The sequence below is a fragment of the Canis lupus genome, chromosome 1, assembly GCF_003254725.2.
Source record: "Canis lupus dingo isolate Sandy chromosome 1, ASM325472v2, whole genome shotgun sequence".
Taxonomy (NCBI): Eukaryota; Metazoa; Chordata; class Mammalia; order Carnivora; family Canidae; genus Canis; species Canis lupus.
In genome coordinates this window covers 70609793-70681881 of record NC_064243.1, presented here as the reverse complement: position 1 = coordinate 70681881, position 72089 = coordinate 70609793, and the positions used below count along the sequence as shown (strand labels likewise).

General features: G+C 44.1%; 1 protein-coding gene and 1 non-coding gene across 7 annotated transcripts; both read right to left on the bottom strand.

Moving 5' to 3' along the window:
• Positions 1-34381: 34381 nt before the first annotated feature.
• Positions 34382-71433, bottom strand: HSD17B3 (hydroxysteroid 17-beta dehydrogenase 3). Of its 6 annotated transcripts, XM_025423096.2 has the most exons (12): positions 71288-71433; positions 71088-71204; positions 68127-68173; positions 51053-51128; positions 49330-49437; positions 48358-48425; positions 47104-47139; positions 43957-43991; positions 42790-42871; positions 42096-42161; positions 40577-40726; positions 36487-36802 (listed from the first exon to the last, which is right to left on the bottom strand). In XM_025423096.2, the coding sequence occupies exons 2-12, from the start codon at positions 71101-71103 to the stop codon at positions 36704-36706; spliced, it is 783 nt and encodes a 260-aa protein (XP_025278881.1). In that variant the 5' UTR covers positions 71104-71204; positions 71288-71433; the 3' UTR covers positions 36487-36703. The 6 variants fall into 6 exon arrangements, with proteins under 6 accessions (XP_025278882.1, XP_025278880.1, XP_025278881.1 ...); XM_025423094.2 differs by having other exon boundaries at positions 71088-71336; XM_025423097.2 differs by lacking the exon at positions 40577-40726 and having other exon boundaries at positions 34382-36802; positions 71088-71340.
• On the bottom strand, positions 52493-52598 carry LOC112645683 (U6 spliceosomal RNA). Its single transcript, XR_003127190.1, has one exon. It is a non-coding gene; the product is annotated as a U6 spliceosomal RNA (small nuclear RNA).
• Positions 71434-72089: the final 656 nt, after the last annotated feature.

The window sequence follows — 72089 nt, the reverse complement described above, 5'->3', positions numbered from 1 at the left end:
ATTTATGGTTCTTAAATTTCTCTCCTCTTAGAGCACTGTGGATAATGGATTTGGGAAAGGGGGGCAGGAGACCAGCAAGAGCAATACTCAGGTCACAGATGAGGGTGACTTGAATAAGGGTGACAGAAACAGGGGGACAGGATCAGATGTGAGCCACATTCCCATGGCAGGGCCAGAAGGACTGCTGTTGGATTAAACATCAAGTGTGAGAGGAGGTGAGAAACCAAGTGTTTCTCATCAAGGCAGCTGGGTGGATGTTGAAACCATTAACTGAGCTGGGAAAGGCCAAGGAAGAAAGAGGGATAGAGACCTTCCAGAAGCAGAAACGGGGAGTGAGGAATCGACTAAGCTGCACCTCGAACCCTGAGGAGCAGGAGTGTAAGAGAACAAGCTGCCTCCACCACAGCAAGTGGGGAGCTCTGCACTCAGAGGCAAGCTGGCCCACACAAAGACTGAATGTCATGATGATGTCAGAAGGGCCTGAGGATGTGGGGGATCAGTTCATCCCGGGCCATGAGCCCCTGGAGCATGGGGGATGGTGGGGGAGAGAAGGCCCAGAGCCATGGGGCTCTAAGGATGACAGAGGTGCCCAAGATACACAGGAGTATGGGGGCTGTCCCAGGTCTGGAAGAAAGCTCTAGTTGCTCTCTTCTGAAGAGTTCTGCTTTGGGGAAGGCTTTTTCCCAAGGCTGCACAGGAGCTGAGGGCATAGGGGTGTGATGGGTGAGGATTACCCCTGAGGCCTCCTCCTGAAGGAGTGCTCCCCACTCTCTGCCCCATTTCCTGCCCCATCCACCCCTTCAGATGAGGAAAGCCCAAGCCTTCATGTTCTTGGGGGCTGAGGTCTGGGAGGGAGATGAAGGAGCAAGCACAGGGAAATGACCAGCAGCTTCCACTGCAGCTGGTTTGCTCTGAAAACATCCAGAAGCCAACACACTGGCCTCAGTGAGGATGGATTTCACTTGTAGATGCTCATTTCTTACCTGCACCAGAGACTCATGTTCCTTCAATTAATGTGATGTTGGCCATATTTGTTATGGAATAAAAAGCTTAACTTCATTTTGCTAAGGACACATGCCCTCCTTGCTCTGGTTATGTCACAAGGTGTCCTCTTAGTAATTGTTCATTCATTCATTCATTCATTCATTCAACAAGTGCTTCATGAGTACCTACTACACAACAGGCCCTGTCTTGAGCACTGGGGCTACTGAAGTGAACAAAATGGGAAGAAAAGTGTAAAAAAAAAAAAAAAAAAACGAGATTGAAATCTCTGCTCTGGAGTTTATATTCTAATGAGGGAAGCTGGGAAGCAGATAGAATGAAACAATAGAAAAGAAAAGAAAACAGCAAGAGAAGCTACCTGTAGGCAGGGGACCTATGCTGAGGGGAAAAGCAAGGCTGGGGGCAGTCAGGGGTTGGTGTGGGGGCAGGGTGGCTGGGGAGCTTCTGTGAGGAGTGCTCTGAGCAGAGCCGAAGGACAGGCTCCCTCCTGCCCACACAACAGCTGAGGAACCCCTCAGTTTCTTTCCCAGCTATGCCCGAGGGGAGGAAGAAGTGTGCATTCACCCCACCTCTCGAGCCTTCTGGACCAGGTCCTGGCTGGAGCAGTAAATGCACAGCCCTGTTTTCCATGTTACCACCTACCACCTCAGAATTCTCTCCCTGCCCCAGGGTCCTGCTTCTCCCACCTGCCCCCTTCCTGCCAGCCAGCCCCTGCCCCCCACTTGTATGCATTGCTCTTGGCCTCTGGGCCCACATGGAACTGATGTCTGAGGAACTGTGGGGTCCTCGCAAGGGCAGAGGGAGAAGAAATCCTTCCTCCCCGAGACTTACATGTGCACTGAATTATCTCCCTGTAGCAACACTCTTCTGGTGGCAGGACCTTCCTGCACAAGCGTCCTTCTGTTACTAACAGCTATTTCCCATGTTTACCCCTTATCTGCCCCTCTTTTTTATATGATTTTTAAAAAGATTTTATTTATTTATTCATGAGAGATACAGAGAGGCAGAGACACAGGCAGAGGGAGAAGTAGACTCCATGCAGGGAGCCTGCCGTGGGACTCGATCCTGGAACTCCAGGATCACGCCCTGGGCCAAAGGCAGGCACTAAACCACTGAGCCACCCAGGGATCCCCTCATCTGCCTGTCTTGCTGCTCCTACAACTATTGGCCTCTCCCCTCTCTCTCTTTGCATCTCTCACGGACAACTGCTCATTGTTGGGCACAAGGGGACAGCTGATGACGAGTCCTGACTTCACCGAATCCCTGAGGCCCTCCCTGAGCAGCAGACAAGCCTCTCTGGTCTCCCTCCGTTCCACTGGTTGGAAAGCCAGAATGATGAGCAACACTTCCCTGCAAACCAGAAATAACATCAACTTCAAGCAGAACCCTCTTGGACTAATATATTTTACTGAAAAGACAGACCTTCAATTGCCAAAAAGAGCATCTTGCGTCAATCACAGACGTGAAAGGGCTGCCCCATGCAAAGCTGGACTAAACCTTCAGGGAGAAGGAAAATTGCTGGAAAGAAATGAGAACATGTCAGAGGCAGCAAGAGCAGCTCGGAGGGGCCACGCTGAAACAGAGAGAGTGTGCAAGACAGAAAAGAGGGAGCAGCACGATAGTCATGGGAGACAGAAGGAGGAAACACTCGAGACAGTGAATAAACATGAGAAAATGGAAGTTAATAAGAAAAGAAAGTGGGGGGGGAGCTAAAATTGGGTTATAAACACATTAAGGTTCTTTTCCTGCAGCAATTGTAATAAGTAACATGCAGCACAGAGCAGGCTCCTCCGAGCTGCCATGAGGCCGGAGCTCACAGAGGAGAGTTTCCCCATTGGGCTTGTTTGTACAGAAGTTCAGTTTCCATCCCAAAGAAACATGTCGAGGTCAACCATGAAAGGTGTAGTGAGCAGGCATGTAGCTACCACTGACTTTCTTTAGCATACGTATAGACACAAAACCTCTGTCACATACTTTAGCATGGAGGGGGCTCACCTCTGATAGAGAAAAGCAACTGGTAACAGGGGCTGGTTGGGGCACAGCAGTAGTAGGGCAGGTTACTGTTCATTATAGACCCTTTTAAATACTGCATATGCTTCTTGAACAGTCTACCTATTACCTCTTAAAAATCAAGATAGAGGGCAGCCTGGTGGCTCAGAGGTTTAGCACCGCCTTCAGCCCAGGATATGATCCTGGGGACCCAGGATAGAGTCCCATGTCAGGCTCCCCGCATGGAGACCGCTTCTCCCTCTGTCTCTGTCTCTCATGAATAAATAAGTAAATAAATCTTTTTAAAAATCAAGATAGAGGAAAAACTCATGGCTATTTTTTGAGCCTCATTGAGGGATAAACATTGGCGGCAAGGGGAGGGGGGTTGGAATCTACAAAGCAAATTTCATTCCAAACCCTACATCCTCCATATTACCCCCAAATCCCAACAGCATGAGCCGTAAGATAAGAGAGCACAATGCCACAAAGGGATCAATCCCAGCTTCCTTCCTTTGATCCTCTGGGGGGCACATCTTGGCTTATAATATATAATATAAAATAAAATCATCTGCTCAAATGTGAATTTAGTCAGGGTTTGGACATGTCACATGGAATAATAAATCACTCACTGTCTACAAAAATTATCTGTGGAACACAGTACCACTGTGCCTATTTTTTTTTCAAAGTATCTAATTGTGGTTTCTTCATGTCTCAGGCATCATAAAAAATGTCCTAAGTCCTGCATTTCTATAACCATGTAAGTGGACTGTGATCTGAACAGTAGCCACCCTACATCTTTATTTCTTGCTAGAGGCCCCAGGTCTCTTTCTCAAAATCAGCATTTTCTTTTCATTCCCCACTAACTATAGCTTTGCATATTCCATAGTGAATGAAGAATTATAAAATAGTAAAACTTTCTCCCTGAGAGATAGATTCAAACTAAGGGAGGAAACGAGTAAGACCTTTGCCTCTACACCAACCTGAAGGAAGTAGCCTTTTACTCACCCAGACAGTAGACAAACCAAGGATGCACAGTCAGGTGATACAGTGAGTCAGGACAAGCCTCTAAATGAGGAAAATCATTAAATGTAAAATTCAATGTCAACGCACAGTGTGAAAACAGACTTTAAATATGTGGTGTGAGAAAGTACACAGAAGACGCCTTTGGGTTCCTCCTCACCATTACTATTTTTGGTAAGCAGTGATTCACACGGTTTTCTGGAAGGTTTTTATTTGGCTGTGGTGTTGGATAGATGGCCCCAGGATGTTCCTGCCCAGGGTGCCCCTGGGAGCACAGGATCCTTGAGTTACCCCAGGAACCTTCAGCGGATGCTCCCTCAGGGCAGTGCTCCCTCAGCAGGTGCTCCTTCAGCAAGGCACTCCCTCAGCGGGGTGCTTCCTCAGTGTGGTGCTCCCTCAGCAGAATGTTCCCTCAGCAGGTGCTCCCTCAGGGTGGTACTCCTTCAACAAAATGCTCTATCAGGGTGGTGCTCCCTCAGCAGGTACTCCTTTAATGAGGTGCTCCCTCAGGGTAGTGCTCCCTCAGCAGGGTACTCCCTCAGGGCGATGCTCCCTCAGCAGGGGCTTCCTCGGCAAGGAATGTTCCTTTCCTGGAGCACGTGTGCAGACAGCCCAGTGGGTTGTTCTTCCCACATCCAGGCCACGGGCTGTGCAGCCAATGGAGCCACACACGTCGACGATCTTTTAGGGTCACTGACGCTGGAAGTGCAGCCCTGGGGGCTCTGGGCCGACCCAGACACACGTTCTCAGAGGATCCTGTCAGTCATGTGGGTGGACCCATACCCCCCCCCCTTCCTGGCCTGGCCCCTGGCACCTGCTGGAGGCAGCCCACCTCCTGGGGCTCCCCTGGCCCATTGTGTCACCTTCCTAACCCAGCCTGCTTGCCCTGGGCGTTTCCTCGTCCATGTGTCCCAGGGCAGCTTTGGCCAGGCCACCCCCAAACATGCACCCTTGTGATAGATCCCTGCCTGGTGGCCACCCCTTACCCTTGTCACCCCATCTAGACATCTCCCTCACACTACACACTGCTGGGCTAAGACAAAGTGGTTGATGTGAAAGGCCAGCAAGCATGTTTTAGGCTGTAGCCACACAGAGCTAGGGCAAAACGGGAGAGTGCAGAGACCAGTGTCGTTGGAAGATGGTAAAGAAGGGCCGGGACCACCCAGGGACAGACCCCAGCCTGTGAGTGTCACAGAGAAGCTCATGGAGGGGCTCCCAGCCTAAAGCTGGAATGGCCTCATTGATGTGGAGATCCCAATGGCTCCATGTGGAGAAAAGATCAAGACAGGGTTGGGATGGGATGGTAGAAATGAGGGCTTCCAGAATAGTCTGGGGTGAAGTGGTGGCAGCTTGCATCCCACTAGTGACCACGAATTTGGGGGAGCCCACACACTCTAGACATCTGTGGGAGGCAGACAGGAAAGGATTTGCTGGTGTAGCAAATGTGTGAGGGGCAGGACAGATTGAGGAGAGAGGAAGAAACCAAGATCGACATCCAGGTTTTGCCTTAAGCAGAGGGAGAGGGTGGCAACCTCCACTGACATTCTGGAAACTGCTGGGAAGGTGAGCTTCTGAACTCATGAGTTTGGTTCTGGACATGGGAAAGTTGAGATGCTCATGAGACACCCAAATGGAGGCACGGAGAAGGCAGCTGGCTGTGTGGTGGGAGAGAGGCCTAGGGAGGCCGCTGCAGCCAGGTGCCCGGAGCCACCAGGCGGGGCTCTCCGGGCAGCGGCAGGGAGCGGGAGCAGCGGGACACCCCCGGATGCGCACACCACCCGCCCTGCGGCAGAGCCCGGCGTCCCTGGCCCCGGTGCCCGCAGGGCTCACGGAAATGCACCTCTGTCTCCCCGAATCCTGACACACTGCATGGGCTGCCCTTTCCAACATGCTCGAAGCTTCCTAAGCAGATGTGAAAAAAAGATTGATTTTGAAATCCAGAGTACAAGAAAAGCCTGGCGAAAATGGGAAGGGTCCGATCTGACAAACCCGAGATGGGTCCCAGGGGCTGGCGAGGTTCCAGGCCCCCGGCCCACAGGGGAGCTCCGGGGCGGCTCAGCAGCAGGACTGGCCTTGGGGGGCACATCCCGCCCTTATCTAAAGGTCTCGGATAGCAGCCCCGAACTGCCCGCCCCCAGGGCCTCTGCACACTCTTGTGTCTCCGGAGAGACCGCGCGGCGCACTCACCGGTCGGAGCTCAGAAGGGGCCTGGCTCCCAGGATGTGCTGAAAGGAGGCCGAGAGAGATGGATGGAGGGCGCCGCGCGGCCGGGCATGTGCTCGCCAGCTGTCAGGCGCAGGAGCCCTGCCAGCCCCTCCGCTTACCCAGCACTAGAAGAGCGCTCGTGAGTTTGACTGACACCCGGGGCCACCTCAGCCGCGAGAGAGAGAGAGAGAGAGAGAGAGAGAGAGAGAGAGAGAGAGAGAGACACGGTTGGGCTCTGGGGTCCAGATGGGACGCAGGGACCCCTGGGAGGGGTCGGCAGGGCCGGGCCACCCGGGGCGGGCGGAGCGTGTGGCCTGGGGCGCTGGGCAGGCCTGGGCCTGACCTGACGGGACTGGGCGTGCGCCTGGGCTTCAAAGGCAAGGGTGGAGCTGACGGAAAACGTCCTCTGCACCGCACTGCCGTTGCCGCTGCGCTGCGTGGGAGCCTGGAGGGAACAGCGCGGGCCGCGGGCCGCCCCCCCCCCCCCCCCCCCGCGCCCCCGCGGTGCTGCAACGGCCTGCGGGCTGCCTCCGAATAACCACCCCTACACCTGGAGGCTCCGGCTCCTACAGGCCATCCTCGGAGTCAGCTTCGGTCCAAGGGCTGTGGGAAAGCCCCTCTGCACGCTGGCCGTGCCCCCGCCGCGCCCTGAGGCGACCCTCCCATGGGGGAGGGGGCACGAGGCACTGTCCCCTGGACGCAGGAGCGGCCCGGTGACCTGCCCTGGTTGAGGCCACGCGGGCAGCAGGCCCGGTGGCCAGGGCGGCCTTACGGCTTTCCCCGCGCTCTGCCGGCCAGTGCCAGACGGAGGTGCTCGGCAACCCAGGCTCCGCAGCAGGAACGGGGCGCGGCCAGCCGGAGCAGGGAGTGAGAAGCAGCCTCTCCTGCAGCCCCGAGAGGCCGGTTCCCCGGCTGCCGCGCGCTGCCCACCCCGGCCAGCGCCGTGCCCTTCCCACGCCCTGGGAGGCGGCAGGAGTGTCCGCTGGTCCACAGCAACAGACGTGGAGCGTCAGCCGGAGGAGGCGGTGTAGTCAACGCCGATGGCTCACCGGGTGTTCACAACCCGCACAAGCCCCGGGCCTGCAGCCACAAGGAGGTGGCCTAAGAGGCGCTGGGTTTGTGACGGAAATCAGTAAAAACCCGAGACTCGGTGAAAGGCAACGAGCCCCAGACCTCTCCAGCTCTGATCTGGGCGCGAGGCCGGGAGAGGGGGTGCAGCACGTCGGGGCGACATACCCCGCCTGTGTCCGCGCTGCACACGTGCGGGCCCTGCTGCGGCTCAGGCTGTACCTCTGCGTCGGCCTTGGCGCCGGACCTCTTCTCTCGGGACGTGGAGGGGGAAGACCAAGCTGCCGTCGTGCCTACTCGGTTAACGAAGAAAGAAGCATTCCGCTCCTTGAGTCAGCCTCCAGGCTACGGGGGGCTTTCAGCTGTGAAAACTGCCTGCCGGCTCCAGGCCGCCGGGGGCGCTGCCAGGGGCGGGTGGCCGGGGGGGCTCCCGCGGGGGGACCCGGACGCTGTCACCCCGCGCCCAAGGCCCGGCGTCCTTCCAGAGCTGTGCCCCAGAAGCTCCAGTTGGCTCTCAGAACCGGACCCCACGCTTTCCCCTGGGTAGCAGGTCCCAGGGGAGCAGGCTTGTGGGGGGGGGGGCGGTTGGCAAAAGAGGCCCTGAGAAGCCTGCGTTGGAGTCAGCGTTGGCCCAACAGCTTGGCGCTCCACCCAGGTGGAGGTCCTAGGAGGTGGGGGCACGCGTGCTGTTTGCACCGACACCCACGGCCACACGCATCCACTGGCAATGCCCCGTCTGCCGCAAGGAGCAGGCTCCCCAGGGCCTTGCAGACGCCAAGACACGCGGGTGTCTCTCCACGCCGACCACAGCGCTCTGTGGCAAACGGCCCTCATGAGAGGCTCTGAAGTAAGGAAATGTTTGTCTTGTCACAAAACTTTTATCTGGCAGGATATTTTTTTTTCTTAATTTTCACTTTCTCCTTCCTCCTTCATTTCCTTCCTTCCTTCCTTCTTCTTTCCTTTCTCTTTCTTCCTTCTTTCCTCTTCCTTCCTTCCTTCCTTCCTTCCTTCCTTCCTTCCTTCCTTCCTTCCTTCCTTCCTTCCTTCTTCTTCTTCTTTTCTTTCTTTCTTTCTTTCTTTCTTTCTCTCTCTCTCTTTCTTCTTTCTTTCTTTCTTTCTTTCTCTTTCTTTCTTTCTTTCTTTCTTTCTTTCTTTCTTTCTTTCTTTCTTTCTTTCTTTCTTTCTTTCTTTCTTTCTTTCTTTCTTTCTCCATCCTTCCAAGTATCAACCTGGGAGGCCATCGTGTTGCCCTCTCATCCTCATCCTAGACACATACAACCACACACACCATCTTGCCTCAGCTTACAACCACTAGAACCTCTGGTTTTATTATTTCTACCCATGAAGAAGCCTCAACTACCTAGCAGGGAAAAAAAACACTTGTGGTAAAATCCAATGCTCTGAAGGGAGTTAATAGCAGTGTAAAAGGGAGCATGAAGAGAAGTGTGCTCTACCACCACACTTTGAAGTAACTTAGAAGGAAGCACAAATAATGGGAGAGGCAGAGAAGGACGTGCCCTCTGGCTCACCTAGAGCATGCGCAGTGCCCCCCAGCAGACAGGTGTTGAACGCTGAGCCTCTCCGGGGCTTGCTCTGTGTCACGTTAAGATGCTGCAGCTGGAGACTCCTTGGTAGTTTTCTTTGCAAGCGGCCTTGGCCTTAATTCTTCTCTCTTGGAAGGAGAGCACCCTTGGGAACTACAGCAATGGGGCTTCGTGGGTTTTAGGCAGGAAGTCATGGTTCTCCCCCATACCCTTGCCCTCTCTCAGGGCCCTCAGTTATTTTGCCAGGGGACAGAACCATGAGTGGGGTCTGGCAGAGGCACCTCTATGCTGGTTTGAGGAGTCACTTGGATTAAGAACAACCTGTGCATGTGTCTTGAGGCAACACCAGAGAAACCTTCCCTTAAAATTGTCTAGACCTGCTAGTCTGACACTTCATCATGGGGAAGGAAGGGTCATTCCTTTGGGGCTTCTGGATTTTACTATGCACTTAGTCCCTCCAATAGGAAAAGTTATGATAGGTAAATCAAAGACACCCCCCCCCCACACACACACACACCCACACACATAGCTTACAGGCAGCAAGCAGTAGAGCCTAATGGTTAAGGTAGAAGGTCTTGGAAACAGAAGGCCTTGCTGCATGACCTTAAGCAAGCTACTTAGCTTTTCCCTTTTTATTTTTTTTTTCTGTAAAATGGGCACAGGAGAACCCACTTCTTGGGTTTGGTGTGATAGAGAAACAATATAAGGGAGGCCTCGTGCTCATTACCAGTGACTGGGTCCCTGAAAGGGTCCAGTGGACTTTTCTTTATTCTTAGATGTGGAGCTTGTGATTGGAGAAGCCGATAAGTCAGGGGAGGGAGCTTCGGAGTTTCCTCCTCCTGCGGCTGGTGGAGCGGCAGCTAGGAGTTAGGTAACTCCACAACAGAATACGTCAGTGCTTTCTCACTCACAAGCTGGGTGCTTAGTGGGGGCTTTCTGTCTGGAGCAGCACCATCCCATGGAACTGGCTATAGTGAGGACAATGGTCTCTATCTGCCTGGCCCAACATGGTGGTCATTGGCCACACATGGTCATCGAGCATTCAAAGTGTTGCTACTGTAACAGAGGAACTGAAATACTAATTTTATTTAATTTCAATTAATTTTATTTTTAATTTAGTTAGCCTTGGTGGCTAGTGGCAACCATATTGGACAGTGCAGCTCTAGAGATTCATCCATAAAATCAGATAAAATTTCTTTTTATTTTTTATTTCTTCTCCTCCTCCTGGTTCCATTTTTGGCTTCTTCATATTTGGACACCCTTAATTGATTGTCTTGTGTTTCTTATATTTTATTTTTTCCTACCTCTGCCTTTTCGTTCTTCCTTTTGGGGCATTTAATTTCTAGTTCAACTATTCGATTGATTCGATTTTTGGTTGTTTTTTTTTTAAGCTTCAGAAGCTCTTCTTATTGTCTGATTGGTTATTTATTGCATATTTTTAAAAAGGTCTTATACTTGTCATACAGATCTATTATATTACTTTATTTCTCAGAGTTTTTGTGGTTATTTTGTTGTTGTCTTTACTTTTCTTGTGTCTGGCCTTTTTTTTTTTTTTTTCTCTTTCCTCCAGATTCTTGTATTCTGACTCTGTCACCATTAGTGATGTTCCTTAAATGTCTGATGATCCAGGACTATGTGCTTCTGTGTAAGACTTGGGTTCTGAAGTCTGCCTGAAAGCTTAGTGTGGGAGCAAGAGCTTCTCAGTCTGTGGGGTTTCCCTTTGAACCGTTAGGCGACAAGCTCTCCTTTTTGATGGAGGTCCTTCGTACAAGTGTCAGGAGGGCTTTTCTCTGGGGCCATTTGCTTTCTTAAGACAAGCTCCTTCAGTTTCCTGCCTGTGATGGGGCAGGAGCAGGGCCAGCAGCGGGTCTGCCTTCTGATGTTCTGAGAATAAGAAGGTTCATTAAGAAATCTGGAGCTCCTACTGTGTGATAGGAAGCCTTTCTCCATATCTTCCCATTTAAAACCCTTATCTGACCCTCTTCTCTGCTGTGCCTACTGTTCCCTAGCCCAGAGCTGATCTGGCTCAGTGTCTCACAGGATAACCTCCAGGCTCCTCAGGGAAGAGGGCTGTAGTTGCTGGGTGAATGGGCAGCTTCATCCACACCTTTATCAACCCTTGGCTTTTGGCTCCACCTCCCATGGTACCTGGTGGGCCTTTGAGATCTGACAGCTACTGGGCAACGAGTAAACCATGTTGTCACCTGTCTTCATTCTGCCAACACTTGCAGTGGACAATGTGGGCCCTGCTCTGTCCATTATTACTTCTCTGGCAGCTGTCTTCCCAAGATGTTCTAAAATCTCTCTTCTACTGATATGCTGGCCTTTGTGGGTTATACTCTTATATTTCCTTTACTGTCATCTTAGTGATTTTTTGAGGGCATAGGAGATAAACACATGCAGTCAATCCACCATGTCTAATAAGAAGCCATCTTTGTTGTTTGAATCAGAGTGGAGTTCTCTACACAGCTTTTATCCATCAATGGGCCCAACTTACACATTCACTCTGATCTCCCACCCTGAATTCATACAGGCATTTACCTCTAAGCAAACGCCACACCCATTCCCAACTTCATTCTTTTGTTCATTTGCTTTCTTCATTTGATATCACTTCCATGTTTAGTTTGAATGAATCTGACCTCAAATATCACTACCTCAATTAAGCATTCACTGATTGGGTCAGCCCATAATAACATTTTGGTTCTACCCTTTTTATGAATTTCATCATACATTCATTCTTTTAATTTTAATCTATTAATTGGGAACTTGTTTCTAAAAGTCTCTAAGTGGTTTATAAGGGAGCATAAAATATAATGCTATAATTAACACACTTTAGAATGTGGGGGGAAAAGGAGAAGCCAGAGTATAGGTAAAATGGAACCAAGATAAGAGTATATACTATTGTGTATCAAGTTCTGCAATCTCAGTGAGTGCCCCTTAAACTCGGCTTCCCATGTTCTAGCAGTCAATATGAACGGGGAAATGTGATCATTTATTTGAAACTGAACACCTAACATGACAGAATCCACCTTGGGAAAGTTAGATTATCCAGCCTGTGCCTACTACTCAGGAGAATATCAATGGCTCATCCGCTGAGTTTTCATGAAGGAGATCCCTGGACAGGGAATGAACAGCCACCTCAGCTACACCATCTCTGGATCCGCTACAAAGGACTCCACAGGACCATTATGGAAGTGTCACTAAATTTTCATAGCTAATACGGCAAAGAAAACATTCTATCATATTCTTGTATCAAAGAGTGGTTGATACCCTTGTGAGAAACAAGGAACTGGACCACCAGGCTAAATCAGGAGGGCATTTTCACTGGAACACCAGTAGGTCTCTAGGAAATATTTCAGACCTGAGCTTCAGGCCCAGGTGATCACTTTTCACATGAATCCCTCGTTTTCTCTGAATTTCAGTTTCTCTCCTTATGAAATGGAGTTATCCTGCCTGCCGCTCAGAATGAATGTGAGAACCAACTGAGTTAAATCCAAACACTATGAAAATTTTAAAATGCTGTACAAATGCAATGTATTATTATCTTGTCATTGTCTCTGATTTTTCCTGACATCTAAATTACCTTTGTGAGAAGTTGTACTATCAAACCTCACATAGTTTGAAGATGACACACTACAAGGCCTTACAATATGCGGCTGACCTGAGTCCTGAGAAACAAAGCCATCTCTCACTCAGATCCAAATGCCATGAGCTTAGGACAGAGAACCTCACAGGGCAGATGCTCAGTACAAGCAGAAATACAGTCAGCCAAGATGGCAGTGATGTAGGGAGGGTAGCTTCAGAGCCCTTCCACATATTCTATCTCATTAGATGCCTACTGCAATCCCTTAAGGTATGAGTTTTACTCTCAACTTACAGAGAAGTTCAATGAATTATGTAAAAATCACTTTGTAATGATAGGGCACTCCTGAGTCTTAAATTTTGTTCAGCATCCATCACAGTCTAAAGAAGTTGTCTAATCAGGGACTAGGATGGGAAGTCAGATGGACAGGGGAATCTGGAGTTCTCCATTATCTGTAACAGACACCCCTAAGCACACACGCATGCATTCATGCATGCGCGCGCGCGCGCGCACACACACACACACACACACTCCTATGCATGAACACACATGTACACACACACAATAAAGGATCCAGTGCAATCCAATGGCTCTAAGAATAATTGTAGCAGGCACAAAACAGTAATAATAAAATGAAATTCTCCCTTCTGGGCATGGGCTGGGCAAGTTCTTTAAAGGTTTAAAGCTAGATTGAGGGAAACATGCTTTATGGGATCTTTGTTTAAAGCCTTGGCATATAAAGTCCTTTGTTTTGAGTCTGTTTCATGCCTCAGGAAAAGAACATTTCTTTCTTGAGCTTTGTCTAAAACCCCTAGAATAGAAGCCCCTCTGCTCCCAAACAAGCCACTTGAAACATCTCAGGCTAGGGGGTGGAAGGAAAAGAAGGCTATTTTCCCACAACCACCGGCACCCTCAATACCAACAGCTCACTGCTTGCCCCAAACTGCTGAGCACTTAGGAATCGCTTGGCTCCTAGGTCACCCTGTAGACAGCAAGACATGGAAGGTAGAAGGCAAAATCCACTTGGAGGCAATATAATTTTGCTTATTAGTGTATGCCCACATGGCTGATGGGGTGCAAGCCTGGGGGGCAAAAGACGACCAACATAAAGGTCTCCATGTGGAATTCCTAAGGCTCTGGTACCTCAGCTGGGTGGTATTTAAACCAACTCTCCCACTGAAAACAACCAAAAAAATGCTGATTTTTTTTTCTTCTGTATAGCATCAAAGAATGATCATTATCAAGCCAAATCTAAATGAAAGCAGAAACCCAGAGAGATAGCTGTGATCTGAAGCTCTTTCGCCCCAGGGCCTCTGCTGAAGTTGGCCCATTTGAGCCCTAATTTTCACAGCCTCCTGGAGCACTGGGGAGATGACACCTAGGGACCACCCAAGGTGGGAGGTCTAATATAAAAATGTGACCAAGGAGGCTGCCCCCCACCCAGGAACCACAAGGAAACATTGCCTGGTGCTGGGGCGGTGGGGGGGTGGGGAGGTGTCAGGAGGGAACCAACCCTGAAAAGTTGTACCAACAAGCCCACCCTCACGGGTGTTTGCTTCCAACTATACAAAACCTCAAGCTGCAAATTTAGTTAAGAGTGTTCCAGACAGACAGTGGCCTCAGGTGGCAGGGTAAAGCACAGATGCTCCCAAAGACACTCCCTTATTCCCAGCCTCAAAGAATTACCACAAATAACTTTCTAAGGGAAAGAGTGACAGGGAAAATAAGTATGCTGGGGAGAAGGATCCTGACTGAGAAGCAGCAGAAGCAAAGTCAAGGTGCCAGGCTCTGGCGGAATGCCTATTCCAGAAGAGCCCCCATGGACCCGATCTGAGCACGCCAAGACCTGACAACACTTTAGGCAAAAAGAGAGCAGAGCTTTAGAACTGGGATTGTCCCCAGCATTCAGGAGCCCATTGGCTGACTTGTAGCTTAGTTCTCTGAAATTTAAAATCTCTGGAAAAGTAAAGATGTGCTTTGGGCAGCCCTTCCATCCCTCCCCTTGCCCCCCACTTCTTTACTCCCCCCGAAACCATGAGAGAAACTGTCTACACTCAGTTCCAACTGCTGGGCCCCTGCTGCTCCATCAATCATCGGCCTGCCCACCATTTTTGGGAACCCACTGGGGCCTATTCTTCATGCCCCAAGACCTGGAGGGCCCCCCGAATTCAAGATACCCTCAGAACTGATCTGGCCAAAATTCACTCCATGAAAACTAATGAGTTTTCTACTAACACAACCAGTCTGATGAATACTGAACAAAAACCATTTTTATCTGCCTCAAGATCTTTGCACTCTTTCATGAATAACCATCTTCCATTCCGTATCAGCTTCTGTGACCCCAGGAGGTCTGGCTCTTAGTCCCTCTATTGTCACGTCTCCTACAATGTTCCCAAGCACTGGGGCCAAGCACCCCCAGTACCACTATACACAAGTGCCCAGAGGCAAGCAGGACTCCCTGGCCTCTCCCCCAGTCACCCCTGCAGCCTGATGGCCTCCCACTCCCCACCGCCCCTCAACTCCCTGGGTCCTCCCCTCAGGCTGGAGCCTAAGGACTCTGCTCCTTCACCTCCCCTTATATACTGACTTCTCTGCCTCCTCTGAGTTCCTGACCTGTCCCCATACGACGGCCCCCTCTGGGGGAAGCTCTGCTAGGTTTGCTCAACTCTGAGCTGAGACCCAACTGCCAAGCAGCAGCGGTCAGGCCCAATCTGAGGCAGGAGACTTCCAGGCAACATAGTAAGCAGGTGCAAAGACCCTGCAGTGGGGACAAGCTTAGTAGGTCCCAGAAACATAACCAGGCCAATGCCTGGGATGCGGGAGGGCGGGGGTTTGAAGGAGGTGTGGCAGGAGAACAACATGCAAAAACTCAAGGATAGGCTCAGTAAAATCGGATTTCCTTTCCTTCTCTGACCTATGGCACCCAAATACTCCCAAGCTTCTTACACTGAAAGTGTGGACATATGCCGGCAAATCACATGAGAATGAGAGACTGGGGCAGAGCATTGCCATTCACCACAAACCCACGGAGAGCTGCTGGAGGGCTTCACACAAAGGAATGGCTAGTGGGAATCATATTTTTTTTTTTTAATTTATGATAGGCACACAGTGAGAGAGAGAGAGAGAGAGAGAGAGGCAGAGACACAGGCAGAGGGAGATGCAGGCTCCATGCACCGGGAGCCCGACATGGGATTCGATCCCGGGTCTCCAGGATCGGGCCCTGGGCCAAAGGCAGACGCCAAACCGCTGCGCCACCCAGGGATCCCGGGAATCATATTTTTTAAAACTCATTTTCGCCACTATGTGGAGAAGGGATCATCAGGAAGTGAGACCCATTAGGAAGCTATTGCCTTAGGAAAGTGGCCAGGGACAGCGGCTGGGCTAGGACACTGACCTCAGTAGCAGTTGAACGGAAGAGAAATGAGCAGACATTGTATGTAGAGCCCAGTGGGCTGCCAGTGAAGTAAGTCTTGGTGTCCCCTGGTCCCCCACAACCTGGCCCCCCGCTGCCAGCATCTGCATCTTTGGCCCAAGACTTCTCCCCCAGAACCTCAGAAGTCACTCTGCCAGGTTCCTGCAACAGGCAGGAAGGTGTGAGGGTTTAGTCCACACACCCCTGCCGCCCCACTGAGACCCCTGAGTCTGTTACTCTCAATTTGAGTGTGTCAATCCCCCAACTCCCTTCGGCCTTGGGTTGGCTAATCTGAGATGTGGGTGTCCCTGAATTTTCACGTGGGACTGCCCCAGACCTCCACTGGGCTAGTGGGCTGAGTGCTCACCTGCTATGGGCCACCTCATTTCTTGCCTCTCAGGCCCCTCCAGGGGCATGGGCAGGAAGTCCCAAGCTCCCTGGGTGGCATGCCAGGGCCCAAGGCCCTTCTGCTGCCCACGGGGAATGAAAGCCCATGTTTCTGAGTGGGCTGCATTCATTCTCCCCAGGGCTTTGATTTTAAGAGAGGCTGAAAGACTTCTCCCTCCTCTCTGTGCCAGACCTGCAAGTTCAGTTAGAATCACACATCTGTCCACAGAGTCCCCAGGGAAATGGCAAGAGAGCCACATGAGCACATCAGCATAGGATCACATCATTTCCGGCTGGGTCTGAGGATTAGCAGCAGAAGACAGCAGAGACTCCAGTGAACGTAAGAGGGTAAGTACTCTGTACAAAAACAGTGCTGATCTCTGGGTGGGGAGCTGGGAGTGAATTTTTGCCCTTCCCCTTGACTATACTTTTCGATTATCTAAACTATATAATGCATATAAGAAATGGGATAGTCACAAAACACTAATTCTGAAGGCGGAAATTATAACTTTACATTGGAGAAACCTAGAGGACACCACTTCATCAAGTGAAAAGTAATTTCCCCAGCAGTGTGCAAAAGGACATGATCTGCCTCCTGACAGGATGTCCTGGGAAGAGCCCCGGGCCGCCTCTGTGGGGTTGTGCCCTGTCCCATCACAAGAGAACGTCAGACAAGCCCAATTCAGGGACTTCTTACAAAATAACTGACCTATACTCATCCAAAATGTCTAGCTCATAAAAGACAAAGCCAGACTGAGGAACTGTTCCAGATTAGAGATGCCCTAACTAACCCAGAGTGTGATCCCAAAATGGACGTTCGCGGGCAATGGGGTCTGGAGATGAAATACTAGTTACTGCCTTGGTGTTAATTTCCTGATTCGATCGTTAGACCGTGGCCATGCTTTTAGGCAATACAGCCTGAAGCATCAAGAGGCAAAGGGGACAGACATCACATCTGCAATCACCCTCAAATGCTGCTATTATTGAGGGGATTTGAGTGAAAAGTAAACGGGAACTGTTTGTATAATTTTTCCACTTTTATATAAGCCCCAAATTATTCCAAAATGATAAATTAAAAAATAAAACGTGCATTAACTTTATAATAAGTAAAACTTTCCAGAAAGAAAAGGTGTCCATATTCAAAGCCTGTGCTGTGAACCCATGGGAGAGATTTTTGCTGACCGCAAAGCTCCCAACAGCCGGGGAAGAACAAGGAACAAAAGCCGGGCCCTGCCCTCCGAGCTGTCAGAGTGCCAGACACACACAAAGCTTGGCCTCTGAGGGCTTTACTGAAAGATAAGTGCTGATAAGGCCTGCAGGTCATCTTCATCAGCCGCAGGCCCCCCAGCTAGTGAGAGGAGGCCAGCCCTGCTGGAGCTCTGTCCAACAGAAGCCAGAGTAGAACAAGTTTCCTTTAAGTTGAGAGCTGCAGCTGTTCTCCCCACCCAGTCTGAGCAGCAGGCCCTCCTCGGGCGCCGCCGCTGCCAGCCTGGGGCACTGTGGCTCCCCGTTCTGCCTTCCAGGAGGTCACTGCCAAAGGCTCCTTCAGCTTTATAGGGATGGCGTCCTGTTTGGATGGGTTCAGGAAGTGGAAAGAAATCCCAACGTCTCTCTTAGTAAAAAGATGAACTACCAAAACCAACCGGTGCCCAAGCCTGGGTCTTTCTCATCAAGCCCGCGCTGAGCGGGCGGGGGAGACCTGGCCTGGGACGGCGCCTGCTGACCCGTGATGCTTTTCCTGTAGCAAAGGACCAAATTTCCCCTCCCAATCCTGAAACTTTCTTCCCCCGCGGGCTGATCACACCGACTACTTGTCCCAGGAAGTGTTACTTTGACACATTGTCCGGTCAAGGCCTGAGCCCTGACCCTTCTAAGCAGAGGCAGTGGCTAGACATCTCCCTGGGACCCTGGACACACTGACCTCAGCCACATCAATAAAAGTAAACACAGGCCCTGGTCACAAAAGATGTAAGACGCTGCTCTCTCCCACTTATGGGGGCCCTCGTTATCCAACACCCTCGAATTTTTTCTAACTTCTGGAAGGTGTTCCGATGACTCAAACCCATTCCCACACTCCTTCCCAACCTCACTGAGGAAGGGGGGCTCTGGGGTGGGGTGAGGGCCTGGAGCACTAGCACGGAGGCACACTGCCCCCGTGTGGTGGCTCCCAGCGCGCCCCCGGCCTACAGGCCCACCGGGGGCCCTTGCCACCGCTTCTGCCCCCCAGGCTGTGGGAGTTAGATTCTCAGGACGGCTGGCCTGTGTCCCAGCTACAGATGGCTGGACGAAGCATCTGGCTGACTGATAACTGGGTAGGACGGCGTGCCAGACCCGGAGGTGAAGCCACAGTTGAAGCTCTGGCTCTGGTGCTGGAATTCTCTGTTCTCTTCTGCAAAGGCAGGAAAATAGTTGAAAACTGTGTTGCTTACATCCAGAGTAATTGTAAAGGTTACACGAGGTAATAGATGTGATACAGACTGTACCACACACACATGCACACTCACATGCACACACACACGCTTGCACACGGCAAGATAGTCACTGTCCAGTTTTAAAAGGACTTTAAAGAAACACATTGCCTTCCGACATAGTGCAGCCTGGCTCTGGGGCTCTCCTGGGAGCCTTCGGTTGTAAGGAGCAGATACTCCAGACAAGGCGGGGGTACTATGGCCTCACAGTGGAAACGGGCCAAATCTAAGGACAGGGCCGCCCTTCCACCGCAGTGCCGGCTTGGCCCTGTGGGGTGTCCCCTTGGCTGCCATGTCACATCATAGCCCCTGACTCCTCCCTTTGTCATTCACATGGCTTCTGGCTCCGAGATCTGTGTCCCGCTTGGGCTGTCCTATCTGTTCACAGTCACACGTTTACAAAATGCGGCCACCAACCTCAGTCTCCCTTTTTCTGATCCCCAGGCTCCTGAAAGAGAAATCTGATGAGCCCTTGGAGCGCCAGGACACTGAGGGCACTGACCGGCCTATGCAAGGATCACACCCAGACCCAGGGAAATGGTGATTTTTGCATAAAATATGCCTGTGCCTTGAAGGAGGGCCATGAGCCAAGCAGTGCAGTAATGAAGGCCAAAGACCCGGGCAGAAGGTGGGGAGGCTGGGGGCGTACCCCCTGCTTGGTGCCAGTGTGTAAGCTCTTCTGTTTTATTTTCCTTTAGTTTCAGGGGCTTACAGAGGTACCCTGAAGCAGAGAGCAAGGCTTACTGTTAGTTTTTATTCTCAAAAAACTGGCCTATTCCAGCGTAAGGTCCAACCTGGCACTACCAAAAATGCGTTCTGTGAAACACTTCCAATTATCAAGAACTACTCAGAAGTGGGAATCAACATAGAAAATCATCACACCTGATTCATATTCAGAAACCACTAGTTCTTAAACTTCCAGTAGGTTGAAAATGCGAAGCAAGCTTTGTGGTCAAAATAAGCTTGCATCTTTTTATTTGATGAAAATTATTTTTTAATAAATATAACTTTTTAAAACTAAAAAAAAAATACCGTTCATGGCTATTAAAGGTAGGGCTCAGTTGCACCTCGCCCTGGTTCTCTGAGCCTCTGGGAGGCAGGGGCCTTCCTGGAGGCAGGTGGAAGTTGGGCTCAGGGTCTGGGCTGGGGAGCAGGGTGGCCTGCCTTCCAGCGCCCCCCAGCAGAGCAGCAGCTCTGAGGACGGGCACAGGTCTGTTCTCAAACTTGCCAGAGGACAGACCTGAACCCTCAGCCCCACACAGTTTGTACCTCCTCACCCCCAAATGAAAGATTCCAATACATCAAGTACTACTCTTCCTGAATCCCATTATTTTCAAAACTTTTTGCTCACAGAAAAACATCAGCAAGTTTTTCTGTGTCCTTTATCTCCAACTAAATGTAAAAGAGAAGCAGCTGGAGCCGAGGCCACTAAAACTAGGAACTTGAAAGTAGGTACCCCCTATGTTCTGCACTCTGCACACCTTGTTTGCCTTGCTAGAGTCTCAGCCCGCTTCTCAGCCTCCTGACTGCTGCAAGTCCCCAGGAGGCTTCCCGAACACTGGGTGCCCTTCTCTGCAGCGCTTGCCACAGACATACTTCTCCCTCCGCTTCTGTGGGGTTTGGCTATCTGTCTCCTCCCCAGGACCACAGCTCCAGGGCAGCTTACACCATGTCTTCAGTGTCCTGCACACCACCAGGCATACACTAGCTACATGGTGAATATCAAATGGACATAACAGCATATTTTATCAAATGTTTATCAAATGGGGAGAAAGGAAAAAAAGAAAAAGAAAAACTTGAAATAGGGTCAAAGTCTCCAGACAGGGGCTCCCAGGAGGGCAGAGCCCCATTCAGTGACTCTAGTAGTCCCCAAAGGGATATAACCCAAACTGTCCTAGCCCAGAGAGAAGGATCTGACTCAGTTTCCTTGGGTACACTCCACTATGCAGCACATGTTCATCAAGCACATGCTGCTGGAACAGGAAGTCGCATGTAGGTAATAAAGTCAGGTGGGCTCTTTTCTTGCCCTTGAGGGGAAAGATGCTGAGAGCATGAATGTCTGACTACAAGGCAGATTGCTACTGTAGTAGCAATGTAGGGAGATGGCATTCGTTGGGTGCCTGGATGAGCCAGGTCCTAGAGGCTTCACCTGCCTGTTATTTCACAACGACCCCAAGGATTGCGTTCTTTATCTTGTTTTGAAGATAAGAAAGTAAATATAAGAAATTACATAATATTTAAAAGACACGTGTACTTAACTCTGAACCGTATATCGTTCTTGCAGCATCATATAAAAGAGGTGCCAAGTGGTAAGAAGGTTCTGAGAAAGAAGAAAGATTGAATTTCAGATAGGCTTTGATGTTTTTAACATCAAGATTTCGACTGGCATAGATAATAGGAGTGTTCTAGAAGAAAATAGCTGAGTAGATTTTTATGTATTTAATTATATTTAATGGATCCTAGGCTTTTCATTTTAATTTATTTTATTTATTTCAGGTAGGTCCAGAGGACATTGTTCTATAAGGAGAATGAGGAGGTTTGCAATGTCAAGCAGTGAATCTGCCCCACACAAGCTATAGAATTAAGGGAAATAAAAAGAAAGTTGAAGTATCTGCATGGCCTTCTACTCTCCTCTTCCACCTCACACACATTCCATAATTTTTGAAATGACCCTGTTTTGAACTCTGCTGCTTTGCCTGAACAGTGAGATCTCTCGGATCTCACCAATCCCAACAGGAGATGCTGCATCAGGTTCAGTCTCCCACATGATCCTTGGCTTCTTCCTCTCCACCAGGTTGATGAGCTGACTTCCCAAGGTCTACAGGTGTTGTGCTTTCCCACATAACTCTTTTGAATCTTTTGAACTGCTGGCACTCAAATCCAGATTGGTGCCCAAGTGGTTTGCACATGTCTTCACTAACTTGGTTCCTCTTGTGCTTCCCCTATGACAGAGGGCAATGATGATTGACAATATTCTCCTGGAATGCATATCCACACTACATCTCCAATAGAGAGCTCTGGCCCTGGAGCCCACCTCATGGGGATAATGCTGATCTTTCCATTGCGTTTCCCCTGTGATATGACCTGAACTGTGTCTCCCCACATTTCATATGTGGAAGTCCTAATTCTCAGAACCTCAGAATGTGACCGTGTTTGAAGATAAGATCTTTAAAGAGGTTAGCAAATTAAAATGAGTCAATGGTTATGGAATAAGCTGTCTTAATTAAGAATCATCTCCCTAAAATATGCTGACCCAGGCAGTTGTAGAGGTAAGTTCTTTCAAACCTTCAGGGAATTGGAAATGTCTTTGCTATTTAAACTGTTCTGTAGAATAGAAACAAATGAAAAACTTCCAAGTTCATTTTATTAAACTAGCACAATCCTGATGCCATGGCTGGTGGAAGGATAAATTAGCAGGCTTGGGGGCACCTGGGTGGCTCAATGGTTGAACATCTGCTTTCGGCTCAGGTCGTGATCCCAGGTCCTGAGATCAAATCTCACATCCAGCTCCCCATAGGGAGCCTGCTTCTCCCTCTGCCTTATCTCTCTGCCTCTCTCTCTGTCTCTCAAATAAATAAAAATAAAAATCGTTTTAAAAAAATTAGCAGGCTTGTTCTGGAGCACCCAGTAAGATAGAAGGAAATAAAGGTGTGATATCATGAAGTCACATAGATGACAATCAAAATAAGAACCCAGGAGAAGGACAAACATTATATGGTCTCATTCATTTGGGGAATATAAAAAATAGTAAAAGTGAATAAAGGGGAAAGGAGAAAAAATAAGTGGGAAATATCAGAAAGGGAGACAGAACATGAAAGACTCCTAACTCTGGGAAATGAACTAGGGGTGGTGGAAGGGGAGGTGGGCGGGGAGTGGGGGTGATTGGGTGATGGGCACTGAGGTGGGTACTTGACAGGATGAGCACTGGGTGTTATTCTATATGTTGGCAAATTGAACACTAGAAAGACTAGTTGCAATTCCAATCAGGGGATGATTTTATAAAAAAATAAATTTATAAAAAGAAAAAAGAAAAAAAATAAAGTGGAGATAATATCTAAAAAAAAAAACAAAAACAAAAACAAAAACAAAATGAGAACCCAAAAGTGACTGCTGGATTAACAAAATAAGGGTCATTGCTGACCTTGACAAACATAGTCACAGCAGAGGCATGAGAACAGAAGCTGAATGGAATTGGCTGAACAGAGAATGTGAAGTGAAGAAATGGAGACAGTGACAAAGGGAAACTCTTTCAGGAAGCCCATGAAAGGGAACAGAGACAGGAGGCAGCAGCTGGAGGATGATGTACAGACAAGTAGGAATATTATTTAATGGTACATACTAGAGCTTGTTTGCATCCTAATGAGAATGATCAAGGAGTTGGAGAAAAACTGACAATGAAGAAAGGAGTAGAGACAATTATAGCCAAGATGATATGGAAACCAAAGGACAGTGGCCTTGGATGAGAGCAGGAATCTTTCATTTATAGTAAAAGGAGGAAAGTAAAGAATGTGGACATTTAGGAGTGTGCAATAATGATGTACATAAAGCTTTAGCCATAAGAACATTTATTGAAACATTGTTTGCAATAAAAATAAATAAACAAACTGAATGCCCAATAGAGGCATTGGCTAAATACACTAGAATATTAAAAGTGATGTAATATACTCACAGCTAACATTTACTTAATTGTAAAAACTGAATACTTCCACTTAATCTCAGAAACAAAACAAGGATTTTTCTCCTTTCTTTTTTTTTTTATTTTTCTCCTTTCATTACATTTCCATACAGATTGGAAATGAAGAAAGAAAACTGTCCTTATTTGCAGATGACATGGCTGTCTATGTATAAAATAAAAAAGAATATACAAAAAAGTTCTTTTTTAAAAAAAATATTTACTTATTTATTTTAGAGAGAGAGAGAGATCATGTGTGTGCCCAAGGAGGGAGGGGCAGAGGGAGAGAATCTTCAAACAGACTCTCTGCCAAGTGCAGAGCCCAACATAGGGCTTGATATCACAACCCATGAGATCATGACCTGAGCTGAAACCAAGAGTCAGATACTCAACTGCCTGAGTCACTCAGGCACCCCACAAAAAAAGGTTCTTAGTACTAATAAGTGGCCTTAGCAAAGCCACAGAATTTAAGATCAAGATGCAAAAAATTAATTTCTATATTTTAGTAATGGAAAGTGAAATTTAAGCCACAATACCATTTATAATTCCCGGGGCCGGGCGGGGGGGGGGGGGGGCGTTGTGTAGAAGAAGAGAGAGAGAAAGAGTTAAGTAACTGTAACACAATATGTACAGGATCTGTGTGCTTAAAACTACAAAACTCTAATGAAAGAAATTGAAGAAGATCTAAATAAATGAAGAGACATACCATGTTAATGAACTGTGAAGACTCAACATAGTAAAATATTAATTATTCTCAAAATGATCTACAGGTTTAGCATAAGTTCTATCAAAAGTCCTGGCAATATTCTTTGCAGATTTAGATAGACAAGCTAAATCTAAAGTTTATACAGAAAGGCAAAGTAACTAAAATGATGTTTTTAAAGTATTACCTGATTTTAAGACTTACTATAGCTATAGCAATAAAGCTAATATGGGGCAGCCCGGGTGGCTCAGTGGTTTAGCGCTGCCTTCAGCCCAGAGTGTGATCCAGGAGACCTGGAATCGAGTCCCACGTCAGGCTCCCTGCATGGAGCCTGCTTCTGCCTCTCTCTCTCTCTCTCTCTCTCTGTCCATCATGAATCAATAAATAAAATCTTAAAAAAAAAACAGCTAATGTGGTGTCAGAAGAAGCATAGACACATAAATAAATGAAACAGAGTAGAAGTTTCAGGAATAGGCCCACACAAGGGTGGCAAACTGAATCTAGACCAAGATGCAATAGGCACCAATGGAAAAGGGGTGGTCTTTTCAGAAGATGACTGACCCATAATAGTAAGAGGATAAAATGACAAGCCCACAGACAGGAGATGGGAGAAGCAGAGGATTGCAAATCATATCTGCAAAACTCAAAGGACTTGTATGCAGAATACATAAAAATTATCTAGACCCTACAGTAAGAAACAAAAAAAAAATCTATTTCAAAAATGGGTAAAAGACTGGAATAGGTGCTTCACCAATAAAGATACATGGATGGCAAAAAAAAAAAAAAAAGTCCATAAAAAGATGTGCAATATCATCTATTTGAAATAAATAGAAATAACTTTACACCAGTTTTATTTTTTTTTAAAGATTTATTTATTTATGATAGACATAGAGAGAGAGAGAGGCAGAGACACAGGAGGGAAAAGCAGGCTCCATGCCAGGAGCCTGAAGTGGGACTCAATCCCGGGACTCCAGGATCGTGCCCTGGGCCAAAGGCAGGCGCTAAACCGCTGAGCCACCCTGGGATCCCCTACACCAATTTTAAAAAAACATATTCTACAAATTCACTGGGACACTCTGTTGAAGCTAAGTTGCCAAATAAGACGATCTCTATATTGTGTGGAAGCTCACGCAGGGAGGCTTCAATCAGCTCCAGCTGAGGTCCTTGCCAATAGCTCACATTAGTTGCTAGATGTGTAAATCAAGAGACCTCCATATGATTCCTGTCCTCAGCCATTGTCACATCCATCTATCAAAACTTCCCAGCTGAAACTGATACCCTGAAGCAGATATGTCTTTTCCACCATGCCCTATATGAACTCCTAACCTGCAGAATCCATGAGCACAATAAAATAGTTGCTCTAAGCTGCTAAGTTTTGGAATCATTACCCAGCAATAGTAACCAGAGCAAACTGGCCCTCTTTGTTCTCTCTTTAAAACCTACTGACTGCAAATCAGTGAGTATGCTTACTAAACATCTACTACGAAGCATTAAATTCCTCTCTGCTATGCACCCTTTCGTTTCTTCCTACCCATTGGGTTCTGCGCTTATGAAAAGGCATTATGTTGTTCCCAAACCTGTTTATGTCAGTTGTATTTATTATTATAATCATACAATTGATTTTAAAATTATATAAACCAATAAAATTTTGGCATCAAAAGAAAAAGCATTATTATAAGGAAAACTAAGGTGAATTCTTTGGAAATAATAAAAGCAAATTGATAAAAATGACTTCACTTAAATTAGATGTCGACAAGACAACTGTAAAAGATCGTTGAGGGGTTGAAAATCCAAAAGGATTCAGCATTCAGATTGTTTTAAAATGTCTTTAAGTTCTCATTCCCTTTTAAAAAAATAAAACCTACATGTTGTAGTTGATGCATAATATAGATGTGATTTATGTGAGAAAGACTAGTTGCAATTCCAATCAGGGGATGAATACTTAAAAGAAAGGACTTGGCCCTACATCAAAAGGTTGGCAAAAGAATATACTTTTATATGTTTTAAGTTAAAATAAAGTGTTTAATACACTAACCTAGTACATTCACTCCTGGGTATAAACCTAAGAGAATGGAAACATATGTTTAAAAAAAACAAAACAACTTTGGGCAAAAATGTTCATAGAGTACTTATCATGATAACCCAAACTAGAAAACTAAATGCTTATCAAGAGAAGTATGAATAAGCAAATTGTGATATATTCCTACATGAAATAATACTTAACAGTAAAAGGAATGAATGCAACAACATGGATGAATCTCACAGACATGATACCAAATAAGCCAAACATAAAAGAACCCATACTGTAGATTTCATTTATATAAAATTCTAGAACGCAAAACTAATCTATAGAGACAGAACTTAGGAAACTTTCTGGGGTAATGAAAATGCTCGATATCTTGATAGGACACACCTGTATCCATTTGTCAAAATTGTATAGCTAAGATTTGTGTATTTTAATATAAGTAAATTTTACTTAAAGAAAATGGAATTTTAAAACTTAAGTGAGGGATGGGCAAGAAATGAAATTATAGATAAAACAAGAATGGCAAAATGATGATAATTATTGATTAGTATAATGAAGGCATAACATACTATTCTTATTATTTTGTGTATGTTTGAAATTTTCCATAATAATTTTTTAAATTAGGGACGCCTAGGTGGTTCAGTGGTTGAGTGCCTGCCTTCAGCTTGGGGCGTGACTGGGGTCCCAGGATCGGCTCCCACATCAGGCTCCTTGCATGGGACCTGCTTCTCCCCCTGCCTATGTCTCTGCCTCTCTCTCTCTGTCTTTCATGACTAAATAAAATCTTTAAAAATAAATAAATAAAAATAAAATTTTAAATTAAAATGTTTAAGGTACATATTAAACTCTGATTCCCAGATTTAGCCAACTTTTTGATGAGCTGCCCAACTTCCTGCCCAAGTCAGGGGCCTCTGCCACACAGATCCTGTGTGCTCTCTCCAGAGGGCTGAGTCACAGCTCTGGTGTGAGGTCGGCACATGTGTGCTTTTAAAACCACAGCCTACTGCTGGGGAGAGACTACTGCTCTCTGCCACATATTCTAACACTTAACAAATATCTGCCTTGTTTTATAATTGATTCATGCCTTGGTACCTCATTAAAACTTTAAGTGAAAGGTAATGTGATATACCAGGAGAAGAAAACTTGAATTTTGTTATCAGGCAGAGTAAGGGCAAATCTCAGGTCTCCCATTTTTAATCTATGAGGCTTATGACAATTTAATATCCATGCCCTTTTCTGGCATGGGAGGGCCATGTAAAATGGGAGGGCAAAAATTGTGCACAGATTGCTGTTGTCCCCCTCTCTCTATTGCCCATTTTTTCATAGTAATAGAAGTCTTAGAATGTGTGTATGGTGTTGCAGAAAGCCAGCCCTCCCTGCAGCCAGGGGTGGCGGGATGACTGAGCTCTGTGTATGAGAAATAAAAGAATGTATTATGTGTCAGCTTCTAGGAATCTTCCTTAAAGTGAAAATGGCATACACTCTCTGCTCCTTTTTTATCATTCCTTTCCTCCATCTTGCTGCCTGAATGTGAATGGATGGCTGGAGATCCAGCCACACCAACTGGACACTCTAGGAGTAGGGTAGTGGTAAGCCAGCTGGACCCCAGGCACTTCAAAGCATCGTTCAGCTGGGCTACCATTCCTGCCCTCCACTGCCTATCTACAAACCTGCAGATAAAAAAGAAATGCATGTCTTCCTTTTTAAGCCACTGCTGGAGTCTTTATTACACAATTACAAGTGAAATTAAACCTAACTAACATGATAACAACTTCATATTGTGCAGTGATATGTGGAAATGCATATGTCCACAACACATATTAGGTACCAAAATAATACTAAATAATAGTCAGCTTTGTATCCTTTGAGTTAAAGTCTTGTTGGTTTTCTGTAAACTACTCTGGGTCTAGCATTAGATAACAAATAATTGTGGGAGTAAATTAAATATATCACACACAGTTTTTGTTGAAGGAAGACATACTGATCCAAAGGAGAATAATTAAAAATTACCATGGTTTATCATTTGGCCAGGCCAAGAATTGATGGGGGAAAACAATCATATATTGAGACAGACACCCTCATAAACATCAGTTTATGTTTCTGTTCAGTGATGTTTCTCACATCAGGACCATTGACTTTTGGGGCCAAATAATTCTGTCTTGGGTGGAGGGACAAGGGCTGTGCTGTGCATTATAGAATAATTAGAAGCATCCCTGGCCGCTACCCATGAGAGATGCCAGTAGCATCCTCCTTTCCATTTTCGGACAACCAAAATGTCTCCAAACTTTCTAAAATGTTCTCAAGGGGACAAAATCACACCCCTGGTTGAGAACCACTGCTAAAGATGGAGGTATAAGTTTATACAACTTCCCTAGAAAACAATTGATAATAAGTACTAGGAACTTTAAAATGTTTAAATGTTTTCATCCAGAAATTCTACTTCAAGGAAATAGTAAGTAAAGATGCACACACATCAATTTAGAAAGACAACCTCATTTCAAAATGAGCAAATGATTTGAATATATATTTCTCTATACAAATGGCCAATAAGCACATGAAAAGGAGCTTAACATCATTAGCCAACAGAAAAATCAAAATCAAAACCACAGTGAAATATCATTTTATATACACTGGGATGGCTAAAATCAAAAACACAGATTATAACAAGTATGGTGAGGATGTGGAGAAATTGGAGTCCTTACACACTGCTGGCAGGAATGTAGAATGTAGAATTCCAGCCACTTTGTAAAACAACAGCCTAGCAGTCCCTCAAAAGTTTACCATATGATCCACAGCTCCACACCTAGGTAGCTACCCAAGACAAATGAAAACATATGCCCACACATAAGCATGTACACGAATGCTCATAGCAGCATTAGTCATAATAACCAAAATGAATCATTTCATCAACTGATGAACTGATAATTAAAATGTGATCTATCCACACATTAGACAATTATTCAGCAGTAAAAAGGAATGAAGTACTGATACACACTACAACATAGATGAACCTTGAAAACATTATGCTAAGTGAAAAAAAGCCAATATCAAAAAGTCACATATTACATGATTCCATTTATATTAAAAGTCCAGCACAGGCAAATCCACGGAGATGGAAAGTAAATTAGCAGCTGCCTGGGGCTTAGGAGGCTGTGTGGGGTGGGAAGTGACTGTTGATGGGTACAGGGCTCCCAGGTAAGGTGATGAAGCGTTCTAAAATTATCCCAAAATTGATTGTGGCAATGGTTGCACAATTAGGAACAATCTGAATGTAAACTTCAAACAGGAGAGTTATATAGTATGTGAATTGATAAGCCATTATAAAAATACATCATTAATATCAACAGAACAAAAAGATACATGCCCAAGGATGTATGTTGTTATGAGTTATTTGTAAGATTTTAAAAGTCAAAAATACCTAAAGGCAAAGCAAAAAGAATGATAAAATAAATTATGTTTGCTCATATGTATAAGTATTAGGTAACCACTGTAAATCATCTTTTGAATACTTATTAACACAAGGAAACCTCATAGTGTAATCTTAAAAGAAAAGGCAGAACAGAAAACCTGCACTTAGACACACACACACACACACACACACACACACACACACACACACACAATTTATTTAAAAAACCCACAATAGGGATCCTTGGGTGGCTCAGCGGTTTAGCGCCTGCCTTCAGCCCAGGGCACGATCCTGGAATCCTGGGATTGAGTCCCACATTGGGCTCCCTGCATGGAGCCTGCTTCTCCCTCTGCCTGTGTCTCTGCCTCTCTCTCTCTCTGGGTCTCTCATGAATGAATAAATAAATAAAATCTTTTAAAATTTTTAAAAAATAATAAAATAAATAAATAAATACCCACAATCAATGATGAATGGTTCATATTGGGTGGTGGGATAAATGATTATTTTTCTTCTCTTCTCTTTCTTCTATGGGTTCTGTATTTCCTACACTGCATAAATGTTTATAATCAGGAATTTAGTTTTTAAAGGTTGAGAAAGAAAATTTATTTCCAAAGCTGACTTAAAATGCATAAACTATAAGAGCTGAATTATAGAACATGTGGTCAGACCTTCTAATTTTACTGATGAGGTAACCAGAGGGCCCCAAGAGGCGCACTGTCAGCCATCTCATCAGTGTCTGAATCTGAAACAATCATTTTCTTTTCTTTACTCCTTTTCTTTCTCTCTTAATGAACCCCCTACACACCTACACATACACACACACAAAGCACGAAAAAAAATGAGAGAAAACCCTTAAGGGCGTTATGCTAAGACACATAAGTCAAGCAGAGAAAGACAAATGCCATATGATCTCACTTATATGTAGAGATCATAAAAAAAAAAAAAACTGTGCCCGTAGATACAGAAAACAGACTGGTGATTACCACAGGTGGGGTGTTAGGGACTGGGCAAACTGGGTAAAGTGGTCAAAAGGGGCAGACTTCCAGTTATAAAATAAATAAGTCATAGAGATGTAATGTACAACATGGTAACAGTCATTAGCAATATACCATATTCTACATTTGAAAGTTGCTAAGAGAGGAGATCTTAAAGTTATAAGAAAAAAATTGTAACCATGTGCAATGATGGATATTGACTAGACTTATTGTGGGATCATTTTGTGGTATACACATGTATAAAATCATTATGTTGTACACATGGAACTAATATAATGTTATGTGTCAATTGTATCTCAATTTTTTTAAAAAGCTGGAAAAAAAAAGATTTGAGGGATTTCTTTTCTCAGATTAGATTCTGTTCTAAAATTCCTATAAAATTAGATAGAAAGACCCACTCAGCCCATTAGAGGGCGGTAGCAAGTCAGACCAGTCTGAGCCCTAAACACAGTGGATAAACTGAAGTGAGAATAAACATCATTCTTTGGCATCAGAAGCAGACAAACTTGACTAAAATCAAGCTGACCCTGGGATGACTGTCTTCAGTTTTCTCCAGCAAGTGTTGGGTAAAGGAGTCTGTTTGAAGTGGGGCATTCTGGTTCCCAACCCACAAGAGCAGGACATGGATGATGCCCCAGGGAGCTGCCCTATCAACAGCTCCCAAGTTTTTTTAGAGCAGCAACCCATAATCACCTCATTTTCTTGCTCCAAGTGTTGTCAGAGGGATTCTCCAGACTCTGGCATCCTGGGAGGTAGACAGATGGAAGGCCGGAAGAACACAAAGTGAATCCTTCTATCAAACGACCAGCTGCTTGTACTGCTCCTTTGGGTTCCAAGCCCTCAGAACAAGAAGAGAATCAGGCGAGAGGCAAGAGCCCAGGACTGCTCAGCGGAAACAAAAGTTCAGAGAAATTTGGCAAGCCTCCCTCTTCCCAAATGATTCCCAGACGATGGTAAATTTGGAAAGTGGTCAGTGTTGAAATTGAGGTGCGTGGGCTTGGCTGCAAAGCCTGATTGCTCCCCTCTCTCTGCAATGTGTGTTAGTGAAAATGCAGTGTTGGCAAATAGTGCTCACCCTTTGCTCTTGAGCCCAATTAAAAAACCTTATCCCAGGTGAGTAAGGACCATGGCCTGGAAGATGACCCGTGTTCGACCCCCAGCTCTACCACTCACTGGTCAGGTGAACCTGTGGGCATTATTCAATCTCTCTGTGTCTTCATTTCCTCATCTGTAAAATGAAGGTAATAATAATAGTTCCTACTTCCTAAGTTGTCATGAGGATTTACATCGTCCCTGACTCATTATTAGTGCTCAACAAATGTCAGCCAGTTTCTAGTGCTAGTAGTTACTGGATAAAGATCTTTTACCCTCATTTTAATTCAACATGCTGGGGTCTTTCCTATGAGGAAATCCGCTTTTAATTTAAAGGCTCCTGGGGCACCTGAGTGGCTCAGTTGGTTAACTGCCCAATTCTTGATTTCGGTCGTGATCTCAGGGTGGTGAGATTGAATCCGTTGCTGGCTCTGCACTCAGGAGAGAATCTGTTGCAGATGCTTTCCCTCTGCCCTCCCCTTCTCAAATAATAAATAAATAAATCTCTTTTAAATATAAAACAAAATAAAGTCCCTCATAAAGTTTGCTAGACAATCATTCAAATCAACCCAGGATTAGTACACTGGATAAACCCACATATTACACAACTAAAAACTGTACCTAAAATCTGCCCTAGGTTGTGTATGCTGACGCACATTCCTTTGCTCACCTAAGCTGCAGGTTGTGGAAGATCCTTCCCAAAGGCAAATTTACTAGGATTGGATGTATGAAGAACATAATGTCTACCTTTTTGTAAGACGCTCCATCAATAGTTGAAATGCCAAGTAATTCCTCATGATCCATGGTAGGACAAACACTCATTGTAAGATTAATGAGTATGATTCATTGTATTTTTTAAAGATGGCCACAACAGTATTCCTTATTACACACGGTACTTCCATCAGGAGTTGGGCATTTCCTCTGAATCTGGGAGGGCTTGAGAATATCATGTGACTTCAAGTCTAGTCATATAAGACAGTATGACTTCCTCCTAGTTTTCCTAGGGATGCTCATTCTTTTTTTTTAAGATTTTATTTATTTATTCATGAGAAACACACAGAGAGAGGCAGAGACATAAGCAGAGGGAGAAGCAGGCTCCCTACAGGGAGCCTGATGTGGGACTCGATCCCAGGACCCTGGGATCATGACCTGAGCCAAAGGCAGGTGCTCAACCACTGAGCCACCCAGGGGTCCCAGGGTTGCTCATTCTGGAAACCCAGCTGACAATGCTGCAAGTAAAACCAAACAGAACATAGAGGGGCTGTGTACAGGTTTCCATCCAGAAGCCCCAGTGGGGTCCCAGGCAGTAACTGCCATCAGTTGCCAGACATGTAAATAAGCAATCATTCAGATGCTTCCAGCTCCAGAGGCTGACTCATTTCCAGTCTTGGAGTCTTCCCAGCCAAGCCCCAAGATATCATGGGGTAAAACCAACCATCCCACAAAATCTGTGCCCTTTTTGACCCATAAAATCTGTGAGCACAAGAAAATGGTTGTCATTTTATGCCACTAAGTTGGGGGATCACTTGTTACATGGCAATAATAACTGAAATGCTAGCAAGCATGATTGTCTCATGTTTAAGTAGATTAGGCTTTAATGTCTGTGAAATAGCTCCTACTTTGCTGAAATCTTGAATTCCACAATAAGATACTTATTCTTTGGGTTTAAAGTATCACCCCTTTCGAAACATAGAGTATAGGCACAAGCCCAGTGTCCTAATTCAGGAGCTACCAACTATTAGTGGTGTATGACTTTGAGAAAAGCACTTAATATATGGGTGTTATGTTGCATCCCATCTCTCCAAATCCAATCTCGGTTCTTCCCCCAATCCCCAACCTGGTGTCTCAGGAGATTAACCTTATGAATTACATCAGTGAGCTAGCTTCAGTTAGATGACCAGTGAGAGGCACCAGCAAGAGACCCAGAGGACAGCAGAATGAAATTGAAAAGAATGAAATTTAGTCCTGCAAAGGAAAAATGCTCTTATTTCTCCTCTCAACACTCTCAATAATTCTGGTCATCAAATGTGTAGAGAGGTTTTCCCACACCAAGCCATTCTCAGACACCAGGTGAGTGTCATACAATTTAACTCAATTCTGACACTCTACCTGAAGAGAGCATCAGATCCTATAAGACTGCTCCCACTTCAGATGCTTACTGCAAGCCCAGGTTGTCACCTGAACTTCTGACCAATGTACTGGCTATAAACTGAAAGTCCCCACGACCCCTCCTCAGGTTCAGTCATTTGCTGAAATGGCTCACAGAACTGAAGAAAACTACTCACTAGATTACCAGTTCATTGTAAAAGAATATGCCTCAGGAACAGCTAGATGTGAGAGATGCATAGGGCCAGATATATGGGTAAAGGTGTGGAGCTTCCATGACCTCTGCAGGCATGCCACCTTCTTAGCACCTCCACATGTTCACCAGCCTGGAAGCTCTCCAAACCCCAAAGTTGGTATAGCCTTCATTACATAGGCATGATTGATCAAATTACTGATCATTGGTGATTGAACTCAACCTCCATCCTCTCTACCCTCCCCAAAGGTTGAGGAATAATACTGAAAGTTCCAACCTTCTAATAACATGGTCAGTTCCTCTGGCAACCAGCTCCCATCTTTAGGGGCTTTCCAAAAGTCATATCATTAATATAAACTCAAGTGTGGTTGAAAGGGGCTTCTTATGAATAACAAATGGCACATTTACTGCTCTTATCACCCGGGAAATTCCAAGAAATGGGGATGAAGATGACATACATATTTCTTTTTTTTTTTTTTTTTAAGATTTTATTTATTTACTCATGAGACACACACACACACACACACACACACACACACACACAGAGGCAGAGACACAGGCAGAGGGAGAAGCAGGCTCCATGCAGGGAGCCCAATGTGGAACTCCATCTCGGGTCTCCAGGATCACGCCCTGGACCAAAGGCGGCGCTAAACCACTGAGCCACTCGGGCTACCTGACATACATATTTCTTATAACAGATCACAATATCACAATTCTTCTCTCCCTCTCTATGGGGTGGTCACAGTCTGGCAGCATCTCTCAGCTACAGGTCACAGGTCCTCTGAGGTAGTGCTCCTCATACTGCTCTTAATCCTTCCCTCTTCTTCTTCCTCTCCGTTCCCCCAACCACCACATCTCTCTCTCTGTCTCTCTCACCGGGTCTATGATTGCTCCCTTCCCAGCCACCTTAGGCTTTAGGGTCATAAAAGCATCACTCTACTAACTTCAATAACTTCCCTACACCCTTCCCACACATTTGCAAATAATTCCTCCAATAGCTTAATCATGTCTGCTGTTTACTCTGGGGACCCTGACTAATGAGGAGTTTCTGATTCTTCACTGTCAAAAAAAGAATCCATCCATCCAGCCTGCATCCCAGATCAGGCAAGATAATTAACTGAGAGTCTCAGTCAGGACCAGTGACAAAGGGAGAAAGTACACTGAGCACTTCAAAGAGAAGGAACATAGTAGAAGGAATTGGTAACACCAAAGTCAGGAGGCTGAAAGAGCAAAAAGAGGATACTATGTAAGTCAGTTATCAGTAACAGCAGAGGAGTAGTGTTTTTAGGAACTGGGTGTTCCAAGGGGGAACCTCTGAATGGTTAATGCTCAGTTCCCTAAAGGCAGCACTGTGGGACCGGTGCTAATATCCTTACAGGCTGGCTCCACGTTGGTGCTGAGTCTGGCTAAATGCTGTCCCCTAGGCAGAAGGACAGTAACAAGAATGCAAACAGGAAGGAGTTTTCCTTGCACTTCAATCTCCTCTTACTCTCCCAAATTTGCCTCCCATGGACAGAATCTCACACAAAGCCAGTTGGCATAAGTGTCTTAAGACCTGAGTCTGAAATTTCCCAGCCCAACATCAAAGATCAGAGTATGAAAGGTGGGGCTGAGGAGAAGATAACAGTAAATAACCAATATCTATGGGTAACATAGAAACTGTAGTTATTATTGTTATCCATAACTGAGAAAATTTAAACAGATATCCATACCTCAGAATGGACAAGTTGTCCCAGTCCTTTCCCCAGAGCAGGTTTAATAAAATCAGCCCATGATTCCCAAGCTTACCAAGGTTTTAAATGTTCTATCTATACAGTGCTTCCCCCAAAACAGCAAAATGCCCCATAAATTCCAACCAAACCTCCCAGACTCCTTTTATAACTAGAGCAGCAGTACATAAATTCTTTCTCATACCATAAGTGCCAGTGATGGTCTCAGAAAAGATGAGTGCCACCAAGTGTTCAGTGTCTAGAGCATGGTGATGTGTTGGGGGAAGCACGGGGTAGATTAACCAATGTCAGCCAGAACAGGGTCGCCAGCTGGTATGCTCCTCCTCCAACTTCCCCAAATGCTGAAGGCTAGTACTTCCCTCAACACACCATCCCCTATGTGTTAACAAGTAAAGCACTCAGTCCAGTACCCCAAAAGCTGGAGACCTATAAATTTCTGCAGATATCAACTCCTGCATTAGAGCAATGATTTTTGAACTATTTGTATCAATGTATGCTTTTCTGTTTTATTTTTGTGAATACACTCTGATATAGAACCCCAAATATAAATAAAACAGATAAAATTGGTTTGCATCAACTGGAATGGGAGGCCCCAGAAACTGGCCTGATGTAGCTGTGGCTCCCACATATTCCCCTAGAGTTTCCTGGGTCTCTGAGAAGCTTATTTTGATGCCCTCGAACTACAGCACTCTTGGTAAAGTTTAGTAACCTCTGACATTCTTTAGCATAGCTATAAAAGCTTATATGCATAATTATTCTCAATATTCGAACTACCAAAGGCTTTCTTCTCAGCACATTTATATTATAATCCCAAGTAGAAATTCTTCCAGTTTCTCCTTTAGACACACTCATCATGTCACACACAAAACCCTAAAACCCCACTGAACAACACATGTTTTTATACTACAGTATTCCCAAAGATCTCCAGACTCAAGTAAAATGGCAAAAAAAAAAAAAAAAAAAGTTGTATTTTGGGACTGTGTATGTGACACAGCCTCTTCAGGAGAGTGGCAGGGGCTGAGCTGCTCCTTCATTTTCTGCAGCCAACAGGGAACATGGAGAAGAGAATCATGCTGGATAGCATGTCAGTGCACTTGGACTATATAGTGCCAGTATTCTGCTTGAGGTAGTCCTTGTATTTCTTCTGGAACGTGCTGCTGTACAAAACCCATGACGGGATCAGGCTCAGGAAGATCCGCTTAAATAGACAAAAATATGAGTGTTTGTGGAAGAATGAAGAGCAAGCAAGTTAGAACAAAACATCTCAGTGTATATTCATCATCTTTAAAAATATTTTTCTGGGGCAGCCTGGGTGGCTCAGAGGTTTAGCGCTGCCCTCAGCCCAGGGTGTGATCCTGGAGACCCGGGATTGAGTCCCACATCAGGCTCCCTGCATGGAGCCTGCTTCTCCCTCTATCTCTGTCTCTGACTCTCTCTCTCTCTCTCTCTCTCCCTGTCTCTCATGAATAAATAAATAAAATCTTTAAAATATATATATATTTTTTCTGACTACTGAACTTAAGTCTCAAAATCCCTTAAGCACATGCTAAATTAAAAACTTTCTCAACAAACAAGATTTTCTCAGAAACCAAACAGTCACCTATAGAATCAGAACTGAGCAAATTCTAAATTAAGAGAACTTTGCCTCCAGTAACACTCTCCTCCCCTTTCTCCATCTCTCAGCAAGCACTCTTCTTCCTGGTGCTCAAACTCCCAGTGTCTTCAGGTTCTTTTTACCAAGGTTCTACTACAGTGAAATTCCAGAAAAGAGTTGGAAATGCTTTTATCACCTGGCACAATAGTAAAGTATAAATCATAACATGGAGCATTTGCTTGGAAAAGCTGAGGTGGGGGGAGCTTTGAGGAGGGCTTCAAGTCAAGGCATGAATGCTTAGTTGGATTCACATCACGCAGTAGACACAGGCATTGGAAGGCTTCTTGCCCTCAAATCATACCCATGTCCTGTAAGACAGGTCCAGGCCTCCAGAAGCAATTATTTTGTCCATAGTGTAATCCTGGGCACCCAACATTCCTCAACCTACCTACTCCCCACCAAACAACAGAATTTCAACCAGAGGAAAATGTGGGCTTTTCAGGGATTGTTTCTATTCTTTAGACAGCTGAGATTCTCAGATCATTGCATTCATTGAGATATTTCAAAGCAGGGAACCAAAGATGGCTTCTGTGGAAACAAAATAGAACCTTTCTTCCTCTAGCCAAGCCAATGAGTGAATGCAATTTTTTTCCTCAAGGACTTCATTTTTCTGCTCTTTAGAGCTTTTTAATCAGCAAAATCAAGCACTTTCATTAGCTTTGCCTTAAACTAAATGTTTTGGCTTAGTGAAGTCAGCCATAAAGAAAATAAATTAAAATTCCAGGTCCCTAGAAGATGTTCTAAAAGGTCCCTTCTTTCATCCCCATTGTTGTTTACCTCCTCCCAATCTATAAGGAGTGTGTGGAAGACACCAGGAGAAGCATGGCATTGGACAAAGGTGAGCTTAAACCTGAGCTTCACCATTACTCATCAAGTGGCCTTGGGTAGCTGATGTAGCTCTGAATTTTGATTTCCTCAACTGTAAACAGGAGCCAAATGACCTATCTTACAAAATTATTAGAAGGACTAAGTAAAGTAACCTCAGGTATCTACATTAGAGGCTCCATTCCAGCCCCAGTTCCTGTCCCAGAACTCCTTGGGAGTGAAGAGCATGCTGTCTTTTTGCCTTGCCCTTTTGTGATAAATACAAGGGTTGCTTGCTTACCAGTCAATTCTTTTTTTAAATATTTTTTTAATATTTTATTTATTCATGAGAGACAGAGACAGAGAGAGAGAGACGCAGAGACACAGGCGGAGAGAGAAGCAGGCTCCATGCAGGGCGCCTGATGTGGTATTCGATCCTGGGACTCTAGAATCATGCCCCGGGCCAGAGGGAGGCGCTAAACCACTGAGCCACCCAGGGATCCCCCTTACCAGTCAATTCTACTTGATTGCTCATACCTTTAGATTCAATAATCTTTTCTAAATTCCAGCAAACTCCAAATTGGCATTAATAATTTGTGTGTTCTCCTTGTTTTTTCTTTTGCTTCAACAAGCATAAAGACTCTTTTGCCTAGTCTGTTCTCAGCATCTATTTGCCAGAAGAGATTTGATTTGTTGCATAAGAAATCAAAAGAGAAAAGCTAAAATTTTTTTCAACTTTTGACCTCTAGAATTGCATTATGTAGCAAGATGACAACCTTGCAAGCCAGGCTACAGTCTCAAGAAACATTTTCTAAATCCTGATGGATTCCATCAATATCCCAGAGGGTGTGTGTCCTTCTCTATGTGGGCCTAGGCTGGGTGGAAGACAGGGGGGGTGGGGGGCCGGGGTTTCAGGTGAAAAATATGAACATGTAATCAATAAATAAGAATGGCACTGAGGCCAAAGGAAGAGATATTGGCCCCATCCTTCGAGAGTACAACCACAGAACATTATCTCAGCATGGCAAGAGAGGTGCTGACATTCCAGTGTGAGTCAAGTCCATGCTGATGCTGATACAGCAGTGAGAGCCAAAGGGCCTTTATGAACCAAAGCTCCAGAAGGACCTTAGACCTGTGGCTGCTTGAGGGAAGTAGCAGAGATTCAGGGCCCGGCAGTCATCAGTAGCTGGGAGTTCACTGGCCAAGCCAAATGGATAAAAAAGGTCATCACTCCCCATAGCCACAAATCAGCAAGGTGCACAACCACCAGCTGGATGTGGGACATTGACACACATACTTAAGGACCAGCAGGAGGTCATGAAGATTCTTCTCCCTGTTACCATCTTAGTGAGAAAGGCAGGAAAAAGGGATGCTCCCAGAAAGATTGAACACATTAAGTAATAGACAAAAACACATTTCCTCAATATCCAGTTTAGAATACCAGGTCAAACTAAATTTAAACTCATTGGACATTCCATTAATTTATTTTTCTGCCATGCAGCAAGTGGTAATCTGGAGAAAAACCAGATCAGCATAGGCAAAATCAAAATCTTATATTCTTTCTGCACGTCCACTTTATAGTATGTTAAATTGGTAATGCTGTGCATTGTTGAGGTTCTACAGTAAAAGTAGCAAGGAATCCTTTAAGACAATTCAGATCTTGTAGTCTCCAGAAGTCCCAGGGAGTAACTGAATGCTTTGGGAAGATTTAGCATATTCACCCACAAATCCTTCTGAGAGAGAAAGAGAAGGGGGAGGAACCTAATTCCCATGGCAGAAAAGCACAAGAGGCAGAGGACAAAGTTGACATATGTAGGGAAAGTAATGATCTGTCTAAGATTTTTTGATACTATGTGTGTTTGTTTTCAGTATCAGTGTGCAAAAGTCAAGTTTACCTTTGTTTCACATTTGTGATTGCTTCTAAAAGCAGCATACCATATGTCACTGAATTTTATTTCCATATTTGATGGAGTTCATGTTGTGCTAAAGCCAGCTTGTACTTGCTCACAAGAGCCAATTATGCACATTCCTAAACTCAGAGGCAGTGACAACACAATGGGAGCTTGAAATCAGTCATGGGGGCAGTATTTAAAGCATGGCAATCAGCAAACCCTACAAATCAAAGTGTTTGGGGTTTTTTTCACCCCTGGAGAGCCAGATACTAAAAGATTTCTTAACACAGGGAGCCAGAGAAGACAGCAGCAATCAACTCCCATCCCTACCCAGGGAAGGTCCCTGTGTCTTGGTCTGCCCTTCCCAAGAGCTCAGGAAGCCACCTTACTTTCTGAGGAAAAGAGGTGAGGCAGCCAAGGGTGATATTTGACAACTTGGGGGTTATGTATGGGCTGAGCACCCAGGCCTCCAGCTTTTCCCCTTTGCTACACATGGCTCTTTCACTAGCTACATTACTGCGTATCCTCGCCACGAGAGGACGTGATTGATGGCAAGGAAGAGCTCTGCTAGGACAGCCTGCACACCCGCCTCCTGTGATTCAGGAAAGAAGTTACCAGTTACCAAGATTTCATGCGTGAAGCAGCCACAGGTTTCATCTCCAATCGTGACATAATTCAGTGATTCTTTTACAAACTCATCAGCAGTCTTGGTTATCATGTTGGTGTTTAGGTACCTTGTCATTGGGGTTGAGATAGCGTATGGGGTCAACACCTACAATGGGGAATAAAGGCTATCACACAGGAGCCATCTGCCCACCCCTGAGAAATTCACACCTACTGTAACCACCCCTTGGTTTTCCATCTCTGTTCTTCCTACAGAAAGCCTCAGGATCTCAGCTGACAATGGAGCACTGAAAAGTATAGAACTGGCATAGGGCTGTGAATCAGAAAAACTGGTTTCTGGCTTACCTTTATCACTAAGTCAAGCTGAGCCCTTGACCACACACGTCAGGTGGCTCAAATGTACACAGAGGGACTGGGGGCATGAGTTAAGCCTTTGAACACGGTTGCCAGACCAACAGTAAAAATGCAAGATGGCTAAATTTGAAATCCAGACAAACAAGGAAAAAAATTTCAGTATAGTATGTCCCAAGGATTGCATCAGATATATTTATACAAAAAAAAAAGTTATTATCTGAAATTCAAATTGAACTGGATGTCTTGCATTTTATCTGACAACTTTAACTGAGAAGTTTACTTCTAACACATTACATAGAGCCAAAGTTGGAGCAATTTAAAGCTCTTTGGATTCCCACTTTCATACTTCAGTTAGGAGCCAGGAGTGGCACGTACCTCACAGTCTTTCCTGTTGTGGTAAGAAAAATAAACAATCACCCATTGTGCCCTGCAAATCCAACACCATCAGTAGAGACAGCAATAATTTTCAAGATTTAACTGTGAGTGTACCTTTTCCACTTCTAATAGTCTGTCATAAAACTTCTCCCAAACAATAATAAAAATGTCTGCAAATTGTTTATTCCAGGTTCCAGAAAGCACTTAAATCTAACTGTGTTTCTGAACCAAGCACAGGTATGTCACGGACACCTCACGACATCACTACACAGCCTACAGATGCTGTGACAATGCAGCTCTGTGTCCAGCTAGGTAAGGGCATCTTCATGATGGCTCTGCCATCATAGGTGAAAGGGGAAGCCAGGACCTCTTCCCAAATGCTCAAGAACCGCAGTGTGGGGATCTGTGTGGCCCATCCCAGCTGAGCAGCTCCCAAAGTACACTACCACCACCCCCCCACCGCCTCTTCCTAACGTGGATGGATTGCTCAGTTTTCTTTTGTTTCTTCTCCACAATTCCTCCAGCTAACCCCATCTCCTATACCTGGGTCAAAGAGTAAAGAGTGGTGAGACAAGACCCAGATCTCTGTCCTGGTGCTCACTTACCCCACCCCATTACCTCCTCCCGGGCATGGAGGAGAGCTGCGGGGCACAGTTGCCCTGGATGGGCATAGGATCTCATGTGCTGTCATCCAGAGCCTCCCTCCTGGCCTGGCACAAACAGCCTGTCCCAGACTCCACGGGGAGCCACACCTCCTAGTCCCAAGGGCCCAGAGCTGTTGACCTCACCTGGATAATGATCCCTTTCCTTTTGTATTCTGCTTGCAGTGCCTTGGAAAACGTGCACACAAAAGCCTGGAGCAAGGAGAAAACACAGGACAGGAGAGGTAGCTTTGTCATCATTCCTCGATTCCAGAGGCCCTGCAGGGAGCCTACCCGCCCCACCATTAAGACACAGCAGCTGGTCTGATGGGAGCCAGGACTTGACTTCTCGGCCTGCGAGGAGCCCCACCAATGAGCAGGAACACCCATGTCGGGATAAATACCAGCCAGGCGCCCCTGCATGGAGACAACCCTGCCCCAGGAGCCCTGCCTGTCTTCTCGCCCAGGACATCCCCACCTCTGAGGGTTTGTTTTTATGACGAGGGTCTGGGGACACCTGGCTGGGCCTCAGGACAAAGAAAGCTACCATGTGTCTTGCCCACAGCAAGAAAGCAGGGCTGAGGGTTGGGGCGAGGAGGTGAGCGGACCCGGGGCCCCGGCGCCGCACTAGTCCGGGTGCTGGCCAGGGGCTCCACCAGCCCCGGCAGTGCTCTGGTCTAACGAGGCTGCTGAGCCCTGCCCACAGAGGCCCCGGGCATCTGCCCTTGGGGCGAATCTGCCCCCCAGCTTGCCAGACGAGCCAACGTCCAGGTGAAGATGCCAACTGGAATAAACCAGAGGAAGGCAGAGAAGGAAATTTGGGCTACATGCTGGTGCTCACCTTGGAAGCTGAATACATGGAGTACAGAGGCCAGGGAAAGAGGGCCACCCCGGAAGAAATGTTCAAGATAAGCCCTTTCTGCCTAAAAAACAAAGAAGTGAAGCTCTGAATGTGTTGCTGCCTGATCCCATACATCCTGTGGAGAAAGCAAAGGGGCTCCTGGGACCACTGGAGTCCTTCCTCGCTAAGCTCCCATGTGCACCACGACTTCTGCTCCCCAGAACTGCCAGTGGTGCTTCCCTACGGCCTGGATTATGACACCGGCGATGCCACCCAGCGCTCTGCGGACACCATGGGCTTGGTACTGGAAACGAGCTCTGCCACAGCGAAGATCCCCCCCGGAATGCCAGGGACCCACTCAGCTCAGACAAGACTCAAGTGAGAAGGGACCCTTCTTTCTCAAGTGGGACCACATGAGCTCAAGATCCCTTTTAACTCCTAGAGGTGACCCACACCAGGACAGATGGCAAGTGAAGAATCCTGTCTGGGATGGCATTTGACAGTCCATCATCTGCTCACCCAGGAACCCACACCTGAGTCTCCAGGGTTCTTATTTAATCCTTTTCAAATTTGGTAACTTTAATTCTTCCCAAATAGATGAGTTCAATCTGGAAAAACCAAGAAACCCCAAATTACACTATAAGGCCAAGCCCCTTCTTCCTCTAGGAAAGATCAAACTGTCAACCATTTGCATTTAATGAATACCACATGAGAAAAACCAGTTCCCGAAGGCATGTTGTAATAGAGTAATAAAACCATGGACTAAATAGAGATACCAATAGGTGGCGATTTTTACCACAAAATTTGAGTAATAACAGGAGATGGCCTTCATCTCAGGCCAACCTCTGAAGTTTCTTTTATGTTCAACATGAGTTAATATTTTTAATACAATGTGTGCTGAAATGGCTATTCTCTTCCTCCCGTAGATGCTACACTTGACCTTCAAATATGCTTATCTGTTTGCCAAGCTGGCCTGGTCCAGAATGTTACATTTTTTCCTGCAATCTCCATGTCCTTCATGACAGTTTTACCATTGCTTAAAGCTGCAGCCGGATGAAGCCTATACCCCCACCACCTGCACTCTGTCCCAAGTGCCCAGATCAGCTAACTGCCCAGCCAGGGAGGCCATGCAGCTCCATGCTTTTTTCAAAAAAAAAAAGACCTTACCTTGATTCCATGTGTTTCAGAATTAGCTGTGTCATCTATAAGAGAAGGGATAGAGTTAGGCCCTCTGACAAAGGAGCTGAGTATCCAGTGGGTGGGGGCTTGGGGAAACAGGTGCTGGAGGAAGCCAGGAAAAGAGCTTAAGAGGTGGCCTTGAAAATCTGCTGGTACTTGTAGGAGGTAATTCTGGCCACACTGGAGTCTGACTACAACCCACAAAAGGCAGCCTAGATAAACAGCACACTGTTAGAGGCCTCTGGTTTCTTCCCCGTAAAGTTAAAGTCTTCTTGGAAAATGAGGGCTGTGAAAACTCATGGAAATTGGCTTCCAGCCATGGGATCAACATTGAGGTTCCCCAGATTCTCATCATTCTGGGAGATAGGCCTGAGTAAGTTGGCCATCATAAACCTCACCATGAGTCTCAAGTGAGGGGACGTCAGGAAACCTAACCAGTGTCCATGAGCATCTCACAAACAAGGCACGAGCTAAAGAAGGATATCTCTTCAATCCAACAGCAGCCATGTAAGCAGTTTGCTGTTGGCCTGCAAAATAGCTCCATAGACAGACCAGGTCTGTCTGTCCATCGGAAGTATGCAGTGTTGATAAGTCCCTCCCATGTGCCAACTTGCTGGCCCCAGAAGAGTTCTTCCCTGCTGGTTCTGGAGCTTAAATAGCCCAGTAAAAAAGCTTTTCACTCCATAATTGCAAGACACCCCCTTTTAAGAATTAAGGAAGAGGCAAACCCACAGACTGAAATGTTCTCAAATGTACAATTGAGTGGCATTGGGCCTTCTCCTCCAGAGCAGGTTTGAGAAGAAAGGATCCAAACAGATGGGGAGGCACAGAAAAATAAAGAAGACTGAATATTTTGCCTATTTTTCCATATTGTCTGGGGGCTCTGCAGGAGCTTCTCAGTAGGCTCAGTCCCCGCCATCGTCCCTACACCATAAGGCAGGCTCTGGAGCCCAACCCCAGGGCCCTCTAGATAATATTTCCACGCTCTGGAGCAGCAGCAGGGGCAGAGTGTCAATAGACTACCTCCTGAAATACTGGGTTTTGAAGGAGGCAGGAGAAGCATGAGGACTAGGTCCTGCTGTCACCTTGCCCTTAGCTCTGCCCACCTCCTGAAGGGCATGACAGGGGCACTGTTGGAGCACACCAGCATTACCTCAATGCCTCCCCACAAGTGCACTGGTCTCACTGAATGAATGATCCCAACAAAGAGACAACGTTGGACTTTGTGAGTCTCTCCTCTGTCTCAAAGTTCCCAAAATTCAGTCTCTTACCCCACCTTACCTTTGCACACAAACTCATTCCCATGTTCCTGCTCTTGACTATTTCGAGATGGCTCCTTCGGGGTAACTAAGTGATGCTATTCATGCTTCCAACCAGCATGGCCATCTGAGGCACAGTGTACTTACACAGCTAATCTTCAATGGGTTTTCTTTGCTATTTAAGGAAATTAGTGTCTACCAATATATATTAAAAAAATTTTTTTTAACAAATCAAAGCAATTCTTGGCTACAGGAGTCAGAAGAAGGTTGTCAAATACATTTGGGAAATTTTGTGACCAAATGGACCAAGCGTGAAAGATCAATGTGTAAAATAACATGAAAGATTTTAGTGGTAGGGCAGGAGACAACAGTTGGACACATAAAACTTACAATTACATCAGCTGGGGCTGTAAAAACCTACTGATTGCTCAGCATAAAAAGAATGTATGTACCAATAAAAACAAAGCAGGAAACTATAAAATAGCAGTATGCCTACAGAGGAACGATCAATGCTAAAAATTGTTTTTGTCAGCTCAACTCACCCACCTGAAAATAATTTTACATTGGTTTGTTCAGCACTCATCTCTCTCCTGTTAACAGCAACCTGCTTTCCTTTGGGAACCCAGGCTTCCTCTGCCTGGCCACACTATGTACAGACGAGACCTGCTGCTCCCCAACCGGGCTGCCAGTGCTGGGAAACCAGGGATCATACCAAACTCACTACTGCAAACCAGAGCAGTCACAGGGCTACCAGGCACAGTTGTGAATGCTGCATACTGAGCAAGGTGTCCAGCTGTGGAGTGACTATCAGCTGAAAGCTCAGGGTTCGCTCACTGGCGGTGAGAAGAGCTCTCCCCATTCAGAGGAAAGGGAAACATTGTGTTCACACAAAAGCGCCATCTATCCACTTGTAAGCAGCACCTTTTCCCAAATTGTTCACCCAGGGGGGTGCCTTTTTCTTATGCTCTCAAAGGCACAATATAGGACAGCTTTGTGGTAGTCGTGCCTATAAATGCCGATGCGGCTGATGCAAATCAAAGAACCTGATCAGCACCTGACACATCTCTCAATCCAACACTCTTTGTTTTTTTTTTGTTGTTGTTGTTTTGTTTTTGTTTTGTTTTGTTTTAAAGATTTTATTTATTTATTCATGAGAGGCCCAGAGAGAGAGAGAGGCAAAGCACAGGGAGAAGGAGAAGCAGGCTCCACGCAGGAAGCCTGATGTGGGACTCGATCCCGGGTCCCCAGGATCACACCCCAGGGTGCAGGCAGCGCTAAACCGCTGCGCCACCGGGGCTGCCCCCCAACACTCTTTGAACAGCAAATGAAGAATCTGAGTTCAAGGGAGTGGAAGGAACAGCTACACTGCCCAACTAACTAGTAGTTGAGATGAGCTCAGAATGCATACGAACTTGAATTTCACTTCAATAAATATTTATTGAACATCAGAAGTCCAGAAAATCCAAGCCCGGCCTTCTGTCATTTTTCCAAACTGACTGAACTTTCCACTGTTAACAAGGACTAAAACTAGAGGAAACTAAACCATTATTTTTTTTTCAAGTTGCCGTGAAATCCTGAATAAGTTTCAGTGTCATCAGGCCTAACATGTTCCAATGTGTGACAAAACTGGATGCAAAAAAAAAAAAAAAAAAAAAAAAACTGGATGCAAAAATAAGATTCAGATCCTCTGGAGAATAAGTTTGTCACTGTTTTCTTGATGAAAACAGAATAAAACAATTAAAAGACCACTACATGGCCTTTCAGTCAAGTGCAGTTCAATTTCAAAGATTTCTGCAGGAAAGAAAGCAATTCTCCTGAGTTGCTAGATTCCAACAGCTATATTTGAATGCATTTAGAACATATATTGACTACATACCTTCACTACCGAGGTGATGTTACAATGGATGACACTCTGTAACAAAAAATCACAACTGCCAATTAGCTGGAGGATGTAAGAAATTCTCTTAGTCAGTGCTAAAGAACCATAAAGTGGGCAAAAGTGCATGTCTGAGCAGTGCTCCTCCCTTGCACCACCTGAAATTAGGTTCCTAAGTGATGCCCACCAAGCATGCACTGGAACCGATAAACATCTGACATCCACTATGATTCTCTGAGAATCTGATCTTGAACAGAAGTTAATTAAGAATTTCCTTCAAAATTTAGGGATTTTCCTTCAGAACACAATATTTCAAAGGGAGATGTTTACTTTCCATCTGGAAGAAGGGCGGTTAGCCTATGTGGGTCTAGAAGACAATAGCGGAGAGAATAGAAAGGCAAGTGATAATATAAGGTAGAGGTCCTGGGTTACAAGTGCCAGATAAAGAAACTACTAGAATCACCCAAGATGGACAGAGAGAAAAGGAGGGACCAATAGAAGCAGGCACAAATGCAGGCATAAATAAAGAAAAGCTAGAATGGAGCCTGCTTAATCAAGAGACACAGACTTGTGCCAGAAACAGGGAGTTAGATGGGGTGAGACAAGTGGCCAAAGAGGGGAATTTTGCAAAGATGTGCAGCGGGGTCCAAGCTGCCCAGCGTTGATCACCCTCACGATAGACTTGGGACTTAAGTAGGACTCCAGGGGCCAGGACAGCCTGTCCAGGATGGGGATAATGCCATGATTTCCAAAGTCAGGGCCTGGGGAAGAGTCAGCAAACAGTGCTTTTGAGGACATGCCCTGCAGTGGCAGCCACGGCCCTGCAACACCCCCAAATGCAGACGTGCCTCACAGAAAGTTGAAAGAAATCTCATGACTTGGGAAGACAAAGAAAGCCAAAGAACTGGCCTTCTCTTACTTAGAACCACAGAGGTCAATTTGTTAGCAGACACAAAGCCCTAAAAGATTAAAGCAGGATGCAGAACCCCAACAAAACAGGACAGCGGGCAGGTGCATTCTGAGGTGCAGAGAAGGAAGGTGTTGGTATTCCAGAGCTGGTCATGAAGAGCAGCGCCCTTGCCTGCTCTTCATGCAAGTACTAAGGTGAAGAAAGGGAAGGGCCACAGGCATCCACGTGCAATACAGAATTCCAGCTCCACCATCAACCATGCACTCTTCCCGGACCCTAGTGACTACCCAGCCAGGCCGCCCAGGCCCCAGAGAGAGGAAACCCCAAAAAGGGCCCAGGCCTACCTGGATGTCATCTGCTGTATCAAGAAAGTGGCTCGGGAGGAGGTTTGGAAGCATCCCCACGTTGTTGACTGACAATGGCAAAGCAAAGATGTCAGAAGAGCCGGGAGCAAACATTTATTAAAAGCCTTAAAAATGTTTATATTCAACCCCAGCAGTTTTTTCCCTTGGCAATTTTCCTAAGGAAACATATGCAGAAAAAAATTTATGGATGAGATTGTTCTTTGCAACATGATTCGATAACAGTGAGGAAATTGAGGGGGAAAACGATTGTCCGCTAATAGGAAGCACTCAGGGGAACCGCAGGGCAGCCACATGGTGCAACACAAGGGGCTCCATCAACGCCACAGCTGCCTAGCAGTTTGAAGACACGGGGAACATTTGTGGTGTAGGGTTTTTTAAAAATGTTCTGAAATACTGTGTAAATTTCATCCCGGTTTTGAAAACATGTGTGTATGTGTCTGTGTCTGGAAGGATATGCACCAAAACAGGATCTCAGGCTGTTGGGATTTTAAGAAATTTCTAAGTATTCAATGTGCTCACGTATTCTTTCTGATTTTCCTGCAATAATATGGTTTACATTTTTATTAGTAAAAAATCTTATTTTAAAAATTCAGCAGGAAGTTTTGAAATCAAATCTTCCTTCCAAGTACAGTACAGACACCGTGTTCTGTATGAGGTCATAAAATAACTTGTCTGTAAGTCCCCACACACTGACTTACCTAAGAAAAAAAAATTACCTTGTTTTCTGAATAAGAGAGTCAATTCTCAAAGAACCATGCTGACTCGCTATTTCATAAATCAATCACAGCAATGTTTGTTTGCTAAACTAATTCTTTAGGATGGTATTTCTGAGACTCTCCTAATTAATGTCAGTATTAGTGGAAAAAAATCCATTTTGTATTGTAAGATATGATCAGGAAGGTTGAAACATCTTCATTTCATGCATTCCAGAGCACTTTGCAATTTACTTACTTAAAATTCCAATTTCTAAGCCTTTAAGTTTTTCTCCAATATACTCATAGATGTTGTCTTTGGTAAAATCTGCTTGTATAATCTTCACACTACTCCCCGTAGCGCACTCTGCAGGAGAGACAACAGTTATTCTTGAGTGACGGGAATCCTAATCCCTCCCTTGCTCAGGGACTTTTCCAATGCTCCTATAATGTGCTCAAAGATTTGTGAGCGGTGGTTTCTGGTATTTCTGAGTCACTACGGTGACCAGCACCGTAGTGCACCAAAATAAATCTAATGCAGTGGTTCTCGAAGCAGGGTCCGCAGACCACAGCATCAGCCTCCCTGGGAACTTGCTAGAAACACAGATCCTCAGGCTCCACCCCGACCTACTGAGCCAGAAACCCCGAGACTAGGCCCAGCCATCTGTGTTGGCATGCACTCCCAGTGACTCTGCCGCACACCCAAGTGGGCAACCCCTGGTGTGGAGACTGTAAGAGCATAGGGTGATGCTGCCTCTGCTCCACACCAGTCCCCTTGGCTCAAGTGGAGTGACCCCTGGTGTTTGCCCAACACTTTGGCATTCACAGAGCACTTACATGCACCATGTCTTAGTTTAATCCTATCTACAACCCCATAAAGCGGACATCACACTCACTTTCAGGAGGAGAAAGCTAAGGCTCAGAGAAGCGAGCTAACCCAATGACATCTGCACTCCATTCCCACCAAGCCGATGCCACTCCGCTGTCCCATGTGGACCTGGCTCTTGGATGGGAACTTTCAGCTGATGCAAGAGCAACACATCGACTCTACCAGCGGCTGCCTGCTCACCTTTGGGGTTAGACCCAGTATTTCTGGGACAAGTGATCTGAGGCTTAGTTTGAAGGGTGGGAGGTGCTTTCAGGCCGAAAGCACTTCTTACTTTTCAAGAGGACAATAAAAAGCACATTTCAGCATCATGAAGGAAACACTGAAGAATGTCTTAGTCCTGATCAGAGTTACTTATGATACCCAGACATGAAACAAAGGGAGAATTCATTAGATGAAGGGCACTGAGCCTTCACGGTGCAATGCCCCCACACCTCCCACATCTGTCTCCTATCCCAAGTCTCCCCCAGGGACACAAGGCCATCCTCTGACAGTCTCTCCCAGTCTTCACAAGTTTTCATAATTGAAGACTCATGTCTTTGAGTGAAGGAGATTAGGAATCACTAAATTAATAATTAATGATTAAAATAAACTACCCCAAAGCGGATACAACTATTATTAACTATGAATACGTCACACTGAATTATAATAATAAAACATTGTAATATAAATAGAGCTGTGTAGTGTATAAACTTCACAACTGTACATTGCAGCCCTGGATCAAATCTTTTTTAAAAAATCTCTGAACCACCAGTAAGCATCGTCCCTCACCTTCCTGCAAGGAACAAAGCATAGACATGGGGAAATGAATTCCCAAACATAGATCCTGCTTTTCAAGGGTGTAGCAGAAGCAATAAGGCAGCTGGGACCTCTAGATGAACAGAAGTAATTCTAGAGATGAAGACACTTACAGCATGAGTCTGTTCCGACCTCACTCAGCCAAGGAATCCCTGATGAACTAAAGCTTTTCATACCCTGCACTTCCCTTTGTCCAGTGAGCTTCCTGCGCATCGGCCAGTCCCCAGGCTGCAGGAGCAGACTCAGGCATGCTGACAGATCTTCCTCCAACATCTCCCTATGTCTCGGGGTTACTCACCAATCTCTGCAGCGGTGGCCTGTAGCTTTTTAAGTGTCCGGCTGATAAGCACGACATTGAGTCCTTGTCTTGCTAGCTGGGCGTGGGAAGTGGGAAAACCAGAAAAGAGAAAGATGATGAATAGATAGGGAGGCTTTTTTCTTTCTTTCTTTCTTTCTTTCTTTCTTTCTTTCTTTCTTTCTTTCTTTCTTTCTTTCTTTCTTTCTCTCTCTCTCTCTCTCTCTCTCTCTCTTTCTTTCTTTCTTCTTTCTTTCTTTCTTTCTTTCAAGAATTTATCTATTTATTCATGAGAGGCACAGAAAGAGAGGCAGAGACACAGACAGAGGGAGAAGCAGGCTCCATGCAGGATCCCGATGTGGGACTTGATCCCAGGACCCCAGGATCACGCCCTGGGCCAAAAGTGCTCCACCACTGAGCCGCCCAGGTACCCCCGAAGGCTTGTTTTAAAGCTGAGTTGGAGCATCACCCATCACTCAGCATCCAGTGCCTGCTTCTCCTGGGTTTAAATGTGGCAAAGGCTTCTGGATTATGAGCACAGCTACGGGCCAAGCTACATGTGACAAAACAATAGTAGTTTACTTTTGTGTTCATTATGTGCCAAGAACTTGGCTGAGTGTTTTTTGTATACAGGCCGGCAATCTGAATCCCCTCTCATCAGAAACGTCTGGGTCAACTGTAAGTTGGAACTCATCATTTGGAAGATTTTATACTATAATCACGAGCCAAGGGCAGCACCCCCTGTGAAAAAGTGGTATTTCTGCAGGAACGTTTCAGCTGCTTGCTATCCACAAGGGCCTTCAACTCGTGGTCACTCTGCCACGTCCTGATCAGAAGCCGGAGACTTCTCCTCTCTCCTTGTTCTCTGGCCCCCAGCAGGACAACAAACAGAATAAGGACCCAAGGGTAAGCAGCAGCTTCCCCAAGATCAGGGAGGAGCTTCTCTTCAGGGTGCCCCGACCAGGGGGCCAAGCGGCAGCGCAGAAGAGGCCCAGGGCCCAGGACGGGACGCCTCACACCTGGAACTGCCATGGTGAGAAAAGCTAGAGCTTTCCCTGAAGACAACATGAACAACCAGCATTCATTTAATTAGAGACTGATGACATTTGAGTTAGTGGCAAAGAGGCCCTTTACTGAAATCTTTCTCTGTGGTTTTAATGAAGTGATTCATACTTTTATTTTTTTAATTGTGATAAAATGCACATAGTATAAAAAGGAGAAGAAATGTGCGGGAAATATCTGAAAGGGAGACAGAACATAAAGACTCCTAACTCTGAGAAATGAACTAGGGGTGGTGGAAGGGGAGGAGGGCAGGGGGTGGGGGTGAATGGGTGACGGGCACTGAGGGGGCACTTGACGGGATGAGCACTGGGTGTTATTCTGTATGTTGGTAAATTGAACACCAATAAAAAATCTATTATTAAAAAAATTTGACATCTTAACAAATATATGGAATGTTTCACGAATGTGCATGTCATCCTTGTGCAGGGCTGTGCTCATCTTCTCTGCAACATTCCAGATTCCGTATATGTGCTGCCAAAGCAAGCGCTGTACCATTATTTTAATATGGAATTATATATTACAGAAAACACGTAAGAAGCTGATTTAAACACTATAATATGTGATCTCCAATAGCCAACAACTCAATCTTCAAGCCAGTGGTTTCCAAATCACCCAGGCAGATGTCAAAGAAAAACCAATTCCCATCTAAACCATCCAAATAAAAAAGTCTAGGGTTGAAGCATCAGTATTTACAACTTTTCTGTTTTAATGTATTAAATTATACTATGAAATACATGAGGAGAAGCCCATTGTAGACAATGTCCCCAAAGCCCCCCAGTCCCACTTCCCTACCCACCCCTAGCCTCTGGCCACCTTTAGTCTGCTCTTGACCCTCTTGCCTTTTTCTCTGCACCTACGTGCATATATAAGTACATACAGAAATATTCATTTTGTGGGGTTTCTTTCCATTCACACACTATAAATGGCATTGTAAATATTGTATTTTTACCTTCATGGTGTGTCTTATCTCCATGAATCCAACATCTATCTCCACATCAGTCCAGTCTGAGCCACTTGATCCTTTTCTATTGCTTCATAGTTTTCCATAGTTCACTTTTGGGTGAGCACTTAAGTTACTTTCAAGTTTACCAATTACCAATATTGCTATAATAAACCCCCTTCTCTATAACTCTTTGTGTATACAAGTGAATTGATTCCTCGAATACACAGGCAAAGAAGTGGAATTGTTGTATCAAAGGGTGCATGCTTTATATATCTTAACGGTTTGCCAAAACGTTGTCCCTTAAAACGATCCCACCAAATATACAACCATAGATATTTCTTCATATTCTGCCAGTACTTTTTATTAGCAATCATTTCAACATTTCCCAATCTAATGGTCAAGAAATTATATCCCTATATTTTTTTAATTTGTGTTTTTCCAGTTATCAGTGGGGCTGGCCGGTTTTTTGTATGTTTCTATGAATTACCAGTATATACACTTTGCCCATTCTTTTACTGGGTTGTCATTTTCTTATAAATTTGTAGGTGTCTTGTGTTTTTTAACATATTCTGAATATTTATTATTTGCCTACTAAATATTTAACAAGTATTTTCTCCTTTATTTATGGCACCTTGACCATACATTATATGTTAATTTTCATGTTATCAACTTTCTGAATATTTGTTATGGCTTCCTAAAAATTTCCTTTATGAACTTCCTTACTCCAAGATTATAAATATATTTTCCTATAACCTTTTACAGTGTTTTTATCTTTCTTGTTTATTGTTGAGAATAATGTGAGTGTGAAACTACTCGGCATTATTTTTCTCAAGATGAGTGGCAATTTTCTTGACAACATTTTTCTATTTTTCCATTCCTTCTTTTTTTTAAAGCTTTATTTGTTTGTTTGTTTGTTTGTTTGTTTATTCATTTATGAGAGACACAGAGAGAAAGGCAGAGACACAGGCAGAGGGAGAAGCAGGCTTCCTGAGGGGAGCCCGATGTGGGACTGGATCCCAAGACCCCCGGATCACAACCTAAGCCAAAGGTAGATGCTTAACCACTGAGCCACCAGTGCCCCTGGATACCATTCTCTAAGATCACTTTTCATTTCATTGCATAGTAGTGAACATAATGGTATTTTTTTGCTATTTGTAACTTATCACGATTTTCTTTGTTGCCCAATAAGTGAACTTTTATGGATATTCCTTGTGTGTCCTTACAGAATACGTATTTGCTCTTTGTTGGCTAGGTTTTATGTATTTTTGTCTCTTAAATTAGAGTTTTACCAAATGACTTACCAAGTTCTAGTTAAACCGGTATTGAGAGGGTATTCAAATTCCTTATAACCTTAATTATTTTTATTTATATAATAAGATGTTAAATTATAGGTTTCAACAGAAGTGCATAGACCTAATAGAAATCAGACCACAAAGTGCTTTTAGGGAGAGAACCAAGAAAAAAAGTTTCAAAATAAATCTAAGAACCAATAATGTGATTCTCGAGCCCATCCCCAGGGCACCTCTCACTCATATAAAAAAAAAAAATATGACAAGATAAAGAGTGTAGCAAATCAGAGTTTTCATCAAGAGGATTTCTTAGGTCTGTCTGCTGCCAAGCTGTGACTCCTATCCCCAAGGGCAGGGTGAGGGAGGAGCACGATGCACCTCACGCCTTAGGTCAAGGGAGAGGGTTGCCATCCTATCTCATTTCATGTTTTATTTGCCTCGTGCTTTCCTGTTTATCACTCCCCACCTCAGTTTTGCCTGAATCAGCTAGGTCACAAGTTAACCTTGAAATCTCAGCAGTTTACCATAACAAAGGTTTATCTCTTACTCATTGTGCTCAAACTATAGACCCATCTGACCAGTGCTCCCCAAAATCTAAAGAGCAAGAATCGTGGCTTCTCGGTGCTGTGTCTGACATTGGAGCTTTCCACTGCTATGGGCTAGGCCACCATTCAGACTGGTTTGAATTTTTTTCCTGGACCCACTATAGGAAAGAAGCTGCGTGAGGTGAGATTCTATGCCAAATGTCCACCCCAAGGCAAACAACCCTCAGCAGAAGCAGGGCTGGGGGAGGAATTCAGGACCCAGGAGGTCAGGGTGCAAGATGAGAGCCCACTCACTAGAGCCATGTGACAGAAGCTCGCTGTGGTGGAGAACCCAGGAAAGTACCCCTCCGGGAGTGAACATCAAACAGTTACCAGGCCCAGATGGCCTGGCTCCTTCTCATGGTAGGAGGCGTAGTCTTCCTTCTCTCTGCCCACCGTCTCCTAACTCCTGCTCCCCGACCTGGCAGGCTCGGACACCTCAGCTGGCAACCAAGAAAGAGAAACAGACCAAGGCACTATGTCACGTCCCATGAGCGTGGTCTCAGCTGCAGGAAGGGAGAAGATTCAACTTTAGTTCACGTTCAGCATTTTGATTATTGCAGGTAATTGGACACTGGGACTGTGGAATTGCAATCTGCCCGAATCTGGAAGTAACCAGAGGACTTTGTTTCACCTAAGAAGGATCAGTGAAGTACCAGGAGCAGAGGCAGAGAAAGAACCAGAGCTGTAGAACAGGTTCAAAGAGACAAAGAGAACCTGTGATCATGATTATGCCCTGGGAGTCCAACGAAGCCCACTTATCTAAAAGACTGTATACTTCTGTTTCTGAAAGAGTCATGGAAATCTCCAACGGTGGTTACAAATTCATCAAATGTTTCTATTTCAATCAGTTTCTACTCTCAGTATTTCAAAGTTATATTGTCAGAAATAGAACAGGCTCAACATGAATCTTACGAAGCTTATCAGTATGAACATTTCTCTTTTATTATATTGAATTTTATTTTGTTTAATACTGATATTGCTTCCACTCCATTCCTTTCTTTTTGCATTTTCCTAGGATATGTTTTTCCATCCCTTCAACCTTCACCCTTCGACCTTCCTGTTGGAATCCATTGGATTTCATTTTTAGCTCTTTCTGAATATCTGTTATTTATCAGGAAATATAACCAAGTCGCATTTATTGAGATTGCAAATTTACCACACTGACTCTAGCTATCTTGTTTTAGTTTTTCTATTCACTGTGTTTTCTTTGTTATTGTTCTCACTTTGTAGTAAGCAAGACAGGACAGGCAAAGCTGGAGTGACAAAATAACCCCAAATCAGCGGCATGATAAAGAGAGGTTTGATTTTCCTAACACTATGTCTTCTGCAGAGAACCCAACAGTTCAGGCCACACTCCTCCATGCAATGACTCAGGGATCTAGGTTTTTCCCCAGGGCTCAAACTGAGATAAGACAAGCAAAGGACCCAGGTGCAAAATTTGAAAAGGGTCTCACTCTCAGGTTCACAGTCACCACACATGCCTCACCCCAGTCTCAGCCCTACTTTTTCTATCCAGACTCCACTATCTCAACAGAAGGCCTCTGCAGCTTCCCCTAATATTGGGCAATTGAGAACTGAACTTGATTATACTATAGCAAAGACAAATTCTATCTTACTGAAAAATAAATTACAAAAACAAAAACAGCCATTTTCCTCAAACTAAATACAGAAAGACCAGTTCCGTATCTGGACTACTAAAATATTTCCATAAATGAAAATATGTTCACAAACAGTACACATTTCATAAATATACATACAAACAAAAGGATACAAAACATATTAGCAAGGCTGCATGTGGGATGAAGAGAAATGAGGGATGGGAATGAAAGAAAAGAAATTGAGAGAGGGACCTCAGATGGATCACTGATAACAATTTAATCTTCTGTGTCTCTGGCAAATGAGAGTCTATTTCTGATTTTTGTTTGTTCATTTGTTTTGTTATTAAAGTCCACGTGTATGTAAAATCATATGGTATCTGTTTTTCTGTCTGGCTTATTTCACTTAGCATAAAACCCTCTAGGTCTATCCATATTGTTGAGAACGGTAAGATTTCATTGTTTTTTATGACTAACCTTCCATTGTGTATACATATCCTATCTTCTTTATCCATTCATCCTTCAATGGACATTACAATGTTTCCATAACTTGGCTACTGTAAATAATGCTGCAATAAATATAGGAGATGGGCCAAATAGGTGAAAGAGATTAAGAGGTACAAACTTCCAGTTATAAAATAAGCCACAAGGATCGGAAGTACAGCATAGGGAATATAGTCAATAATTTGTAATAACTTATGGTGGCAGAGAGCAACTACACTCATTGTGGTGAGCACTGAGTAACGTATAGAGTTGTATGATCATTGTGTCGTACACCTGAAACTAACATAATGTTGTATGTCAACTACATGTAAATTAAAATATACGTATATTAAGTTCTACTGTAAAAAAAAAGAAGAGAAGAAAAAAGAATAAAAAGAAATTGTGGTGGGGGATAGGGAAGAGAAGGAAAACAGAAAACACTAGAGCACACCTGTCTGGTAGACCTATATTTTCATGGGCATAAGTGTAGCTGTGTCATCTCCCTGCCATCTATTACTTATTAATTACACCAATTCTAAGTTTTACAATAGCCATACTACCAAAGTTAATTTTCGTGTTTATAAAAGCTTATTTTACAGTTGCCTTTGGCCATTCTAGCTAATTTTTTAGCTAAGGTTACTCCTAACCTTATCAATGAATAAGCCCATTTGCACTTTCTGACAAAGAATTTTATATTTCCATGTTAAATTGTGAAAGAAAACTTCATCCCAAGCTTAAATACAGGCAAAATGATGATTGCTTGGTGTTTTGTTGTTGTTGTTGTTGTTGTTGTTTTTAAATCACCCAAGGATGTTTTCTAAGAAGCCTGCTTGACCTCATCTGACATTTTGGGGCACTTTACTGTTAGAGAATTTTTAAGTCATCAGCCAATTAAGGTACAGATAGCTCACAGCCAGCAAAATTAGGGACTGGGGAGTCATCAGGACTTCATAGTCTGGCTGAGAAGCTAACCCAGAGGTGACATGGTTATTACCCTGTAGAAAGTTAGCCTATCTGGTACCTCACTTGGCAGTACTATTGCACATTCCTTTCCAACTGACTATATAAATCTTTATTCTTCTAACACTCTGCAGTCAGCAATTTGGCCTCCTACTGGATCCTTCCTTACTAAGTTGAATAAAACTTTAACAAGTGCTACCATGTACGTTAGTCTGAGAATTGTGTTTTTACAACACTGAAGATAAAATGTTAGTCTATCCTTTGAGTTATTTGGCTAACAGTTAGACTATAATCCTAATATCCACAAGATTTCAGGAGTATACTACCATGTTCTAGTAAAGGCAAAGAATATAAGAGAGGAGTTTTTCAATCTCACTTTATGATATTTTCAAGAAATACACCTAAAACATAAGGTCACAGAAAGGTTGAAACTAAAAGAAGAAAACAATTTTATACATAAAGTGAATACCAACCAAAAGAAAAAAGGCATAGCTTTATTAATGTCAATCAAGACAGACACTAAAGCACGTATTACTAGAAACAAAGACCAGTAAAAAGCTCAAGTCATCAAAAAGATAAAGCAATTCTAATCCTGGATTCCCTAATAAAACAGCTTTACATAAAGCTGCAAGGAGATTTGAAAAATACAGCATAAGAATAGGAGATTTTAATTTCCCTTTTTGGTAATTGTTGGATGACACACACAAACATTTGGTAAAGATACAGACTATTGAATCTACATTTGATCTAAGGGATATATACATATAGTAAACAATTGCAGGCAACATTCTTTTGAAAGCTGAGTCTTCGAAAAAAAACTGATGAAACTAGCAAATCTCCAGCAAAATTAATCAAGAAAAAAGAGAAAAGGCACAAATAAACCATAAGCAATACTAGGGATGAGGCAGAATTCGAGATCCAGATGAGATTTAGAATACAGAAGAGGGGTTAAGAGAGGAAACTGAACACACAGAGTTAATTTTGCTACCTCCCGAAATCCCATTAAATGGGAAGCAACTTTTTTCAAGAAAAAGATGAATCCACAAAGAGTAATAAGAAACAGAGCAACCCCAAATTTTTGGTTCTTAGAAAATAGATGGGTAGGATCCCACGTCTCACACCAGCAATGGGGTAAGCTGATAACTGACAAAATGTATGCACTAAAATCCTCAAAAGTCTCAGGCACTGCCAGCACCAAACCTGGGGTAGAGGGGAGCTAAACGAGGGGAGATTGGGTAAGAACTGTTGGAGAAGCCCTAGATGTCCACCTCCATCCCACATGTTGAAGACAGGGCTCCTCTCTGAGAGCAAGGAGAGGCACAAATTATGCCCCTGCCAGTCCTGACTCCAGGAAGATGGCAGCCAGGCCTTTGCTATTCAGGCAGGAGGCTAGCTCTCTCTGGGGAACTTTAGCCACATCAAGCCACGGGCCAGGGGGCTCCCCAGCATAAGCCATCACCCCACACTCAGACAGTCCAGGCAGAGTCCTCATCCCCTTCGCCCAGCTCTCAAACCTAGACAGACGAAGGATTATCTGTGGAAAGCTGCTAACATGAAAGACAGAGAGCCAACAGGAAGAAAAGCAACTTGGAAGGAGAAGACAGTTTTTTGAAAGCAGAAAAAAAAATCTATCTGTCCCAGAGGGATAATAGAAGCTGTTACTCTATACAAAAAACAGGCTGCTCAAAACAAAAACAAAAACAAAAACAAAAAAACAAAAACAGGCTGCTCTACAAAGGTGCAAACAAAACACAAAAGAGCTCTCAGGAATGGAAACAATTCTTAATTTTTTCTAAAGACTTATTTATTTATTCATGAGAGACACAGAGAGTGAGTCAGAGACACAGGCAGAGGGTGAAGCAGGCATCCTACAGAGCCTGATGCGGAACTCGATCCCAGAACCCTGGGATCACACCCTGAGCCAAAGGCAGACGCTCAACCACTGAGCCACCCAGGTGTCCCACAGTTTTTAATTTCTTTAAAAATTTTTCATTCTTAATTTTTTAGAAATTTGAAATTTTAAGAACAAATAGTGAAAAGTATATTTATATTCAATAAAACAGTTGGAGGATAAAATTAATGAAATCCTTTTGCAGAAAGGAAAGCAGAGACAAAATGGAAATTATGAGAAAAAGGAGACAAATAGAGAATGATTTTAGGATCTGAATAAAAGGAGTTCGAGAAAAAATTACAAACAGCATCTGAGTAATTGGAATTCCAGAAAGAAGAAAGTGAGGAGAGTGAACACCCTGGTGTGACTTATTTTATGGGGTGACCTAGCTGTGTCCCCACTGCCTAACCTCTCGATATTTCTGCTCACCTTCTGAACAGTCTCCGTTATTTTTCGAACTAGATGACAGCCTTGGACTAAGTTCATTTTCTGCCTTTGTTTTTTGAAAATAGGAAGGTAATGTTACAAAAAAATATGCCAATAAATTTAAAACTTAGATGAAATGGATATATTTTGAGAAAAATATAAATTTCCAAAACTTATTCAAGAAAAAAATTAAAAATCCAAATAACCACTAAAAAAAGAACAATAATAACAGTAAAGTGATGCTGATAATGGTATAAATGAGTAGTTTAAATTGTCCCACAAAGAAAACTCCAATGACAGATGGTTTTATGGATAAGTTCTATCAAATATAAAAAAAATGTCTAAATTGCACAATCTTTTTCAAATATTAAAAAAAGGTAAAATTTCCCTTCATGTTTATGAGGTTAATATAATTTTGACACCAAAACTTTGGAAGCTAGTTGGCATTCTCTAGTAATGTTGACAATGCATAACCTATTAGCCAGCAATTCTGCCCTGATCATGTTCTCAACTGCGGAACAAGACCTTCAGAAGACATGGACAAAGTGTTCATAAAAGTAGACTACCAAAACGTCTGTCAACCAAGGAAAGGATAACTAAACTGGGATATATGTATGTCACAGAATATTATGCAATACTGAAAATGAATGAACCGTGTTCTATACACATATCAGCATGGGTGAATTTAAAAAGCATAATATTGACCAATAAGAAACAGATTACAGAAGGCCTATGAATTGATTTGCATTAGGTTCAAAACAAACACTGCAATCAATATATTGTGTAAGGATACATGCATGTGTAATGGAACTTTTTTCAGAAATCTGTTAACACAATGTTCATGATCATTCTATCTGTGGGAGTAAGAGAGGGGACACACCAAGAGAAGGGAAACACGTGACATACGCGACCAGATGGCAGGCTTCAAGGACACTGGTGAGGTTCTAATTCTTAAGCTGAGTGACAAAAATTTATTTTTACTAATAAAATGAGTGATGTGTTAATTTTACTCATTTTATTTTTTGAGTCACACCTATGGATGACATACACTCCTGTTTGATACATCTCTGTCTCTGTCTCTCCGTCTCACACACACAAACACACGCTTGCACAGCAATGGCACACTACCGTGAACCTAAGGTCATCAAAGCCTAGATCAGAAATGAGAGGGTTGAAGTCAAGCCACACAGCAACAGAGCAAAGAGTCCAGGGGAACATAAAGCTAATGAAAAGTTGCTATTTTCACTTCAGGCAAGATGAAAGAGAATAAGCTGAGAGTGCAACAGGACTACTTTAGAGGAGAGGAATTTTGACACTAGGAAGAGGAATTTCCTTGCTGAAATGACAAAACACCACCATAAATTGCCAAGTAAATGTGTGATGATATTCAAAAATAGCGCAAAGCAGTTATTTTTCTTGGGCTGGTCTGAGGCAGAGCTGGCCAAGTGATTGTAATCCAAGGGCCAAATCTGTGCCATTACCTGCAGCTGCCAGGAGCGCTGACTTGAGAAGCACCATGCCCTGATCCACCACATTGGGGTTGGGGATAGTGCTGCATCTGCACCATCCCAGATGTTGGGGAAGGCCACTGGAACTGCCAGAGGGGAACGAATGAAAGCAAAGTATCTCTGGTCATGCAATTTGTTTCTAGTGTTCTCTGGGTGTTAACAGTAAAGAATACATGCATCAGAGAAACAAAAAGTAAAATTTATAATATTTAAATATATATTGTATATTATATTACATATGTACTCTATATAAATATTAAGCCTTATAATAATAGGAGATGGGTTAAAATTTGTTCAGTCTCATATAGAGAACTATTTAGCAAGGGTGTCCAACATTTTAAAATAATTTTATCACATTTTTGTTTTAATTCCAGTATTGTTAACATACAGTGTTATGTTAGTGTCAAGTGTGAAGGGTATCCAACATATAAGTGCACATACTCATGGAGCCAGCAAGCTTATTGAGAGGGGTGTATACTTGGATGTGCGTTAAGTCTATATGCGAAAGTGTATCTTGGAACATTATTTGTGAAAATCAACCTGAGTGCCTATCTCTAAGAGGCTGACAAAAGAGATATGGTACATCCCTGGGATAAGATAACCCTGAAATCATTCAAAAGAATGCAAGCCACCTATAGAAGATCTCCACGCTGTGTTATTAAATGAATAAAGCGAAGTTTAGAATAAGAGTCATGGTTGTAAGATCCCACTTGTGCCCACATGGGCAGAAACTAAACATACAAGTGTAAATTCTGTTGGAGACTGCCAGTGGCCACTAAGGCCTTCCTCCTCCCCTTCCTGGCCATGTGACTAGACCATGCTACTGGCCTTCCTTGTGCAGGGGGGCTCACGGGACAGACATGCTGGTGACTCAGCTCCAACCTTGAAGATAGAAGGAACATTGCCGAAGCGCCTGCCAGCCAGGAAAGCTCACATTTTTTTTTTTAAGTCTCTGCATTACTGTTGGGTCTCTGTTCTATAGCCAATCTTTACTGTAGTATCAGCGTGGAAGTATGGGAATGGCTATAATTTTTCCTTATATTTTCTGAAAGGAATCTCAAGACATTTTTAACACTGGTGGCCTTCACAGAGCAGCTAATGGCAGTGGTGTGGAGAGGACTTTATTTCTCTTTTTTGTGCCTTTCTGTACTGCTTGAGTTTTCAATTTTATGCCTGCATTACTTTTATCTTTAATAGGAATTATCTAGGCAATGGCCTAGATGATGGCCTTTTTGCTGTTTTCTTCTTTATATCTCTTCAAATTAAAAAAAAATATATAAACATCATTAGGCATCAGAGAAATGCAAATTAAAACCACAATGAGACATCACTACCCAGCTATCAGAATGGCTATAATTAAAAAAATAGTGATGAGACCAAATCCTGGTCTCTCAAAGATTTTGATGTCGATTTTGACTGATTCTAGATGAAGCTCCATTCTGGCCAGAGTGAGCAAAGGAAGGGAATGTGGGAAGAAGGTTCTCTAAAACAAAAACATCTTCTGCTGTGCACGTGTCATGCTTTCCTCTAAAAAATCAAGTACTACAGAAGAATCGAGCCAAGAAGAGTGAACCCTGAGGTAATCTATGGGTTCTGGGTGATAAGCGTGAATGTAGGTTCATCCATTGTAACAGACATGCCGCTGCAGTAGGGGATGTCAATAGTATGTGGCTACACATGCTTAGGGTAGAGGGGATATGGAACTTTCTGTACCTTCCACTCAAGTCCGTGGTCAACCTTAAATTTCTTTAAAAATTAAGTCTATTAAGGGATCCCGGGGTGGCTCAGTGGTTTAGCGCCTGCCTTCAGCCCAGGGCGTGATCCTGGAGTCCTTGGATCGAGTCCCACGTCAGGCTCCTTGCATGGAGCCTGTTTCTCCCTCTGCCTGTGTCTCTGCCTCTCTTTCTCTCTGTGTCTCTCATGAATAAATAAATAAAATCTTTAAAAACATAAATAAAAATAAATAAAAATTAAGTCTATTTAAATTTTAAAAAATTAAATGGAAAATAAAAGGATTAAAAAAAATAAAAAACAAAAGACCGTCCCATTTCAAGGCTGATACTTCCAGTGATATCCCAGAGTTTTTTTTTTTTTCTCTCTCTCTCTCTCCCTGTGGAAATACCTCCCACATGCACCTCCAAAGCCTCATTTTGAGCGTTGGAATCCACCAAAATTGAGGCTAAAGAATTAAGCACCTTTGTCTCACAATTCACTTCTCATCAGCTTACTGAAGAGAAGATTGCCCATTAAATGAAAAACAATTTGCATTTTCAGCACAAAGGATGCTTGCTTCCTGGTGGGTGTCCAGCCTCTCCTGTTGTGCCATTTCTCTCAAGAGCCACAGACATTTTAAAGGTTCTTTGTGAAGTGGTCTGGGCCAGGATGGGGGGGGGGCACAGAAAACACTTATTTGTCCAGCTAGCATTTGTTCCCTTTATCCACTTGAGCAGTGTTCAATTTTATTCCTAGAATGTCCAGGCTGACGGGCTCCATACACAGGTGTTTCCTCTTTTCCTTCAAGAGGTTGAGCTCAGAAGCACCCCGTCTCCCAGAATGCACTGTGGCCCCATCCTCCAGAAGGGCCGCAGCAGAGATGAAGGTGCCCTGCGGCTGGGAGGGCCTGCCCCAGGAAATGTGTTTGCTGCTGCTAGTCTGTAACAGGTGCATGACAAGGCCTCCTCTGGATGGTTCTGAATAAAAGAAATTCAGGTGTAAAGGAGCACAACTGGTGTGAAGACAGGGTGAAGCAGTGGCCTCAGAGGGGGTAATAGGAAATCCCCTCATGCTTCCCCCCCATCCCTCACCACAATTGTTTTCCACCTCCTTCCAGTACCACATGAAATTCCTTTAGCAGGAGGCAAAGCCTCTTTTGCTCCACTAAGTATAAATACAGATTTAGGCTAAAATGCAATATAGAATAGACTCCCAGAAAGATGGAAAAGTACTTTTCCCCATTCTTACTATGATATGTAACTAAAGTGTGCGACCTACACGTAATGAACAGAAAATGACTCCAAATGATAGGGAGAAGATGAGCAAAGGGCCTCAAGACCTGAGACACAGCACAGTGATGAGTTCAAGGGTTTTCTATTTGCCTCACATATCCCAGACTTATTGGTGGAAAAGCTGGCAATTTAGAAACACTGCAGGTACAGACATAGAAAGTCACAGCAAAAGCCTGCTTTCTCTGACCAAAGAACCAAAGAAGAGGAAGCCTTGCAAGGCAGAAAACTATAGAAAAGAACTGCTTTACTCCAGGCAAACAGCTCAAAAACAAAATTTTTATGATCACACCCCACACCCACCCACAGAGGCAGAGTCAGGAGCTGAGTCTTCCACCCTGGAGACCACTGGAACAAGGGTCCCCAGCCATGGCCAGGCTGGCATCAGGGAAGGTTGAGTGGGGAGGCAGGACATTCATCCCAGCCACCTCCTCCCATGTCAGCAGACCTTAACTTCTACTTGCACCCAGCAGTGCCAAGGCAATCTGTCCCTTCCCTCCTCTCCCCCTTCCCTGGAACAGTAAAGGAGGAAGCTAGTGGAGAGTCAGGACTCTCACTACTTTCACTATTACCCCAGGGGTGGTGAGGCCACTCTTCCCCCAGCAGGGAGCCAGCAGTCCCACCCCTACCCATCAGAGATAGGGAGGCAGTGCTGTCCCCTAATGGAGACCAAGTGGAAAGCCTAGACTCCTTACCTGGTAGGAACAAGCTGGCACCCCCTCCTCCCTCTGCTGATGCAGTGTTGGTACAACCCAAACCAGATTGAAATAAGATCCAGAGTCTCATAACAGAAAACTAAATATGACCACAATTCAAAGGTCACTCATCATACCAAAAACCAAAAAAATTGAGAAAGATCTCAATTTGGATGAGATCAAGACAATCGAGCTGCCTGGGTGGCTCAGCGGTTGAGCCTCTGCCTTTGGCTCAGGGTGTGATCCTGGAGTCCTGGGATAGAGTCCCACATCGGGCTTCTTGTGGGGACCCTGCTTCTCCCTCTGCCTATGTCTCTGCCTCTCTCTGTGTGTCTCTCATTAATAAATAAATAAAATCTTAAAAAAATAAACAAAAACAAAACAATCGACATGCCCACATCAGGATGACACAGATGTGAGGGTTCTCGGACTAGGATTTTTTCTTTAAGACTGAGCCACCCAGGCATCCCTCAAACTAGGGTTTTAAAGCAGCCATCATAAGAAAGCCTTGAAAAGCAATTACAAACATTTTTTAGACAAATGCAAAAAGAGAAAGTTTAAGTAAGGAAATAGATGATTTAAAAAGAACCAAATGGAAACTTTAAGGGCTGAAAAATAAAATAAATGAAATAAAAAACTCAACTGATGGGCTCAGTACCAGAATACAAAGGACCAAGAAAAGTATCAGTGAATTTAGAGAGAAAACAATAGAAATTACCCACTCTAAACAACAGGGGAAAAAATACAATGAAGAAAATGAATAGGATCTCGGAAATCCACTGGGCTATAAGAAAGATCTAATATCCATGTGATTGGAGACTCAGAAAAAGAGAAGAGGGCTGGGCAGAGAAAGTATTCAAAGAAGAATGAATGGGGCACCTGGGTCATATTTGAGTGTGGAGGTTGGGGAGACCGCTCAGCAACCTTTTCCATACCTTGTGTCTTCTTTACCCAAAAATCAGAAGGAAAGCTTTTCCAGCGGTTTGCATTAGAATTATATCACCGTTTATATAACTATTTTCTACCTGAGGCAAGGGAGGTAGAAAATAGTTTCTGGAGAGGGATCTGAGATCTCTCATACAAAAGATCCATGGCCTTACCTCTTAGTTCTTTGGGTTGCCTTGAAATCCATGATTTTCTTCATGATTTTCCAGATTCTTTCCTCAAATTCATACTGACCTGACCTACTAATTGTCCCCTTGATGGCTTAAGACTTGGCCCTTTTTTTCTACTTAGAGGAAATCATGTGAAAACTTAGCCATTCATTTCTTCACTGTTTCCAAATGCAATGTCCGGAGTGGGCACCACAATTCATCCGAAAGTTGCTATATACAAATTAAGATAAAGAACCCAGGACCCCTGGTGGCTCAGTGGTTGAGCATCTGCCTTCAGCTCAGGTCATGATCCCAGGATGCTGGGATCAAGTCCCACATCAGGCTCCCCACAAGGAGCCTGCTTCTCCTTTTTTTTTTTTTAAGGTTTTATCTATTTATTCATGAGAGACACAGAGATAGAGAGAGGCAGAGACACAGGCAGAGGGAGAAGCAGGCTCCATGCAGGGAGCCCAACATGGGACTCGATCTTGGTTCTCCAGGATCACACCCTGGGCTGCAGGCGGCGCTAAACCGCTGAGCCACCGGGGCTGCCCCCTGCTTCCTCTTCTGCCTGTGTCTCTGCCTCTCTTTCCGTGTCTCCCATGAATAAATAAATAAAATTTTAAAAAATGTTTCTGGCAAGTGCTTCCGATGCACCTTGCACTGTCCATTTCACACACGATGATTTGGCGTCTATCGCGATGTGGGCTTTGGGGATGAGAGGATGCATGGGTACAGCACTGTCATTGAATGTGGTTTTTGTAACTGAAGTACTTTTCATTATATTTTTAAAGCGTTATTGATTTTTTCATCCTTTTATAATTTCAAAGATTGTTTCTTCTGCTGTATTTTACATGGTTCTAGAGGTCAGTAATAGGCATGATGAAGAAATAAAATAAGAGGAACTCCAGGAAACAATATTTCATGAATGAAAATGTGGAATTTGTAAGAATAGCAATCATAACAATAATGGCAATATACAAAGCTACATATGCTATAAGTACATTTTAAAAAATGATAATTACCCAGATATCTGCAGGTAAATAAGAAGCCTGGAAGGAAATACTCAGAGATACTAATCATACTCCAGTGACTCTCAGCCCTATCAGATCCTCTCTTTGTATAATACTTTATAATGTCCATTATTCTTGAAATGACAGTTGTAGGTAGTATGTCCTGCCTACACACACACACACACACACACACACACACACACACACAAATTTTTTTAATCAACATACCCTAGCTATAAAGTAAGGATAAATAAAAGGAATTCATAGACAATAACAATGTCCCCATAAATCCCTAAAACAACTCCTAAGGGATGATACTGGAACCTCTGAATATCACTGTGGGTTTTTTTAAAGGTATCTAGAGAGTGAGATTATAATTTTTAAATTTTCTTTTTTATAGAAAATATTTGTTTTTATAAATTCATGTCTGTGACTTTTATAACCAGAAAACTAGTGTTGGGGGTGGCTGTCACATGATCGTGGTGAGTCTAATACAAGGGAGGGGAAACTCTCCAAGAACACAACTTACCTCAAATGAATAAGCTTTCCCAATCCCATCTCCTGCTCCAGTGATCACTGCAAAAAAGCAGAAAAGGTTTTAAAAGACAGAATTAATCTTTAAAGTGCTCTTTCTCACCAGTTACATTTTTTTGCAGGCTTACTGCCTAGGACACAGAGTTTCAAAACAGCATCCTTCAGCTACACAGCCCTATTCCACTCGACTCCGGAGCGACCAGCCCTCACTTCCCTTATGAAATGTTCCAAATGAAGCTTTCTTTCTTTCTTTCTTTCTTTTTTTATTTATTTATTTATTTATTTATTTATTTTTAGTAGGGGAGGCTGTGGAAGATACCCTCCAAAACAAAACAAAGAACCTCAGCCAGGGAACATTTCATTCAGAGCCCAAAGAGTGTGTCCTGTTATCTCTCTACCAACACATCCAACTATCACTGTAAGGAAGGACATTTCAGAGTGTTTTCCTCTTCCCTTCCCCCCCACAGGTCAGCAGTGCCCAAAGCCCAGGGAGATGAGGAACATAACAAAGAGGAAAACACAGAAATGCCAAAAGAGGATATAGTGACATAAAGGGACCTGAAGAATCTGCACTCAGCTTATCTATTAACATGTAACAACCAGATGGGCCTAGACCCTTTGTATCCAAACATTAGACCCATATTTTATGAGCGAGTTCTAGGTAAGCCTCATTCTCGTGAATGTTGTGATTTGAAACAGTGCTACAGTTCAGTATTTATGTGTCTGTGTTTGCCTTTGCACATCAATGGGAGGCTGTACTGTCCACAAGTGTGAATAAAACATACATTTAGCTTATTGGAGAGTAAGAGCCAAGCTGTACAAGCTTCCAGAAACACACTGGCAGAGCACGCTCATTTTTTTTTAGATTTTATTTGTTTTTTTTATTGATTTATTTGAGAGAGAGAAAGAGAGAGAAGGAGAGAGTGTAAGCGAGGGCAGAGGGACAAGCAGACTCTGCGTTGAGTGTGGATCCTGACTCAAGGCTCCATCTCACGACCCTGAGATCAAGACCTGAGCTGAAATCAACAGCCCAATGCTTAACCAATGGGGCCAGCCAGGTGCCCCAGGCCACTCTCATTGCAGAACTGCTAATGGTTTTATCTCTCCACTGGGGTCCCTTTAGGTGCATCCATGCATATCATCAGATCCCTTGAAACAGGTGCTTTGCTCAGGGTTATCTACTGCCCCCCCCTTTTATGGTAATCTTCAAAATAGTTAAAATAATAACATCAATAAATGACTGGTTTCAGTGGAGTGCTTACTTTCTGCCGTGTACTGTTTCAAGTGTTTTAACATTCAAAACAAGCTCCTAATGCCCAGACCATTGTTTTCCTTAGTTTATAGAGGAGGAGGCTGAGGGAGAGAAAGTAACTCAATCAAGGTCACATTGCTGAAAATGATGACAAGAGGGTTTGAAACCCGGCTACCTGACTTTGGGGCCACAAATCTATAAAGATACACCAGTGACATAATTGCCTAATCGACCACAGAGTTCTGAGGAGTTGAACACTTTCGTCTTTAGTGATTGGATTTTCTTCTGGCTCCCCACCAGGAATATATACTCTCCCAGAGATCTGCCTATGCTCAAAGACATTTTAATCTCGCTAGTGATGACTCTATTCAATATTGATTCAAAGGACAGGTTAAGATTATGTTTATTCAATGTGAGGCAACAAAATACACTTGTCTCTGGCCCCACGTGAACTTCTTTTAGAGTGTGTGTTTTCAGAAGGGCTTCACCTTACACTGATGAGCAGCACTGTGCAGAGCTCTAGGCACCACCCCACCCCTGCAAAGTGCATGGGCATCTGGATCTGTGTAGAGCAAGATATTTAGATCCAGAACGGTTAAGTTCAAGCTACTGAGCACGTTTTCTGAAGATATTGCCCCAAGAGTGAAGGAATGTTCACAAACCACACACAAACACACAGTTCAGATGTAACATGCAACAGTTAAAAATCCATTTTTCATTCCAAATGACTTTCATGTGTCAATTTTTCTTATTTCTGCTAGTAGGGTTGCAGCTGCCAGCTTTAGCAAGTAAAGATACAGCATGCCCAGCTAAATTTGAATTTCAAGTAAATCATAAATAATTTTTTAGTAGAAGTATGTCCCACATAATATTTGGGATGTCATATACTAAAAAATTATTCCTATTTATTCAAAATTCAAATATAACTCAGTACCTTATATTTTATCTGGCAGCCCTATAAGGTTGTTTATAATCTCGCCTATTTAGCCTGGCATGGTACTTTTGAAGCTGTTTGAATTCTTTGTTGCTGTTTTTTAAGTCACTAGATTTCTTCATGTAACGTTAGCACTTCATTCAAAGAGATGCTGAAACCATAGCCTCATGTTTTTCACCTTAAACCCAGTCATCAGGCTGAAATTCTGTGAGACTGTTCCAGAAGATAAATCCCATTGGTTGGTGATCAGTCTACTTGGGATGTAAACCAGACCGAGATTCTATGTCTAATCATCTCTAACATGTGTTCCTGTAGGGACCTTTGTTACCTTGATTTTGTAAATACCCTCACTTCACGAAAGGGCTCAGCAAAATTCTTTTAGATAAAGTGAAGTGAAATTATTTGTATTTCCGAGTTTTGAAACACTCTTCATAAAATGGCAGTACCCTGAGCCTTCAAAAATCTGGAGAAAAGGATGCAGAAGTTTCTGCAGTACTATTATTTGTGTCACCAGAAACTCCAAAAAGGAGAAAATCCAGCTAATAAGGATGAGAGGACAAACAGAGGCAAGAATTGGGTGGCATCCTTCTGGTTAATTCTCCTCATGCCCCACCTCTTGTCTTTTAGATAATTCCAATTTCACTCATGCTTTCCAGTCACCCAAAGGAATTACAACTTTGCTCTCAAAAGGAAAGGATGCAATTTATCTTTTGAGATATACATAACAATAAGACATAAACAAGAAACAGGAGATGGAAAGCTGTCTTTACCTGCCCACTGTCCCATTGACTTCAAGAACGACTTTGGCAAAACTTTCCAGAAGTGTCGGAAAATATACCTGGAGAATCTCACACTCTTCACCAGGCACACCAGGCACACCAGCAGCCCTACAAAAATGAAGAACTGTTCCAGAGCCACCCCCATGACTGCACTGGACCAGTTTCAGATGTGGCCTGGCCCCTCCACAGACCTCTGAGGATGTGGCTGCTCCAGAGGCAAGTTGGTCACCCTTTGGAGTCACCAGCTGCATTCCACTGTGCAGAGACATTTAGATTAGAGTAACTTCTTTACACAATCTTCTGATTCACGGGCTTTGAAATAAAGTATTCTTTCTAATATTTTTATAGCACTGTTGGACTTTTGTCACCACGGGGGAGCCTGTTTCTCCCTCTGCCTGTGTCTCTGCCTCTCTCTGTGTGTCTCTCACGAATAAGTGAATAAAATCTTAAAAAAGAAAAAGAAGCTATGAGCTTCCTGAATCTCTTTCCTTTGTAGATAGAAGCAGTCACCAAATCCAACATTAGAACCAATCCCTCCCAGTGATTCTTTCCTTTCCATGCCCTGCCACCTCCACAGCACAGCTCATTTAACATTGAGCACAGCACCTCCACAGCACAGCTCATGATCTGAGAGGCAGCCGGGAGGAAGGCATGGACTCTGAGAAGGACATTCCAGATGTGCATTTTGGCTTTGTCATGTGACTTGGACAAGCTAAACTTTCTACTCCTCAAGGCATTCTTATAAAACAGGATTGATACTCCTTGTTTTGCAGAGCTACTGTGAAGTTTAAATGAAATGACATCAATAGAAGTGCAGGTGATTAAACAGTGTGGTCCCAATTATACATTTAGATGTGATAATTAGCAGAAAAGAAATATAGATATATTCACCAAAATGTTAACAATGTTTTTATATTGAGATAGTAGATTTAAGGGCTTGTTTTTTCAATTGCATCTTTGTGCTTTTTTATACTTCTTAAATTTCCACAATGA

What these genes read in the sequence shown, in the direction of transcription:
- HSD17B3 (XM_025423094.2), bottom strand. Translation starts at nt 71,241, where the DNA reads ATGGGGGTGGCTCTGGAACAGTTCTTCATTTTTGTAGGGCTGCTGGTG. An exon ending in GGCCACCGCTGCAGAGATTG is followed by an intron (nt 49,438 to 51,052) that starts GTGAGTAACCCC and finishes TCTCTCCTGCAG; the next exon opens with AGTGCGCTACGGGGAGTAGT. An exon ending in CTGAAACACATGGAATCAAG is followed by an intron (nt 42,872 to 43,956) that starts GTAAGGTCTTTT and finishes TTTGTTTTTTAG; the next exon opens with GCAGAAAGGGCTTATCTTGA.